Genomic DNA, 72,089 nt, shown 5'->3' with positions numbered 1-72,089 from the left:
AAAACTGCTTAAATCCTTTCTTGGGATGAAGTTGTCGTTAAACATGAACTAGACCAGCCTAGACTACTCACAGAAAACCCTAATAACTACAAACTGAACATTAGTTAGGAACAAGCAACCCAGTTGTGTAATGTCCTTATCTGAGTCACTGAGTGGCATTCACCCAGCCCCCAAAAAACTCAGACCCTTCCTCAGCTGGGCGCAGGGCAGAACTCATGGGGACAGCGATGTCAGAGACTGAGCAGGACTCCTGCTAGCAATAGGTAGAGCCTGCAGGAGACCTCGATTAACCACCCCGTGCCTGAGTCCACTCTCTTTTCTATTGACACAGTCAATGCAGACAGCCTTCCTTCTGGGAGCAGGGATATCAAAACTCTCACGTGTTGTCTTTGTAGTATTATATTGATCACGATTACCTGGTCATAAGGAGCAAAGGTAAGAGAATTTGGCTCTATGTAGAGATTCGTTAACAGTGGATGGATGCACCAGTGTCTCTCAACCACAGCACTGCTTATCTGTGGAACTAAAGGTGCTATCTCGAATACAACATTATGAAGGTTAGATGTCTCTAGGCATACTCCGCGTGACCTATGAACGATGGTACCTCCAACTACCCCTTACACCGCGCTCCAACTTCTTCTACTTACCAAGTCCTATTGGGTTTCTCCACCAAGTATCTCCAGAATCCCACCTATTCCCTTCTTTCCTTCCGTCGTTGTCCTTATCACTACTTGTCCAGATCATAGTTTCCTTATGATCAGACTTGTCCCTCTGTTCTAGCTACCTTCTCCCAGTACCTCCAACGCTAATCGTATCATTTCTCTGCGTAGAGACGCGGCGCCTGGGATCGACAATCCTTTGTCAGTGTCGATGTTGTTACTGATGCTGATGAGATGCTATAAGCCTCGCACTGTTGCAGGCCCTGGGGCTACAATATATATATATATATATATATATACACACACACACACACACACACACACACACACACACACACATATTAAATAAATAAATAAATAAATAAATAAATAAATAAATAAACAAATAAATAAAGCTGAACTCCTTCCCCCAAAACATCTCACCATACTTTGGAGAATAAAATCCAGCTCCAACTCCTGCCATCCATCCCAAATCACGTCACACTGCTGCCACTGTATCTCAATCCACACTCTTCAATATCTTCTTGCCTCTGTCGGTAACTCCTCTGCCTGGAAAGGTTCATTTTCCTCCTTGTTCTTCACCACCCGACTCATGTGTTACCTTGTGTTAAATCTCTCTCAGTTCCCTAAACAGAATTTGTTCTGTGTGTGTTCCCAGAGTGCTTTGCATTTCTCTTTGAATAGCACTGATCCCCCCTTAAATGTAGATATTTGCTTCAAGACCTTTCTCTTCCACTGGACTTCATCAGTTTCTCAAGTGCAAGAATCGTATTCTGTTCACATTTGCAATGCTCAAGGGTTAACAGAGTGCTGAAATACGTAGGGCACAAAAAAACGTGGTTTAAAAAATTAATTTGTTAATTAATGCATGAATGCAGACGAGGATTGCGAGTTGGATTGAAATTTGACCCAAAATAACCACAAGAGCATCTGTATTTCACTTAGTGTACTGGAAATGGAGGACGGACCGCCAGGGGAAACACCCAGAATGTTTGGCAGGTAAATGGGGGGATTCTTAGTCTTAGGAATGTAACAGTCATGTTTTTAAATGATTTGAGAGGAATCTATCCACCCCATAAATAAATTATTTCCTCAGAACTACTCAGGTCATATTTCTAATGCTTATCAACAAGATCATCTATTTCTGTCTCCTTATTCTCTTCATTGGCCTGGTGTAAATTTATTTTATTAGATGATTTCCTTCTATCTAATTAAAGGCACATTTCAGAGAGGTGGGATATGGTTCAACCTCTCCCGCGAGCATTCCCCGGCAACAAGAGCTCGGCCACCAGAGGCTGAGGGAAAGTCGATAACTGACAGTGAGGAAAGAATACGAGGCATTGATCATCTCCTCAGACATGGGAGTTGAGACAAAGCCGCAGAATTCAGCACCGCGTTAACTCTGCTGGTGCCAAAAGGGAGACATATTTTTGAATAGGTTCAGATGAGAAATGGAGGAGCGATTTTGAGGTTGTTCAGTCTCAACTCAGGGTTTCTTGGCAGTACTGACATTCTGGGCAAGAAAATCTTCTGTCGGGAGGGTGGGGGGCACCGTCCTGTGCACTGAAGGATGTTTAGCAGTGGTCAACCTTGGCCTCTACCCACCAGATGCCAGTGCCAACACTTAGTTGGGCAAGCCAAAAATGTCTCCAGACGTTGTGAAATGTCCCCCTCAGAGGCTAACCTGACCCCTGCTTGGGAACCACACCCAGATAAAAATGCCTCTTACTCCATTATAGAAAGCTACCTTTTCAAATGCATTACCAGTGACAAATATACAATGGCGTGAAAGTAATATTTAGGCAAATGAAGGGCCCCTGGGTGGCGTCCAACTCTTAATTTTGGCTCAGGTCATGATCTCACGATCAAGACTCATGTGGGGCTCTGTGCTGACAGCTCGGACTCTGCTTGGGATTCTCTCTCTCTCCCCCTCTCTCTCGCCTGCTCTCTCTCTCAAAATTAATAAATAAACATTTTTAGAAATGTATTTAGGCAAACGGTGTTGTTCATATTATTCCAAAGAGACCATCTCTAAACCCCCCTCAACGTGGAACAGTTAGGAACGTGGAACAGACTTTGGCATAGCCTCAGTTCAAGGTCTATTTTGCATGACAAGTGGAGGCAATTTGCCAGGCAGTGAGGCTTCTCCTTCCTCAATATTTCTGGAGGGCATGTTGCCGCTTGCTCTGCAGCCAAATCAGAAGCATTTCATAGGATGATTTCTGTTTTTAACAAAAAGCAAAATTCAAAGGAATGTTTATCCTGACAAAGCAGGCTGTAAAAATCCATGACGTTCAAATAAGAGAATTCGTCTACCACGTTCTCTCACCCTTCTCACCTGCGATCAATAAAACCAGGGCGGGGGGGGGGGAACAAATTAATGTTAATTCAATAGAAAAAGTATCTTTTTCTTATAAAACGATCATTTTATAACCACTCCAGGCCTTAATTTCCTCACCTCTAAAATCAAGTAACAAGACCAGTCTCACAACTGTAGGAAATTTGAGACATTATATAGGAAGGCAGTAGTTCATATGGTATGTATTAATTCCTTCACATACATTTTTTCACTCGGTTTCTCTAACATCATACGAGAACTGAGACCAGAATGTGTTTTCAGCTTCTGTTCCCTACTGAACAATTACAAGGGTAAAGAAAAAGTGAAAGAATTAGGACACAGATCACTCACTAATATAGGTAGGGTTATGTTTGTGCTTCAAGAAAATACAAAAGCTATGGAACAGTAGTTTCATAAGAAATAAACTTCTAATGCTAACTTCTTAAAATTTGGCAAACTGTTGCCAAAAAAATGTTGGCCGACCTTTTTCTTTTCTTTTTTTTTTGCCTGATACTTCACGCCCTAAAATTATCTCGTTTATAGGATGTGTGTTATTTTAAAGCATGGCAATTGTAAACATTCAAATCACCCATTCCCTTTTGCCAAATATTAACCCTTACTAAATGTATGAAAAATAAATCAAAACCAAATCTAGAAGAGCCAGCTCAATGCAGAGAGCACCAAATAAAAATAATCAGCTACGTAGCTCGTTTTTTCAGGCTCTATCAGGCACCAAATCGAGCCTTCTACATAGATCTTTTGCTGTCCTATAATATGTCATATTGTGACCGTCTCTCCCATGGCAATTTTTATTATTGCCATGTTATAAAAGAGCAAACTGAAGAACACGGTAAGTAATTTGCCTAAGCTCACTCCCCTTAGTGGAGCTGGGATAAGAATTCAGGCACTCGGACTCCAAAGCCTGTGTTCCTTCCCATCGGGAATTATGCCTCAGTTAATTAGACCAGTCCTATGAAAGCATCTGATCCCCTGAGGACCATGCTGATTTCTGTGCCTGACAGATTAGTCTCAGGCTGGTCCCAGGTAATAATAAATCATGAAACCTAACTTCTCCACCAATAAGCTGATCTTCCTCATGAACAAGTCACCAAGCAGAAAAAATCAACATGGAGTCCTCTTTCTAAAAGATTCTTCTCTATCAGAGATTCCTAAGTAAGTCTATCTCTTGCATACACTTTAAGAAGTCTGTGGACACTTGATTAACATATTCAGAATTACACATGCATCAGGGCTCAGACGTTTTGGCATCAAAAAATTTAAGAAGCATCGTTCTAAACCAAAAGAAGTACAGGGATCTGGAAGCCTATTAAGAAACTTTTAATTCCAGGATCCAATAGGTTCCCATTCTAAGATGGCTTACTATCTATACCCAGCCCCCAAAGCAGAAGCAATGATCAATAAGTATCAATACGCCAATGTTTCATATTCATGGATGGCCAAACCCAAGGACCACAAGGGCCTCAAATTTGGAGATTCAATCCAGGCTTTTCTCAAAGCCCCTACCAGACAACTAGCAGACACAAATGGGCACGAGAAATTCAAGCAGGAATTACGGTGGAGTTCTTTAACAGAAGGAACTGTGAAGTTCCTTCACAGCTTCTTATGGATGATTTTATGAAAGTAAATATTAGTAGTAAATTAACATTAATAATAATAGTAATATTCTTTATATCAGTAAATATGTTTTTGATATTTTATATAACCTATTCTAGTCTATAGAATATTCTCTATTCTATGTGATATATAATATTATGTATTGTATATTTTATATAATATAATATAATAATATAATATATGATACATTTATTAAATATAATTATATTATATTTAATGTATGTTAATAATATCCATTATTAATAATAATATATTATTATATTATTATATTATAATAATGTACATAATTAATAGTGTATTAGTATAATTAATATATCATATGAATAAGATATGATAAATATAATATATTGATATAATTAAATACTATATTAAATAAATAATATTAAATAATATATTAAATAAATAATATGTATTATTAAACCAATATTGTTATTATTATATGATATGATCATATACGATCTATTTTATGATATATATGTTATATATTATATGATATAATCAATATTATAAATAATACATCTATAGCCTTATGAATAATAAACATTACCATAAAGATACGTGAAGCATTATTGGACCAGAAAAGAGTGGAATGACTAATTCTTCATATCAAGGAAGCATGAAGAGTTACAGAAATGCAATGGCATTTGAGCCACATCTTGATGGATGGAGAGGAACTTGCCCTACATGTGCGTTCACAGCACGGTGATGTGTAGGGTGAGACACACAGTCCTATTCCTCGAAAGGAAATTAGGGAAAAGAGAGTCCAGAGACAGGGCTTGGTATGTAGCCTGAGTCAAAACTGCAGTGATCCAATTCAAATGTTTTTGGAAACACTCTACAGATACCAATGGAAGGCACCGGAGAGCATAACTGGAGGTGAGAGTGGGCCTGTGTTAGAACGAGCACTCTGGAGGCACAGGAGGGACTGAAAGCAGAGAAGACAGAAGAATTTGGGGCCAGAAAGACCACTTAGGAAGTCCTGTCACCATATGCTCGGAGAACGGTCAGCCTCGGGACACATCAGGTAAACAGTTGGGGGTGCCGAGAGTTGCGGGGGAAAGGGATCAGGGAGAAAAGGGGTACCCCAACCCCACAAGAGAAACTGGATACTAAGTGGCCAGTGAGACGTGCCAAGAACAGCTCCCTGAGGATACCTGGGCATACGTAAGTATACACGGGCTTTATGTATATCTTGTTTAAAATTGGGACACACCTCTATTAACTCCTGTAAAAGACTTTGATGTGACAGCATTGGAGTAGGGCTCTAATGCTCAGGAGGAAGTGTCCTTGCCCACTGGTGAGGACAGACGTCCATTTCTTGCACGGCTCCAACCCTAGGGATCTACGAAAAACAGCCCTTTTCATTTCTCTCACAGCGGCAAAAGGAATCACTCCTTTTTGTGACGTCAGCCCTACGAATCAATCCTACCGTGCATTAAGATAGATCTTGCTAGAACAAAATCAGCCTGCTGGTCTGTGTGGATCGAGCCCTGTGTGCCCCTGCCCCTCCGCCGGCCCCACCCCTCACCACACTGGGCTCGCATGAGGTCAGACTCCCCTTGGGGACAGCCACGACGCTCTTGAAATGTCAGAAGCAACATTGCCAGCCTCCGGCCCTCTGTCACGTTCTGTGCGATGAGTATTGATTTCAGACACTGTTTCAGAGCACAAGTGGAAACGTGTGCCTTTGCAGCTTGTCAGGCACTCCGCCCACCTTGCACAAAGGACCTTGCACTGGCAGCGGGGAGCTGGTGCCTTGGAAAGCAGAGCCAGGCCCTCTGAGGTTTGTTTTCTCACTCTCTGAGATTCGATCAATGACGCGGCCAGTCAACATTTTCATTATTTTAACCAGCATACATTGAGTGCTCAGACAGGGAAAAAGGAAGGTTGAAGGAAAGCAAAAGAGAAGGCCTCCAGGCATTGGTGTTGACAAGATTCAAGCAGAATAAAAATGTCAACATGCTCGATGCTTCTGTCTTTGGTCCTCTGGGGGTGGGCGGGATCTGTTATCCTTTTGAGGAAGTCTTGTGTTCACTCAGTAGACATTTGCGTTGGGGTGGGGAGAAGAAGACGAATAAGGAAGTCCTTGTCTCGCGGCAGCTGGGTGGCTCCGTCCGTTAAGCATCCGTCTCTTGATTTCAGCTCAGGTCATGATCTCACAGTCCGGGAGATCAGGTCCCGTGTGGTGCTCCGTGCTGCGCATGGAGCCTGCTTGGGATTCTCTCTCTCCCTCTCTCTCTGCCTCGTCCCTGCTTGCCCTCGCTCACTCTCTCAAAATAAATCAATAAACTTTTAAAAAAACGGGGGGTGGGGAGTCCTTGTCTCAAGGAATCTTACAATCGAGAAAGGAAAGTGGACTTGGGTGCAAATGCCCTGCAGAAGAAAATTAAAGTAGGTGAGGAAGGAGAAAGCAGGGAATGTGGTCTGAGCTGCACTGGTGCTGGGGGAAGAGTGATTTTCAGTCCAGTCCCAGATGGATTGTTAAAGAGAGAGAATATTAGGATCGGAGGAGAGACCTGTTCTGCAGTCCAGTCCGTGTGGAAATGCTAATGTCAACCGAAGGCTTGAATTTCATCTCATCACCAGATAGATCACATTGTCGAATAGTCCCTCCACATTTTAACTCTAAATGATACTTGAGCAGCTAGGTTAATCTCAGAGCTCCAGATTTCAGAACCCTAAGATCCAATTCTACAAACCATCTTCTCAACGAGACGGTGCAGGATGTGAGAATAAGGTCGCCTGTTAACAAGAAGGTGGGGCCTGAGCAGGGAAATTGTCTGATATTGAAAGTGACCTTGAGGTTTCTCTCTTCGACCTCGGAGAACCGCAGGAGAAACAAGCAAAATTAATGGTGGAAATAATGGAAGGTAGGTGTTTAAAATGTTCTACAGTGCTATCTATTTTTAATGATCTCGGATGCCAGAAACCCAAGGAAGGAAAGTCAGATTTAAAAATAACCAGCAAGCCTTTACTTGGTGCCATATTTCACAAAGTTTCTAAACTTCCCTGGATCACGTTTCACAATACCTTTAAGAATTAGTGTCTCCAATGTTTAGGGATTACACAGAGACAGGGAAAAGAAATGCATAGGAGAAGGTATTTAAAAAACAAGATGGCAAGGGGCGCCTGGGTGGCTCAGTCGGTTGAGCTATTGACTTCGGCCCAGGTCATGATCCCATGGTTGGTGGGTTTGAGCCCCGCATCGGGCTCTGTGCTAATGGCTCAGAGCCTGGAGCCTGCTTCAGATTCTGTGTCTCCCTCTCTCTCTGCCCTTCCCCAACTCGCGCTCTGTCTCTCTCTCTCAAAAATAAATAAACATTAAAAAAAAAATTTAACTAATTAAATAAATAAAAATTAAAAAGATGGCTAACCATAAGCAAATTGATTGACTGAAGCCAATGGTCAGCCTACACCCTAGCAGGAGAATCTCAGACCATTTGTTCACGTGTTGGTCTCCCTCAGTCATCAAAACCTTACTGGACCCCCAGTATCTGCCAGCACCTGAGCTGGGTTGCTGATATTCCAGGGGCTTGTGACTCCATAGATCACGCTAAGAACATCCATTGATCTAAAACCGTGGGTAAGCCCTTAGGTTTGGTCCAAGAGCAAGTCTATCGACAAGCAAAGAGCTACTTCCTTTTGCGTAGGGAATTCAACGCTGCACGCTTTCAGGATGGGCTGAATTCTGAGTGGATATGGAAACATCTGCTCTCTAGGGACACACCCAGCATCACTATCATGCCGTACTTAAGGTTCCTTTGTCATTCTTTGTCATTCCTATGCCTTTATTTGGCAGCTTTAGTTCAGTCCCTGCAGGATGCCAGCCACTGTGTTAGAGCCTCAGAGCATAAATCATGATGAAAACGGACACACGAGGCTTTGATAGAAGAGTCAGGAGGCCAGACAATACAACAAGTGTGGTGGCAGAGAAGCTCCATAACAGACACTCTACACCTGGCCTGGGAAAATGGGGTCTACACCCTAGAAATGAGTTGCCTCCTGCTATCACATCCGGCAAGCCCACTTATATGAGGTCCAAGCAAACCCAATCGCCAACCTTCCACGAAGCAGGTCTCATCACCCGGAGTTGCTATGCCTCTTGTAGATGCGCTTTTCCATCTGAATGCACATTGACAGCAAGGGATGTGAGCCTACGTGTGACAGAACTAATTCCAGAGTCACCGTTTTCTCTGTCAGTCTAGAGCCACCCTTGCATCTTGTTCGTAAAACTCTAATTGGAAAGGAAAACAAATGTGTTTCATTGAAAGGCTGTGACTGACTCCATCATTTCTGTCAGTAGACAGGAAACCTAAGTGCAACTTCTGTATATAATTACCCATCATGTCTTGAATACAAAATTACTGCTTTCTCGGGGCAGACACATTCCACATACAAATATTGCAATAACACAAAGGCATAATTGGACAATAGATTTCATAAATGAAACAGACGAGTCATGGGATTTTTCTGCTATTGTATTTTATGCCTTCCGATGATATACACACTCTAAACGTGTAATCGCCTCTAGAGTAGGATTTACAGATCGGATTTCTTTTCCTATGATCACAAACTCTCTCCTGCCTTCCCTGATTCCCCCTCAAGGCTCCTGAGGCACCTGGAGAAAACACCGGACTAGGAGTCAGGAAGAGTGGCTTCTTAGGCACTGTCACAAGCTACCTTTTGCGGGCAAAGTTATTTAATTCTGCTCAGCATTTTCCTCTCCACGTGAACAGTGGCACCTAGCCCACTGAACGCCCAACCTGCTGGGGAAAGGACTGGATTTAGAGGTAAGAGGTTAACGTTGGTGTTTGGTTTTGCTGCGGACCGGCATAGCCCTTTGGGTAAATCACATCACTTCCCTGAGACCCAGTTAATTCACCTGCAGAAGGGGAACAAATTCCACCTGCCTCATAAGTTTGTCCTACATAAAGAAAATCCAAAGTATTTTATAACGACAGCTCCTTCTGGTAGCGTAAGGTATTATTAATTAGGATCAAATAAGATCAGGAATAAGATCTTATAACTACAGTGCTCCAAAGAGCACACAGCATGTGTGACACTGAATTTCTTATGCAGCCAAACCTTGCTGTGCGCATTTTCCATAATCAACCTTGAAGTGCCAGGATGTGTTAGGACCACCTCCTTGTATCACCAGCGGGGAAAGACTGGAGGATCTTTCTAGGATCCTCCTAGGAAGATCAGATGACTCTAAGGCTCGGCAACTGAGGAGGGATGATGCTACCCCCGGACTGGGGAAGGAGGGATAGAAGAATGAGTAGCTCCCTTCTGCCCCCGGGAATTCTAAGGTTCAATGGCAAGGGGGGGTCCTCATGTAATCTTCCCCTCGCTCTGGTCAAGCCAGTTCGATGCTCAGGCCAAGACTTATTCAAGAAGAACCAGGTGAGGGGCGCCTGAGTGGTGGCTCAGTTGGTTAAGCAGCTGACTTCGGCTCAGGTCACGATCTCATGGTTCATGGGTTTGAACCCCGTGTTGGGCTCTGTGCTGACAGCTCAGAGCCTAGAGCCTGCTTTGGATTCTGTGTCTCCCTCTCTCTGCCCCTTCTCTACTCTCTCTCTCTCTTTCTCTCCCTCTCTCGCTCTCAAAAATAAATAAACATTAAAATTTTTTTTTTAAATAAAAGAACCAGGTGAAATCTTTTTAGGCTAATGACCCATGAGACTGAACTTGAAAGTGGCTTGTGTTGAAGTCTCTGCTTTGAAACCCCAATACATTCACTTCACTGCCTCCCTCAATCTGTCAGACATTCTAGAAGCACTCAGCCTTCTCCAAACTGACCCAAAGATCCACAGCACACTCGGCCAAAAAGAGAGAGAACATGCCGTCCACATATCCCCAAGTGTCCCCAGCATGTGGGACATCTTGACCAGGAGCGGTAGAAATAGCACAGGCACCTCCCAGCTTTGGCCTTGGTTTACAGCTCTGGGTGCTCAGGATCTAGGACGCCCGTGCCAAGCCAGAGCACGAGGACGTGGGCATGAATTGTGCAGCCTAAGTTCCCCAGGGTAACTTTGATAGTTCTGCTATAGTAGTTACTTTTTTAAAGGTCAAGATTTACATGTTTATTTTGACTGGTGTTTCTTGGCCTAATCCAGATGGGGGTTCAAAAAACAAAAAAGAGGAAGAAAAAGAAGAAGAAATTGACACAAATGGATGAAGGGTTTGCAAGTGAAATCGACAGCACATTTTAGGAAATCTCCCAGGAGAGCTTTGCTTTATTTCATTGAAAAGGTCAAGAAAGAGTGACATTTCTGCGCAGCTCAGGGTGCCCAGGGGGGCAAAAGGCAAGTCCCAGAGAAGAACATCTGGTTGGCGAATTCAAAGAACATAGCACCTGCCCACTCCTCCCGTGTTTACTCTGTGACTGGTTGTCCATTATCCACACAGAATAGGTTTCGGGGCTGGAAACAGTCTGTCCGAGCCAAGAAAGTCTGGAATGATAAGGCAGGCTGTTTAGTTTGGAATTCTCCCCATCCCAGCATGGGCGGGCCCTGCTGAGCCAACACAGCTTTGGAACATTTTTTTGTGCCTCGCGCCTCTTTGCTGAAACCCCAGCAAGTTTGGAGCTGGAGAGCAGAGGAGGGGCGTTGCGGGGAGCAGTGGCGAGAGCGTGGAGAACGACTGGGGCCTCAGGATGCGGTTAGGATATTATTTATTCCTCTGTGATGATTTTCTGGCGGGGCTTTTCATGTCTTAGCCTCTGGAAGGAGTTGCACGTATCAAAAACAACACCAAAACAAACCACTTTAACACCCACACTTACAGGAAACTTTACCCCAGGGGCCCAGAGTGCTTCTAAAGGAACAAGGAAGGCTGCCGTCCGCAGCCCTGTCCTTGGCAGCCACGGCTGACAGCCCCGAGCGTGATTTGTCCTATCCTTCTTTAAAGCAAGTTTGGTCTAGAAAGAAGCATCCCCTGCCCAGACCCCACTGGAAGCAGCCATTGGTGTCCGTGCGGCAGAGGTGAACCCCCTCACTGCCAGAGGACCCCAAAGCCAGCATCCTGACCTAGTCAGGATTTTGATTCAGATTATTTTGATTCAGATTATTTGATTCAGATTATTTTGATTCAGATCATTACTCTGAATCAAAACTGCAGCAGGAATCTTGGGGACCATTTGAAGCCTAGAATGAAGACGTGGGAAACACGTGAAAAAACAGCACAACTCCTCTATTTATTGGCGTCTCAGCTGAAGACCAGTCGGGACACTTCACACCTTGCATGCTTCTCATATGTTCTCCTGACAACGCTATTCTCCTTATTTCATCAGCTAGGGAAAGGATGCTTTGGGAGATTAGGCAATTCCCCCAAGGTCACGTTACTCAGCCAAATGGAAACACCTGGGGTTTCGATCCGGGGTTATCTGGATTTTTCTCACCACATCACGTGGCCTGCAAAAGGCTGCCATGCAGGGATATGTTCCTTTTGCCTCCAGATTTATTCCGAAAGACCCAGCGTGGGGCTGGGTTGCTTGCCTGTTTCTAACGGCAAAGCCTGGTCTCCGTTCTTTCCCTCAAACCTTCTCATCCCAATCTGAGAACAAGAAGAAGGTTCTAGAACGGGGGGGGGGGGGGGCGCTAGACTAAAAGAGTGAGGAGGGCTCTGTCCTCTCCCTCTCTGTGCTTCGGTTCTCAGCCCAGGCCTGTTTCACACAAGAACCGCAGTGCGTGATGTATGTTTGCCGGATTGTCTAAGGATGTTCAGTTTGACTCTAGAAAATAGGAGAAACAGACCAATGAGGACAGAGGAGATACAGTAGAGACACAAGGACCTGGGGAGACACACTAAACACAGAGGAAGTGAGTGGGGCATGCTGGTGCAAACTGGGGGTACGTGGGCAGGATGGAATACTTAACATGGCACTGAGTATATTTGAGGCACTCAAAATTCACCAGGCCTTAAATAGGCCGTTCATGGGGGCGCCTGGGTGGCTCAGTCAGTTAAGCAACTGACTTCAGCTCAGGTCATGATCTCACAGTTTGTGGGTTCTTGCCCCACGTTGGGCTCCACATTGGCAGTTCAGAGCCAGCTTGGGATTCTCTCTCCCTCTCTCTCTGCCTCTCTGCCTCTCTCTCTCTCTCTCTCTCTCTCTCTCTCTGTCTGTCTCTCTCTCAAAATAAACTTTAAAAAAATTTTTAAAGGCAAAAAAATATGTTGGTGGGTGTTGGGGTTTCGAGAGGAAGAGTGGAGAAGAGAGCCTGGAAGGGAATGGTCTGGAATGAGAGTGTTGGGGATACCTAAAAAGACAGGGAATTGGGGCGCCTGGGTGGCTTAGTCGGTTAAGCGGCCAACTTCGGCTCAGGTCATGATCTCGCCGTCTGTGAGTTCGAGCCCCGCGTCGGGCTCTGTGCTGACAGCTCAGAGCCTGGAGCCTGTTTCAGATTCTGTGTATCCCTCTCTCTGACCCTCCCCCGTTCATGCTCTGTCTCTCTCTGTCTCAAAAATAAATAAACGTTAAAAAAAATTTTTTTTAAAAAGACAGGGAAAAAATGATAATGCCAAGAAATGAACTCTTTGGGATAATGGGGCTTCGTCTGGGGTCATTATGTATGCATGTGGTACTGTGACTTCAAATAAGAAATATATATTTTGTCTTCATCCCTATTCTTAGCACAGAGCTCCTAAAACCCTCGAAATTTATGTTAACGAGGTGACTTTGGAAAGCTCCCTGATAACCTGAAGATGAGAGCTGGTTACCAGGGTAACCAACCATGTGATGAGAGGGTTGAAACTTTCAGCCCCACCCCCCCCCAACTTTGGCAGGTGGAGGGCTGGAGATTGGGTTCAATCACCAATGGCCAATGGTTTCATCAAGTGAGCTTTGCAAGGAAGCCATTGTAAAAAGCAAAAGGACAGGCTTCCAAGAACTTTCAGGCTGAGGAACGCCTGGAAGTCCTGGGAGAGTAGCATGCTCAGGAAAGCTCAGGAAGAACATGGAAGTTCCACACCCTTTCCCCATATCCTACCCTCTTCCATCTGGTTGTTCCTGAGTTATACCTTTTATAATAACCTGGTTATCTAGTAAGTAAGATGTTTCTCCGAGTTTTGTGAGCCTCTCTAGCAAATCGGTCAAACCCAAGAGGAGGGTTATGGGACGCTCCTATCTATAGCTGGTTGGTCAGAAACCCACGTGAAAACTTGAACTTGAGATTGGCATCTGAAGAGAGGGGATAGCCTTGTAGGGACTGAGCCCTTAACCTGTAGGATCTGATGCTATCTTCAGGTAGACTGTATCAGAGTCAAGTTGAATTGTAGGACATCCGGCTTGTGTCAGAGAATTGCTTAGTGGTATGGAAAACACACACACACACACACACACACACACACACATCACAATGCATCATCTCATTAAACTTTATCATCACAGATTCCATGAAGTATATGTAATTGTGTCCAAATGACAGGTAAGAACACTGAGGCCCAGAGAGCTAAAGACCTTTCCTTACCGTCCCATGGGGCCCTGAATCACAAAGGGTGCTGATGGGTGCGGAGGAAAATGGAAAAGCCTATCAGGCAGGGATGTAATGGATCTTCCATAAAACACCAAGTGTTTGCATTAATCTTCATTTGACCAAGACACAAAAATCAAAGATTTAATTAAAACTGAATGCAGTCGCTTGAAAAAGGTAACCCAAAGGTGAATGAAAACATAAAGGAGAGTCACAAATGAGAGGGCCCAAAAGGTACTTTGCAAAGTTTCTAAACTTGCGTCACCCTCCACCTCACTGCAATTATCCCTAAGATCTTGCCCCACAACTGCATGCAATTTGCACCCAGAAATTGCATCGCACTGGAGGAGTTTGGTTATGAACTCGCAACTGCTTATAGGAAGGGCGCTGGGGTGGGGTGGGGTGGGGAGGGCGGACGTGGAGAAGCGAGCTGGAAAAGAAAAGATAATTTAATCAGGCAAGGCTGAGCCCCTGAGGTGTGGTCTTTGAAGAAGATGCCAACCCAAAATGCTGCTGCCCTGGAACTGTGGCATCTGATTGAGGCAGCCGTCAAGTCATGTGCAAAATGGCCTCTTAATCGGGAGGGCATTTCCCTGCTTTCGTATCCAGTTCACGCATACTCCTTGAGCCAGATGAAGCGATCTGCGCCGAAGCTCCTTGTGTTAAGTTGTCAGTGAATGCGGTTAACATCCCATCTGCCACAACTATGGAGTTTCCAGAAACTGTGTAACTTAAAAAAATAATAATAAGGTCGGGTTTATGTTTGGCTGAGCCCTTTGCTCACTGTGTGGCCTTGGGCCAGTCAGGTGACCTGCTTGTGTCCTGATAAGTCAAACCAGCTGGGAAATTGAGTAAGAAACAGGGGCCTCGCTGGGAAACAGATGCTACAGCTGAGCTGAACATTTTTTTTTAGTAAATAAATTGGGGGCCAGCCCAAGCAGGGAGGAGGGAGTGGTGAGTTGTTTGAAATACTCAAGGGCAGCTCCGAGCTGAGAAATGGAGAGTAGTTATTAGAACCTCTTTCCAGCAAGGTTACCAGGGGTAGGTCTTGTTTAGCCGACATGGCGGCCCACTCTGGAGACAGAAAGCAGAACCTTCTGGCACCATTAGGGTCCCAAGATTCTCTGCAAACACTATTGGATCACAGGTGGCCTCCCCTTAGACAACTTAACCCTTGAAGTGAAGATCTCAGGGATCATATTTGTTAAAATTATCACCTCATTGAAGCTGTTCTGATGCCTCTTGAAATTGCAAGCCCTGGGATGCCTGGGTGGCTCAGTCAGTTAAGTGGGAGACTTCAGCTCAGGTCATGATCTCACGGTTTGTGGGTCTGAGCCGAACATCGGGCTCTGTGCTGACAGCTCGGAGCCTGGAGCCTGCTTCGGATTCTGTGTCTCCCTCGCTCTCTGTCCCTCCCCTGCTCGTGCTCGGTCTGTCTCTCTCTCTCAAAAATGAATAAACATGGGAAGAAAGAAAGAAGAAAGAAAGAAAGAAAGAAAGAAAGAAAGAAAGAAAGAAAGAAAGAAAGAAAGAGGGAGGAAGAAAGGAAGAAGGAAGGAAGGAAGGAAGGAAGGAAGGAAGGAAGGAAGGAAGGAAGGAAGGAAGGAAGGAATTGTAAGCCCCCTTCATCCTGGGACTTCCTTGCTACCTAGTCTAATGTGGATTACTTATGTTCCTGCATCACCCCAGTAGTATGTAAGCTCTTCCAGGGAAGCGACTTTAGTCCAATTCACTCACTGCTGTGTCCCCATCGCCAGGGACGATCCCTGTGACCAGTCTGTTTTCTGTGGGCTATGAAACCATAATATTGAGTGTCACAGTTAAGATACACAGGAAAGCCACTAGTATGCTTATTGAACCACTGGTCCGGTCTATCTGGAATTAAGTCGAGTGTGTCCTATCAGAGGTGGTCAAGGTGACAGGGCGAATGCTCCTGACATGACAATAAGAGACCTACCTGAGGTCACATTGCCCACACCTGAATCCATGAATCACTGGGACCTTTACGGCCTTGTTCCTACTCCCCTCCCCCCAGGCTCCCTGAGCTCCAATCTATCTCCAGCGTGCTATCAACAGGCTCTCCCTGAAACACGAACCTGACCCTGTGTTCCTCCCGTGTGGCTCATCAACTGTATGGTAAAGTTCCAGTCCACACAAGGCTCCTTCTGGTCTCTGCCCAGTCTGCCCTTCCTGCCCTCATTCCTGCCCCTACCTCGCTCGTCATATTCTCCCTACCGGCCACCCTGCCCCCACCCCTTCCACTTTGCAGGACATGCCATGTTCTCCAGGTCGTTAAGCATCTTTTTTTTCTGCTCTTCTATCCCCAGGCCCCATACAGGTGCCCCTGGCATCTTGGGAGCGGCTCTATGACACTGTACTGCATTGTCTTTTAGCCGCTTGGATTTTCTCTTCCCTGCTAAATGGTTAAGGTCCCGAACAGAGCACATGTACGGGCTCTCTGCAGTGATCAAATGACTGAAAGTTCAAGTCAGCCTCCTTCCTCAGGTTTAAGGGTTCTCTGGCTTCCTTCGCCTTTCTAGATCATTCTAAGATACCAAGTAGGTAGTGGAAAGCTGCGACAATACAGAAAGAAAAAGGAAAAAAAAGAGCTCTTTGGTTGGAGCGTCCATCAGGTGTGACAGTTCTGTTGTTCTCGAATTCCCAGGTAGAAAGTTCAGATCGGGGGTGTTAAAAGAGAAACTGAGACATATTGAAAATGTTTTCCGAAGAGTTTGGTTGAGCAAAAATCGATCGCAATCAGGCAGCACCGAACCAAAAGTGGTCAGGGAGCACTCCCCAGACAGGAGCTAGAGGAAAGATTTATAAAGTTCGGAAACAAAGAAAGGAAATTATTTGATTGGCTGTAGCTGAAAGCCTCGTTGGCTGTCGGGGATTGATCGTCATTAGGGTTTGGATTTCAGAACACTGGGGCATTTGCTGGCTTAGCTTGTGGTTGGCTTACATAGGCCACCGTGGCGTTCGAGTCACCTCGGTCTGTGAGCCACCTTGTTTAATTTAACAGGAGTCTTGAAGGGCTAAGTCAAACAGATGCTTACAACCAAGGTGCCTTGCTAGAAAGCACAAATGTGTGGGTAGCAGAGGAAGGGAAAAGGGAGAGGCAGGAAGGAGAGGACTCAGACCAGGTACCTAACAGCCCGGGGGAAATCAAGGCCTGTCTTGGGGTTGGGATTCAGCTCCTCCCAGCTTCATGCCTTCCAGAAGTTCCTGAGCACTGTTGGGCCTCCTGGTGGCCTCGGAAGATTTTCCCAACAACCCCCCAGCGGGGTAAAAGCTCCCTGTGACAGAGCCATAGGAATCTGAGAAATCTGAAACCATAGACATGCTTAGGCTGTACCTGCATTGTGCTCTGTGGGCTCTCCATTGAGACTTGGCCCCTTCTGGCTTTTGTAGAGTATGAGGTAATGCTGGGCCAGGGTTTCCTGAAGCTCACAAGTATCTACAAGATTCTTCAAGACTCCATTTTCATGCCTGAAAGTGTACATATTGCAACACCTGTTTAAAGGCTCGCCTTTGTTTCTAGATAAAAAACTGCTCGGCAGAAGGGGAAAAAAAAAAACACTTTCAGAAATGAATTTTCTTTAAGGTGGGAGGAAAGGATAATCTAGAAACAAATGGATAAATTTTACTTTTCAAATGAAATATATCAGAGAAAACTTGCTTCTCCCCCAGTCTCGGGGCTCACGCCTTTCCTTCTCACGCACAGGGAAGACAGCAATGGGGACACGGGCATTGCTATTCCAAGCCCATCCCTCTCTTCCAGAACTCACAATGCCCCTGAAGACGAGGCCAGTTTCCTACAGAGGGAAGCTAACCATGGAAGCACGTGGATGCGGAAGAGCCTGAGCTGACTCAAGGGCAGGGATTGAGGGCCCTTATCTGACCAGCCCTCCAAACATTCCCCGTGTCTTGCCCTCACCATTTTCTCCCCAGCCAGCCATCACTCAAAGTACTAAAACGTTGTCTTTTCTTGCCTCTTGAATCTGAACTCCCCCCACCTGTGCTGCTCAGGTCCAAGCTTGCTTCTGAAATAATAGATCTAAGTGCCATGTGAGCAGGGGGCTCTGCAGTTCTTAGCCACGCGTTGGCCCCCAGATCCAGCCGGCTCCTGCAACAGAACAGGCACGCTGGAAATGTCTGTTGAAGAATAAAAGCTAGGCTGTGTGGATTTTCTTTATGATTCCTGATCCCTTTGCTGCCTCTTTAGCCCATGAAAAGGTAGCCCTAGATATACCCTGATGGGCGTTCTTCAAAATGCCTTTGCAACTGCTGTTTCCCAAAGGACGGTGAAAAAAAAAATAAACTCCAGGAACCCGAAAGAAAGTAAGAGAGAACTTGCTTACATGGCCCCAGGCTCAGCCAACCCACTGGTGCAATTGGAGCAGCACCCAAAATGCCCGACCCAAGAGGAGGGGTTGCTCTCACCTTAGTCATTCTCTTTATACAAAGTGGTAGTTTGGCTTGGGCTGGTCTTGAGTCATGGATCTGCCCTACAGATCATATCTTGTATTTTAAAAACCATCTGTGTTTTCAAACTTCTTTATTCTACTCACCTCCTTCTTTTTTTCAAATTTCTTTTAATGCTTATTTATTTTTGAGAGACAGAGAGAGACAGAGCACGAGCAAGGGAGGGGCAGAGAGAGAGGGAGACACAGAAACAGAAGCGGGCTCCAGGCTCCGAGCTGTCAGCACAGAGCCCAACGCGGGGGCTCGGCATGGCGAGATCATGACCTGAGCAGAAGTCAGATGCTTAACTGACTGAGCCACCCAGGTGCCCCCACCTCCTTTTTAGAAACCTTAATTGGTTGGTACCAAAGTTTTCAATATTCACAAAACTCCTTTCAGTACTATAATCAAAATTCTTCATAGGTCTTCACATTAATTTTCTCTGGTTGCTGTGGCAAAATACCACAGGTTGAATGGCTTAAACAACAGACATTTATTTCCTCATAGTTCTGGAGGAACTATGAATTCAGACTAAGGAAGTCTGAATTCAAGGTGTCTTCAGGGTTGGTTCCTTCTGAGGCCTCTCCCCCTGACGTGCAGATAGATGGCCTCCTTCCCTTCTGAACATCATCTTCCTTCTATGCATCTCTGTGTCCACATTTCCCATTTACGTAAGGACACCAGTCATTGGCATTAGGACCTCCCCTAAAGACCTTATCTTAGTATGATTACCTGTATAAATACCTTATCTCCAAATAAGGTCACATTCAGAGATATTAAGGGTGAGGACTCCAACATATTTTGGGAGGATACGATTTAACTTATAACAGTCTTTCTGCACGATTTGAAGCACTTGATTGAGAATTAGACAACATAAAGTAGCTGTTTTTAAAAATCTCCACAATGCTGGAAATTAACTTATTGTACAGATCACCAATTCCTTCATCTCCAACCCCAAACTAAGAGAGAAAGAAAGAAACAAGAAAGAAAGAAAGAAAGAAAGAAAGAAAGAAAGAAAGAAAGAAAGAAAGAAAGAAAGAAATTGAAAAGAAGGAGGAAGGAAGGAAGGAAGGAAGGAAGGAAGGAAGGAAGGAAGGAAAAAAGAAAGGAAGGAAGGGGGAAAGGGGGAAAGGAAGAAAGAAAGACTACGTCCCCAGGTGCTTAACTGCCCTTTAAAGCAATCCAAGATTGCCTGCTCAACTTCTCCGTTCCCGATGGATCAATAACCCTTTCTCCTTGCTTCTACATTATTAGAACCCATTTCTCTACATCAGGCCTGTCAGCCTAAAGTAAACCAGTGGGCTTGACTATTATTAGGTAAATCCAACCAAAGAGGAGTGTTTCCCTGACCAAGGTCAGTAATTAGGCATGAATTGCTGAATGCAGCCCCATGAAGCCAGAAAGAAAAAAAGCAGGCCCACCCCCAAGAGTTCACACAGAGAGTAGCCAGCACAGCACATCTGGACTGAGAGGCAAGAGCCAAGCTGAGGGGGTGAGCTAAGTTCAGTGGTCATAGAAAGACAGTAACAATCGATATGCAGCATTCCCAAAGTCAGAGTCAAGTTCAACCTTTGCGTGGAGAGAGGTTTGAAGAGTTGCTATGGGGACCTCCAACTCCATCCTGCTAGATGGAGTTCTGCCGTTTGGGGCTATTTTTCTTTTCAATGTTTTATTTATTTTTGAGAGAGAGAGAGACTGTGGGGGGGGGTGGGGAGGGGCAGAGAGAGAGAGGTCAGAGGATCTGAAGCGGGCTCTGCGCTGACAGCAGTGAGCCTGATGTGGGGCTCCAACTCACAAACTGTGGGATGTGACCTGAGCAGAAGTAGGACGTTCAACAGACCGAGCCACCCAGGTGCCCCCATCTTGGGCTATTTGAAAAGGCCATTGGGATGTGCCAAATATTTCTCAGATGTCTTTCTGTTTCAGCGGTACTTGGCCATTTAGCCGCTGACCACAAGTAAATTACACACCTTTGCTAACATCACAGTCCCATGGAGGAATTGCCAGGGAAACAGTAACAATACTCCTGGATCTCTCTGGCAAACCTATTTTCCTGTCTATTACAATATCAAATAAAAGATAAAAAGCAAGACTGAACCTGCTGGTCTAAATATCTTTGCTGAGCCCTCAAAGATTGCTCGGAAGATACTTGAAGACATCACAAATGGCTATGCTTCCAAAATACTGAAGTTTCTTATAAAATTTTAGGACAGCAGGAGAACACATTTCACAGTGTGTTCCTTAACAGAATGAAGATTAATAACAGACAAAAGAAAACACTGACTATAGTCTAACACTTTTTAAATGTTACCCTTTGCTCTTCAAAATGGCATTTTGAATTGATCAGGGCTGGTATTATTATTATTATCAAACTGCATTCTCCAAAAGGGCTGTTTCCTGATCAAAATACATTCTATGATAGAAGATGCAGATTTTATATAATATTGAACTGTCTGCAAAAAAAAGGGGGGTGGTGCCTGGGTTTCGCAGTAGGTTAAGCACCAGCTTCAGCTCCAGTCATAAATTCAGGGTTTGTGAATTTGAGCCCCACATCAGAAACCCACTTTTGGATCTTCTGTTCCCCTCTCTCTGCCCCTACCCCACTCATTCACTCTCTCTCTCTCAAAAATGAATAAACACGTAATAAAATAAAATAAAATAAAATAAAATAAAATAAGATAAAATAGAAATGTCTCCATTATTAAGAAAAATTCTAGATGCTGATTTTTTTTAATTGATTTTTAAAATCTGAATAAAAGGGGCACCTGGGTGGCTTAGTCGGTTAAGTGCCCGACTTCGGCTCAGGTCATGATCTCACAGTTCATGAGTTCGAGTCCCGCATCGGGCCCTGTGCTGACAGCTCAGAGCCTGGAGCCTGCCACGAATTCTAGGTCTCCCTCTCTCCCTGCCTGTCCCCTGCTCATGCTCTGTCTCTCTCTGTCAAAAATAAGCACTAAAAAAAATTTTTAAATAAATAACATCTGAATGAGAGATTGACAAGGGAATGTGAGCACACAGGTTTTCTTGCAAAGGGGCAATAATAAGAATACTTTGAAATTTTACAAAGTCTTTCCAGAAATTCAAGATTTTGACCTTAGATTGATTGGGCCAATAACCAATGACCACAAGTCTAATCTCAAAGAGAGAGTCTTCTGACCTTTTAGAGAGGTGGAAAATTCTGCACTGTTTCTACATCCCTTGAACAGAGCCATTTTGCTTTGACAAGAGCTGTTTTTCCAGAAGAATTCATTTTAAAACACTGTCTGGCTTTCAAAATCTACATTTCTATTTTGAGACCAGGAAAGGTACCTTTATCAAAATTTTCAAGTGTTTCAATGTGGGTTCAAGTTCAGGTAAAGAATCAGTAAAAGGGACAGAACAGCCTCTGCTTTCTCTCCACTAGAAGGAATTACAGGCAGGCAATGTCTGAGTCTCCTGCAAGGTGTGTGTGGGTTTCCTTAGCTGGCAAAAAAGGGTCTCACTGTGTGGGTGTCCTCCACTGGCCTTAAAGGGTCTCTCCCGCTCGGCTTATTGGCTTACGTTGTGGAAATATCTATAGCTTTGGGCTCTATAGCAGTCTTCTCATTAGAATTATTTACTGCTGGGAAATCAGCACAGATTATGTCACCAGGACCCCAATTCAATCACTGAATACAAATAGGCAGGCATCTGCCCAAGGGCCGGAGCGGAAGCTCTCATCCCCATTGATAGACGTGCAGAGTCACAGACAGTCTGAAGTTTCCATGCTCGGCTTTGATTTATGTCTCGTGATTCAGGGAAATGGACTGACCTAAGAATCCTGGCCTCATTCAGTTGACCACCAATGCCAAATGGATTTGGAAGAAAGGGCGATCTATAATGACCACCCCCCCTGTATTAAAGAAAAAAAAAAGTTCATCTTTCTCTGCAGGGGTCAACTCAGGCCCATTCCACTGTTATTTCCTCATTATTGCCCTACATCTAACAGTAACCTTGTGGCTAAACAAAACCAGCAGGGCAATTACATTTCAAACTTCTCTCGGAATCTAGACTCCATGGTAACCCTACACCTCCTGCTACTGACCTCCTGGGGAGGAAATTGGCGTCCTCTGCTTTTGGAGGAAGTGAATTACACCCCCCTTCCCCCCTCAGAGGCCCCGGGTCACAAGCTGACATTCCATTCTGTTTGTGGGCAAAAGGGTTTCTTTTTTCATTATTTTGCTATTGACACCAGTAGGCAGTGATTTCGTTGACCTAAAAGTGAAATCACCAGAATTTAAGAGAAATCGACTGTTCGAGATACGTTTAAATTCTGGCCGGTAAAGAGATGCCAGGCATATTGCCGATTGCCTACAACTCCTTTTTTTCAGCATGTGGCCTAACTTTCTATTAAAAATTTCATCAAGACGTTTGCTAGAATATGCCCCATGTGTCTGAAACATACAACCTTTCAGAGGTTAAAAAAAAAAATCTTTAACTCCCCAGTACGAGCAAAATGGAAGTAAAGGGCTTTTCCTTTTAAACCAAGAACAATGGCATCAGATTCAGAGGGTTGACTTTTGTTCCCGTGTCGGACAACAGATTTTCTGGAATGTTCTGAGGTCACTCACACTCCATATTTGTAATCAGATCACAAAAAGACAGAAAAACTGTTTCAGGTACCCATAAAAAAAAAAGGTATTTGTTACAATATCTTTTTAAAATAAAGGAATTAAGTCACACTGCAGATGGGTACTGGGTTTCTTTTTAGGGTAATGAAAATGATCTGTTATTGTGTGTCTACAATTCTGTGAATGTGCTAAAAAAAATGAATTGTATGATATGTGAATTGCATCTCAATGAAGCTGTGACATTAACAGAAAGAACTAAGTTGCAATCATAGTTTCCTCATCAAACAATTATTTTTAAGAACTAAGCAAACAGCCCTTTTCATAACAACTAGAGTTTGGGAAGGAGATATTTAAAAACTATATTAGCAGCAGTTTGACTACCTCAGCAATACATTTTTTAAGATTTTCCACTGAAGGGATCCTGGCTGATTCAGTCTGTAGAGCATGCGACTCTTGATCCTGGGGTTGTAAGTTTTGAGCCCCCTGCAGGGTGTAGAGATTACTTAAAAATAAAATCTTTAAAAACGTAATAACGAAAATAAATAAATAAAATTTTCCAGTGAAATGAAGAATAAATTTTCTGTCTGTACACGGAGGTAACACTATATTGTTGCATTATTGTTACAATTTTATTTAGCCAAACCTATCTGCTTATTATAAATCTGAGTGTCAGTATCTGCCTATGTGATCCAGGATGTTAAAGGAGCAGTCAGGGCTCTTGGAGGGTAAAGGAGTCGTTGCGCGAAGTGGATACGTCACTGCAAGATTTACAACATGATTTTTAACTGCTACCGCAGATCTGTTACATGGCAGGTGGGAGGATAAACTGGCCCAAGCCCTTAAGAAAGGTAAATAGCAGGGCACCTGGGAAGCTCAGTCAGTTAAGCGTCGGACTTCGGCTCAGGTCACGATCTCATGGTTTGTGAGTTCGAGCCCTGCTTCGGGCTCTCGGCTATCCGCTCAGAGCCTGCTTCAGATCCTCTGCCCCCCTCTCTCTCTACCCCTCCCCCCTTACACACACACACTAACACACACACACTCTCTCTCTCTCTCTCTCTGTCTCAAAAATAAACATTTTTTTAAACAAAGAAGGGGAAATAGCAAGAAGTATAAAAAGGTTCCTAAAAGACAGCCATGCCTTTGACCCTGTTTTCACACCTGCAGAGATCTATCCCTGTGAAATAATACAAAGAACTAGGACCAAAAACGTGTATCCAACATCACTTCTGGTAATAGACTTTTGACCTACGACAAGAATGTATGTATGTACATATGTAGAGCTATGTATTGGGGGAAATTATGAAAATCCACTTTATGGTATAGTGTGCAGCTGTGGAACATTTTTTTTCATTATGTTAAAAGGGAAAAAAAGGGGGCACCTGGGTGACCCAGTTGGTTAAGCGTCGGACACGTGATTTGGGCTCAAGTCATGACCTCACGGTTTGTGGGTTGGAGCCCCGCGTCGGGTTCTGTGCTGACAGTGCGGAACCTGCTTGGGATTCTCTGTCTCCCTCTCTCTCTCTCTGCCCCTCCCTTGCTCTCTCTTTCTAAATAAATATTTAAAAAGATAAAAGGCAACTGTATATGTAGTACAATAGTACATATTTTAAAGATACGGCATGCTGGTTTCCAAGGGATGCCCACACCTTCTCTGCTACTCCTCACTTTTCAAGAATGGAACGTAATCCCCCCTTCCTGGAGCCCCAGTGGAACTCAGCGACTTGCTTCTCGTGGGCAGAACCCGGTAGAAGTAGAGGAATGTCGACTCTCACATGGACTGCCGTGTCCATGTGGGGGTTCAGTCTCTCCCCGCACTTCCTGCCTCTCCTCCACTCGCTCTGGAGACAACCCTCCCGAAAGGCCATCCTGCCTAATGGAGAGGCACCTGCCATGTGTGGACGCTGAGGCAGCCCGTGGAAAGCCGACTCGTGCTGAGAGACCGAGGCCCCCCGACAACCACGTGCGTGAGCTCAAAAACGGATCCTTCCCCAGTCGAGCCTTGAAGCAGCCCTGGCCGACAGCTTGGCTGTGGCATCATGAGAGAGGCCATCAAAGCCCCCCAGGTAAACCGCCCTGGGAGGCTCGACCGGCAGAAACTTTGAAATAACAGTGTTTTTAAGCCACTCGTTTTAGGACCATCTGTTACGCAGCCATAGACAACGAGCACATGTAACAGAGGGAAGAATTATGGGAACATATACCAAAATGCAAACGGGGGTATTTTAGTCAGATGACACGACATCTTCCCTCTTTTTGTCTCTCTTTTCAAAGACCCTATAACGGAAAGTATTCATTGCAGGTTGGTTGACAATTTTTCAGTCCCTTTATTATACAAACAGTAATTGAACTTTTTTTCCCAAGTCCTATGAATCTAAAGGATGTGAACTTCATTCCTGTTCAGAGATACACGTGGAGCGGGGAGGGGCATGACTGTCCCTTTCAGATGCAGCGGCTCACGACACAGACATTGACGCATTCGCTGCTGTATTCTGTCCCTTTCTTTTTTTTTTTTATTTTTTTAACTTTTTTTTTAATTTATTTTTGAGACAGAGAGAGACAGAGCATGAACGGGGGAGGGGCAGAGAGAGAGGGAGACACAGAATCGGAAGCAGGCTCCAGGCTCTGAGCCATCAGCCCAGAGCCCGACGCGGGGCTCGAACTCACGGACCGCGAGATCGTGACCTGAGCCGAAGTCGGACGCTCAACCGACTGCACCACCCAGGCGCCCCCTATTCTGTCCCTTTCTAAAGACGCGACGGATTCAGCCACGGTAAGGCAGTTAGTGAACCGTTTACCTGCTCCTGTTGGAGTTTATGCTGACGCAGCCACATTCCGTTATCCAGCACTTTTCGGACAAATGCTATGGACTCCTAAGCTGGCCATTTATTAGCTTTGTAATCTTGGGTACTTTAATCTCTCTGTGCCTCAGTTTCCCCATGTGTAAAATGATGATAGCCCTACCTTTCTCACAGAGGGGCCGTGTGAATTAAATGAAAATAAAACACCCCAAGCGTCTCCTACAGGGCCTGACGCAGAAGGGTTTGGCTGTGGCAGTTGTGAGCATTCAGAGCAACAGGGGACCGTGAATAACAGGTTATCCGAGAAGCCTGTCTGATGGCGGAGGCCGAGGGCTAAGAAATCCGCCGTGGCACGTGCTACTGAGCCAGGCTCACTGCGTTTGTGGATAACCCGGACCCTTATCCCCATGCCTTCTGGAGGAAAAATTATTCTGCTGACCTGTGCCTAGAGCTAATTGGTCTCTGCTGGGAAATGATTACATGAACTCAAAACCTGTGTCCCTTTACATCTGCCTCGATATGATTTTATTTTTTAAAACATCCTCAAATTATGGATGTTTATTTTGATCCTATCTAAAATCGGTCCCTCCCGTCAGGAGAATGTGATTCCAGCTCTTGCAAAGCCAAGAAGTCATTAGGTGAGGGTACCCGCTAGCTTACTAGCCACCTCGGCTAATTATTCTTAAGCACCAATGTGCATTTAATCACAGCGTGGAAATGTTTCACTCCAGAGGTGAGTGTGTTCATAAAAGGGCCCTTAGCCCAGTTTGTCCTTCAGGGCAAAGGACCTTTTCAGGGTTTAATCAAAGACATCGAGAAAAGGTGGAAGGGTGTGAACCTGGCTAAAACAGCGAGTATTTTCAAGGAATCCGAAAGTGCCACTTTCACTTAGGAAATCACATGTACATTTTGGTGACACGGAGTGGAAAAATCATCATCACCGTGGCGTCACCAGGGAGATGGGCAGCCATGTGCCCTAGGGCCCAACCAAGAAAGACAACCAAGGTACAAAGTAGGGACACCATCTCACCAGCTGCTTTTTTGGAGAACTGTGCCCCCTATCCCCCAGAAAAACTGATCATCTGAGCCCAGGGAGTGCTCAATTCTGGCCCTCCACAGTAAGGGAAAATGGAAATCAATCCAAACTTCCCAACAAAGTCAACATTAACTTTGGAATTAGAAGCAAATGAGCTGCTCATCAAGACGGACCATACTGCTGGCACCGGAGTTAATCAATTCAATTCACTGACTAGATAGACTTAGCGCTAAGCCAAACAGAAGACAAGAGAACAGACTGGAAAGAAAACCTGCTTCGAGATTCAGGTAACCCGGGTTCTAGTCCTGTTTCTAACATTTACTAACTGTACGACGTTAGTCGATTCTCTTACTTACCAACTCTGCTGGAAAATGGTCACGTGAGCCCAAACCTTATGACCATTACCATTTGCATCGATGGGATTTTATCATTTTAAAAATCCTCGGGGCGCCTGGGTGGCTCAGTCGGTTAAGCGTCTGACTTCGGCTCAAGTCACGATCTCATGGTTCTTGAGTTCAAGCCCCACGTCGAGCTCCGTGCAGACAGCTCAGAGCCTGGAGCCTGCTTCCGATTCTGTGTCTTCCTCTCTCTCTGTCCCTCCCCCTCTTGTGCTCTTTCTCTCTCTCAAAAATAAATAAACATTAAAAAAGCAATACTGGGGCGCCTGGGTGGCGCAGTCGGTTAAGCGTCCGACTTCAGCCAGGTCACGATCTCGCGGTCCGTGAGTTCGAGCCCCGCATCGGGCTCTGGGCTGACGGCTCAGAGCCTGGAGCCTGCTTCCGATTCTGTGTCTTCCTCTCTCTCTGCCCTTCCCCTGCTCTCACTCTGTCTCTCTCTCTATCTCAAAAATAAATAAACGTTAAAATTTTTTTTTTCAAAAATCCTCAAGCTGTCAATGTTATTTTTGTCCCTAACTGGAATCGACCTCTGAATTTGGAAGGGTATGATTCCAGCTCTTAGCTCCCTTCTGTCTGAAATGTAGGAGGTGCACTAGCCCAGCAGTGCTTAATTGAATCTCCTGAAAATACCAACTTCTCAAGCCAAATGTTATTCGGGACACCTTGAATCTGGCCCTTCTGGGGCTGGGGACTTGGCATGTGTTTCTTGAAAACTCTCCAAGTGGTTCTGATACGTGTTAAGAACCAAAAACAGGATGAACTCTGGAGGCCATCCAGTCCCATCATCCCGTGCGTCTATCCCTCCTTGCCCATAAAATTTCTCAACGGCTCACTTCGCTTCTTCCAAGAACATTGTGGGAGCCATTTCCTTTCATCCACAACACAACGCCCTGAGCGGTCCCTACTTATCATGCAAGGAAAGCGACAAAGAACGATTATGCCACTTAACCGAGGTAAAGGGCTCCTGCTCTGAAAACAAAGAACACAGACATGAAATGGTGAACCGCGGCTCTCCTTGGGAACACTGAAAGTGTGCATACAGAAAGAAGGGTGCAGCAGACAGAAGCCTGGGACTCTCACACCTTAGTTCTTCACACATCAATCTTACCTGTTCGCTTTTGAATGAATATTGGTCAAGCACCCATCCACGGCAAAGGGACCCACGCCTCCCCAGTAACCAAACTTGGACAGGCTCTTACATTTGAAAACAAAGAGACTCCCGGTGTTCGGGAACACAAGGAGGCACGTGACCTTGAAATGCTCTAGAGGGGTCACGACTGTAGCAAACTCCACGACTGAGTGACACGTTCAGTCACTCAGGGGCTGCACTCGAAGGCTCTGCGGTTGGCTTGAGGCTCCGCTATCGCTGTCTTGAAACCGTTAACCCTTTTTTAACATGGGGCCATATTTTCTTTTGCACTGGCCCCCACAAATTACATCGCTGGTCCCAGCCATGGCAGTTGTTCAGAGGAACAGAACACTAAGGATATTTTCCACGACATGAGTTCTCAGCTCTTAGAGCATATATAGCATCAGCTGGGTTGCCTGTGGAGAGGCCAATCTCATCATTAGCAGGTTGTAGGACGAAGATGTGGTCTCCAGGCTGGCCGCACCGAAAGCCTGCGACCCCGAGGCAGAGAGGTAACGTGACTTCCTGGGACACAGAAGGACAAGCCACCCAGACTTAAGGTCTTGAGCTCCAATCTGGTGCAAATGGGGTCTGTCACGGCAGCAAGCACAGGTCTTAGAAAATGACTCTGGCTGTCACACAGACAACAATCACTGTCTTCTTGGCCAGACTAACTCCAGTTCACGGCATTGGCCAGCCTGGCTCTCTCCCTAAAGCCCCACAGCCCTGGAGGGCTAACCGCAGGAACACCTGTGAGTGCCAAGGCGGTTTGCATGAGGGGGTAGAGAGCGGGACGAGAATGCAGAGGCCCAGGTTTGGAGCCGAGGCGGAGGGGACCAAGCCAGCGCTGATTCTGTCCCTCCTTCTCCCCTTAGGAAAGGTCTGAATATGAAACACAGACCTGGAGCCAAATCTGTGAGGTCGAGTCTGGGGAGAGGGGCAAGAAGAACGCCCGGTGAACGTGCGAACCAGGCTGCAAGAGGGAGACAGGCGGAAGGTGCAACCCAGCACACGAGAGCAGGAATGAGACGGTCACGTGCTCCGGGGGAAGGAGGGTTGACATAGCACCCTGATGGGGCGGTCTCAGAAGGAAAGCTGTGGGATACACAGCTCCTAGAAGGCGTCCCCCCGGCCCTCACAGTCAGCCACGTGGGAGGGCTCCCTCTCAGTCAGGGCCTGGCCCCGGAGCTGCCCGCCCAGAAGAAGCAAGACAGACTGCCCCAGCGAGAGAGGCTCATCAGTGCAAAGACACTGGGGCAAGAACAAGCTTAATATGTCCCAAGAAGAATGAAGACCAGACAGCGGGGGGAGGGAGAGAGGGGGGCATTGTGGATGCGGGCAGAGGCCAGATGAAACGGAGGCTTCGGTCCCCAGGACATCAGAAACACCTGTCCTCCTACATCTGAAAGACCCGCTCCCAGAGAACCCTTTACCTACCCCATTCACCGGACCACAGAAGCAACAACTGTAAGGGGGCTGTGCACGTTGCCTCGTGGGAGAGTCAAGGGCGAGGCCGCCTCAAGTCATCTGACTCACCCCGAGAAGCTGTGACCCCCCACACCAGAGCCTGCGTCCGCCAGGCCCTCGCCTCGTCGCCCAATTCCCTCAGCCGTCTAGAGATCGGTGCTGCGTTCCCATTCTGCAGATAAGAGCACTGAGCCTCGAAGAGGCCAAGCTCTAGAGCAAAGCCACCCTGTCTGCCAAGTAGCAGAGTCAAAGCTACAGTCCAAGCGAGTCTGCAGCTACCGAGCTTGCACTCTTGTCTGCCAGGCTACACCGTGACCTTTCCGGCCAGCCTCCGACTTCGAGCCCACACCCGACAGATCCCACTGTCCCCGTCCACTGCTACGGTCCACGCCACCTGGCCGTCGCTGCCCTTCCCCACCCCCGTGCCTTTTCAGACCCGAGAACCTTAAAGCAATGGAAGCGTTGTTGGAGTCAGAACAGTGGTTTTCAAGCAGTTTTGAAGCTTACTTTCCTTAGCCCTTTCGCTACCCAAGGTGGGGCGTTAACTCAATACCATTAATGGTGTGGTTTTAGCCTTTACCACCGACCACACGCACCGTTTATACATGAACCGATTTGCCTCGGTGAGGGATCTTATCGTTCTCACCAGTGAGGTCCCAACCCGACTATGCTTCCTGGAGGCTCATGGAAGAAACACTCCCGTCCTCCAGACAAGCTGCTGTCTGACCAGGTGCCAAGAATCTGGATTAAAGTAGGCACCCGGTGCTGATCCCCACATGTCACGGGTAGGGATGCAGAAACCCCATCCTAAGATCTAATTCCTTGTTCTCAGCACAATAGGCCAGTTTGCTTGGTGCTTTTGTGTCCAAAAGTTTGGCCACCACAGGCTGAGAGAAAGAGCATAGTTCTTTTTTTTTTTTTTATTTTTTAGAAAATTTTTTGGGTTTGTTTTTAATTTTTTTTAATGTCTATTTATTTTTGAGAGAGACAGAGACAGAATGCGAGTGGGTTAGGGGCAGAGAGAGAGGGAGACACAGAAGCCGAAGCAGGCTCCAGGCTCCGAAAGGTCAGCACAGAGCCCGAGGCGGGGGCTCGAACTCACGAGCTGTGAGATCATGACGGGAGCCGAAGTCGGACGCTCAACCGACCGAGCCACCCAGGCGTCCCTGGATTTGTTTTTAAATGCTTATTTTGGAGAGACAGCGAGAGAACACAAGCAGGGGACAGGCAGAGACAAAAGGGAACAGAGGATCCGAGGCAGGCTCCACACTTAGAGCAGAGAGCCCGACGCGGGGCTCGAACCCACAAACCGTGACATCACGACCTGAGCCAAAATCGGATGCTTAACCGACTGAGCCAGCCAGGCTCCCCAAGAGCATAGTTCTTGAGTCCCTGCTCTGCCACTCCCTGGCCAGGAGACAACACCCAAGTCTCTTCCAGGCACTGAACCTTACTTCTCACTGGCAAATAAGAATTCCAGCTTCCATCCCTGGACCAGTGGTCTGAGCGACATCGCGAGCTAGGCTCCGTATGCCTTGGGTCTGAAACTTCTAAAAACTCTCAAAGGTGTTAACGTTGTTTTGTCCCCATTTTAAAGATTAGGAAACTGAGTCTCCAAGAGATGATGTAGCTTGCCGAGGGTCACATAGGTAACAGGTAAGTGAGCCAAGTTCTGAGTCAGGGTCGGTTGGCCAACAAAGTCCGACCCCTTCTTAAACTCGTGACCTCCCTTACAGAGCCCCTGCAGATGCCTGTTCCTGGAGAAGCAGAAGCACACACAAGGAGGAGGGAGAAGAGTCACAGTAAAAGAGCCTGGGTCCGGACCCTGCTTATGTGCGGCCCACCTTCCACAGACGGGCCTGCGCTGGCAGTGCTCGTGCCACGAACACGCAGACGCCCAGGCCTTTAGGGGGCATGCGTCTGCGAGACAGGCCAACAGCCTTCCCCAAACGTGGTCAGGCTCACAGACGGTCCCAGGACTCCGTGCAAGCGAGACGGCAGTCGGAACTTCTGGAGTGCCTGCGTGTGCGGCAGGAGCCCTGCCCGACCAAGAAAACACTCTCCCTCCAGTTGCTCTTAATTTGGAATTCATTATGTCTCTCTTTCCGTGAAAGATAAACCAATAGCTGCCCTTGACAGCTGTTTTCTCCGGGGTCATTCCTTCTATCCGCCCAGCTACTCTTTCTTTGGGGATTTGAGCGATGTAATGTTAGGACTATCAATTTCATTCAGTCCCTCCAAGGTAGTCTACAGGGACTGGGGAGGCAGCCAGGCCGAATGCCCTTAACCATTTGTGCACTGCGCAAGCCAGAGAGGGAGGGAACGAAGGACATAGAGAGCAAGGTTCCAAGATAGAACACAAACAAACAGACAAACAAACTTCTAATCCTGAATGTGTGGAAAGTAGACAAGGAAGAATGGGGATTGGAGGCAAACGAACTCAGAGCAAACCCTGTCCGTTACGGGGGCCAGCGGCCAGCTCGCAGTGCCTGCCTCCAAAGAGACGCCGAGCCGTGGAAGCACACAGAGCAGGCACACCCAGCAAATTATCGAGGGAGCGCACTCCCTTGCCCTTCTTAGGTGGCTCACTTTGGCCATTTCATTGTAGAGACACCTCGGAGGAGATCCAGCCTGTGGATGCACGGTGGAAGGGGTTCCTACACCATGGGACGTTGGGTTGGAGGTGGGGAAGACAGACTCGGGTTTTCTGGGAATTGAGTGAAGGGGTCGGTCAGCATTCGACCAGCGTTAACTCGCGGTGACCGTGAAGGGCAGACGCGGTGATCGCCAGTGTCCAAGCGGGTAAACTGGGGCTCTTGGAGTTTGGGTAACTCGCCAAAGACCGTGCAACTGAGAAATAACATGGCGAAGCGTAGAATAAAGAGGAAACTAGTGGTTCTCACACGGGGGTGACTTTGTCCTCCGGGGAACTGCGGCAAAGTCTGGAGATGTTTTGGGTTGTCGCGGCAGGGTGCCGCTATTCGTGTCTGGCGTGTAGATGCCAGGGACGCAGCTGAACATCCTATAATCCACAAGACAGCCCCTGCAACAAAAATTTATCCAGCCCCACATGCCAATAGCGTCGTAGCTGAGAAACCTGGGTCAGCTGACTCGGAGTCCGTTGAGCCATGAGCATCGGGGAGACCCGCGAAGGACTGGCACAAATCATTCAAAGTAACTCAAAACTGCCCATGGCGTTTCATAATTTTCATTTTTAATCAGGGCCTTGGTGCCTCCCCAACTGAATGGGGCACATGGAGAAGGGACCTCCCCAGGCTCTACAGATGCTTTCCGTGCATGATTATGATGGCTTGTGTGGTAGAAACCATGCGGACAAATCCTCAGGCAAAGCCTTGACGTTTCCTCTCCAAGTTCTTCCCTTGCCTGAACTAAATTCCCTCAACATGTTGCATTTTTTTGGATGGTGGGGGAAAAAAAAAAAAAACCAACCACCAAACCCTTCCTGCATGGAAAATGAAACACGGGTCGGTGTGGCAAGGAGACCCCATGCAGAGCTCTTCGGAGGCATCTGTGTGCTTCAGCAGCCCCCGGGGCTGGAGTCAGCCTGACAGTGGCCCGGGCTCTTGTCCCCAGCAGAGCATGCGCCCCGACGCAGGCCTGGAACTCCCAGGGGATTTCCTTCCAGCCTGGGAGGAACACAGCCCATGTAGAGACCAGGGAGAAAAAAAACACCTGCAAACAGAGTAGGGGTGGAGGGAGGGCGCTCACACCAGGTCTGGAAATAGAAGGGCCCGTAGAGTGAGGTAAGCTGCAAACACTCGTTAAAGCCCAACCCCGCTCCCCCAGTCCCGAGGAGGGGGGGGCCCTTCCTGATTTGGCTCCGTGCAGCCCACCCCAGGTCCCCCCATAATGACCGCCCTCCAACCCCCTGCAGGGCCGCTGGCCATGCTGGGCCTCTCTGGAAGCTTCCTTGTAGCCACCCTGACTCATCGGCCTGGGCAGTCAGCCTTCTTTCATCCATGTTCCTACAGCACTGGGGTCCCCTTCGGTGGGAGCGCTGGGTTCAGCTCCCCACCAGAACCCCACATCCTCAGGCACAGAGCCTTCCTCTTGCACATCTCCGTCCCCAGCACTGGCAGATGGTGTAGCTACTTCAGTAAGATGAGCGGATGAAGAAAAGGTGGGGGGGGGGGGGGTTGTCGCAAGTCACAAGTGGCGACAGATACCAGATACTCACTCAGTGACACTTTGGGGTCAAAAGGCTTGGGAGTCAGAAAGCTTAGGTTATCTCGCACCTCAGCTATGTCACTACCTTGGGCATGTGACTTAACCTCTCTAGACCTCAGTTTCCTTATCTGCACAGTAGAGGATGAAAAGCTATGCCCATAGGGTAGGATTATTTCGAGGACCCATGAGATAATGCATGGGAAGCATTTAATTAGCGCTAGGCCTAGAGAAAACACTCCGTTCCAAAAAGAAAGAAAAGAAAGAAAAGAAAAGAAAAGAAAAGAAAAGAAAAGAAAAGAAAAGAAAAGAGAAAAGAAAGAAAAGAGAAAAGAAAGGAAAGAAAGAAAGAAAGAAAGAAAGAAAGAAAGAAAGAAAGAAAGAAGAAAGGAGAAAGAAGAAAAAGGAAGGAAGGAAGGAAGGAAGGAAGGAAGGAAGAAATGTCTCCTTTTGGGGGGAAACATGACACTGCACAGCAAGAGGCATCTGACTTTAGTTCCACATCAACGAACAAAGAATTAAATGGACTCATCCACAATCCCAGGGTCCCGATCTCCCTTGCCACCAGGCTGGAGAGGGGTTTGCAATAGGGTTTGGCCAGAACGTGGCTGTCACATGCCCTCAGTAACCAGTGGCTGATCGAAGGGAAGAGAAGGCCCCGCAACTGTCCAGCAAGGGCAGGGCCAAATGCAAGCCACAATTGGCATAGCTGAGAAAGGCTCCATGCCTTCTCTGTCCTGGAAGAAACAGAACATCGTGTCCTGAAAAGAAATGACCCTTTTCTCAGGCACTTCGAAGAGAAGGAAGCCATCTCCATCACTGGGGAAGGGAATGAGTTGAGGCAAAACTACAAAATGCTTTTTCTGGAATCCTACGCCCCCCTCCCTTCCTCCCCTGCCCTGTGTCCCAGCAACACCCCCCCCCCACCGCCGCCCGCTCGCGGGGACCACCTTCTCTGGTGTCCACTTCGGGCTTCTCATTAGCGCTCTGGGGAGGCAGGGAGGTGTAACTAGACCAGGGCGGGCGATGCTATCAGCTGCCCCCGGTGACGGGCACTTTGACTAAAAGCCTCCTCCCTCCTCCTGCAACTGTGATTGAGTTTCCCCCTCCTGGTCCCCACCCGCCCCTCTCCTTAGAGGCAGTGTCACTGACAAAGGGCCGGGAGCTCGCCACCCCCGCCCTCCCCCACCAGCCTCGCACCTGCGAACGGGAACCAGCCAACTCGTCTGAATTGGGAAATCTCTCCTGGTTGGGCAGGTGGCCCTGTTAGCCCTGGGCAGGCTTGGGAGCGGGACAGAGGGACCCTGGGTGCCTGGGATTCCGGGGTTCAAATGCCGGGAGGAGGGACAGGTGGTAACAGGGACCTCTCTGCTGCTGGATATCTGAAGGCAGTCCCGAGTGCTGGAATCGGACAGAAGCAGGAGGCCCAGCGGACACAGAGCCGTTTTCCTGCCCCAGCAAAATGGTGACGAGGGTGGGGACCCCAGTGCTATCAGAGGAATTGGGCCCCTGAGAGGCGTAGCCAAGAGCCCCCTACTGCTGATAATTGACAGGCAAAGCCACCCCCAGGGAGAGAGAGGGTTCCTCTGGGCAGAACCAAAACCTCTGCTTGCAACCTTCACACAAAACACGAATGACCCTGTGCCATCAGATGCAACGTTTCCTTCTTACCATTCCCCCCTCCACCCAGTCTCTTATGATAATCGACTTGTCAGTCCCCCATAAGGCCACTTAAAAAAAAAAAAAAAAGGCTTAGCAGAGCTAAATCTGCTGAGAACAACTTCAGCAAGAAAGGCCCAGCTTCATCAGCCAAAGGCAGTGCAGCAGTAATCCAACCAAAGTTCAGCTGCAAACTTAGCCATGCCGTAACCCCGATGTCTTCATTTAATTTCCCAATAATAAATTTAGAACTTACCCGTCCCAGGAGACAATGAGCTAACATTTATGGGGATCCTACTGTGTGTTGGCGGGGCTCAAACATCGCCTCATAGAATCCACACACTGCCTGGGGGGCTGGGGTGCGGCGGTGGGCGGGGGGGAGTAGTTTCTCTCTCCCCATTTACTCGAAATCTCATGAAAACCTGGGAACTGCCTAGCAGTCTCCCCTCTCTGCTGCTGTCAGCAGGCACCAAGCGCTATCAGTTTTCCGTCCCCAACAGTTTCTGATTGTGTTCCACCCGCCCATCGAACTTCTGCCAGGTCTCCAAACAACCGCGTAATTCCCACCTCCTCCAGGTGGCCCACAAAGAGCTGGATCCCCCTCTGTGCTCTCTGCCCCCAGCTTTTGATCGCATTTCCTTTTTATTCTTTCAGTCAGATCCTGTAGGGTTTTTTTAGTATCTGTCTTTCCCTAACAGGCCATCAGCAGCTTGCAGACGTCAGCCTTCGGCGTCCAGCACAGGTGGGATGAGGGAGGAAACCAGCATCCTCACCAGGGCTGACTGCTGCAGAGCCTCGGGTTAAATCTTATCCTGCAGGGGCGCCTGGGTGGGGCAGTCGGTTGGGCGTCCGACTTCAGCCAGGTCACCATCTCGCGGTCCGTGAGTTCGAGCCCCGCGTCAGGCTCTGGGCTGATGGCTCAGGGCCTGGAGCCTGTTTCCGATTCTGTGTCTCCCTCTCTCTCTGCCCCTCCCCCATTCATGCTGTGTCTCTCTCTGTCCCGAAAATAAATAAACGTTGAAAAAAAAAAATTAAAAAAAAAAAAATCTTATCCTGCAGCCAGCCCTGCAATTCAGCAGCCTTATGGGCTAGGAAAGCTTTCGTAGGCTATCCTACAAAGGTCATCAACCTTGTTTCTGAATTCCGAGTGATTAATTCATAGCATTTTAGATCCCAAAATGTGCTCAGTGCTGGAGAGACACTAGCTTCACTGATCTTCCTAAGGATCCTTTGAAGTGGTAAATATTATTTAATCACTCCTACTTCAGGGGGGAGGAAAGTGAAGCAAAGAGTAAGGGATTTGTCCAAACAATTTCGCTCCAAAGGTCCCTTAACCCCTATGCCGAACTTCACCTTACTTAGATGTCAATATACGTTATTCAGAAGAAGCCGAGAAAATATTATCTGGAAAAGATCCAAGAGAAAATCTAATATAATTGCCATTAAATTTGGTTAAGAAAAAGAATGCCTTCCTTCATAGCCTGTTTACTCTTAGTTTACACGTAATTCTAACAAGTTGCCTTGCTTCCTGATCAAAATACACAAAATGCAGCAAACTACAGAGGCAAGAAAGCTGTTATGTATTAGCTAACAGCCTAATCTATCAGGGAAAAAAGCACGTAACGGCAGGCTGAAATGCACAGCAACGGGGATATTTGTAAAAGGGCAAAAGCCTTACAATGACCGTGCTTCAGCACAAGACCCGACTCATGTCCATCATGATGACCTTACCTTAGCAAGAAAATGGTAAGTTATGTTACCATCTATTTAAGAAGGAAGGCGAGCACACAACACATTTAACAAAGATTTCCATCAACAAAGTTAAGACACTAAGGAATTTTTTATTGTAAGGGAGTGGATTGGTGGATTCTAATCCTATAATTGAATATATGCCCTATAGTAGATGTTGAATAGAATTAAATGAAAATAAAACTTACGTGAATGATCATTTTCTAGACAAAAGAAAATTATTTAGGGAAAATTGCCTAAAGTCCTCAACTGGCCCAACTCTTGATGAAGATTGGTAAGCCAAAAAGAAAGCTCTATTCCATAGAAATGATATACATGCTCAATGAATCTCTTAGTACCTATAAAAGTGAATAAGGAAGGGAAAAGAACAGTGTGATCAGGTAAGGGATTTCACAAAGCTTGTGAAGCGGAATGTCAGAGCGTGTACGCGGAGGGGATTCCCACCCCTTACTGGACGATTCTGGTCCTGGCGGTCAATGATATTTTAGTATGTTCATTTTTTTTTTAATTTTTTTTTCAATGTTTATTTATTTTTGGGACAGCGAGAGACAGAGCATGAACGGGGGAGGGGCAGAGAGAGAGGGAGACACAGAATCGGAAACAGGCTCCAGGCTCTGAGCCATCAGCCCAGAGCCCGACGCGGGGCTCGAACTCCCGGACCGCGAGATCGTGACCTGGCTGAAGTCGGACGCTTAACCGACTGCGCCACCCAGGCGCCCCAGTATGTTCCTTTTTATGTATTAAATTGTATTGAAATTTTTAAATAGAAATTATGCTAAAATACCTGGCAAACATGTGCAAGGGAAGCTATGGAAAAGGGGCGGGGGAGGGTGAACCAGAGGGAAAAGGTTAACAGCTAGAATCGCTTTCCCAGCTTTTGTGGGACAGTTTGATCCTTACCCGTGTTTTTGCAGTCTCACTCACCCTTGCAGACAGATGAGGGTTTTTCAGGACCGTGTACTCATTTCTGGTCCAAGAATGTTCTGAGCTCAGTGTTCTTGGCTTTCAGGATGGTCCATTGTATGACTTGTATTTTACTTTAGCTCCTTTCAAGGTTGGAAACTAGCCACCTATTCTTACAGGGGTTTTATGCCCAAATAGCATTTCATCTGAGAGGCGCCCCCCTACCAACTTCCCAGCATCCCTCTTTCCTTCCACCCCATCCTGGTGGCTTCTCCCGTACTGATGTGGCCTGTACTCACATGATCTTTGCATCAATCTTAAACCAAAGCACACCAATCTGGTAATTGGGGGTGTTGGAAACCACATGGAAGGGTCCAGATTCGCTGGTGCTTTTAACTTAGAAACTGATTGGCAAAACAGATAGATAGATAGAGATAGAGATAGAGATAGAGATAGAGATAGATAGAGATAGATAATACACATAAGATACAAAGAGTCCTAAACTAATGAGCACCCACGGACTCCCTTCCAGGTTAGGAAAATGAACAATAAAATGGTCTCTGAAATCCCTTTCAGTCCTTTTGAGATACCGTCCATTCATTCCGTCCTCACCAAATGTAGCCACTCTGCTGACTTTTGCCGTTCTGTCTAATCTTACCACATTGTTTGCATGCATGCACCCAGTTTCCTTCTGCATGTTTTAAAATTTTAATGATGTCAAAGACGCAGTATATATTCCTCTCTCGCTTGCTTTGATTTTTTTAACTCCATTTTATTTTCTTGGAGTTCAACCAGGTTGCTGCACAAAGCTATAATTCATGCTGTAAAATATGCCATTGTATGACTATACATACTTATCCGTCCTGTTATTGATGACGTTAGAGTTATTTTCAGCTGTTGTTATCATCCATAGTGCTGTCATGAACAGTCTTGTTTATTCCTCCTGGCTCACACATGCAAGAACTTCTCACAAAATGCCTCCTCTCCCGTGACTGTCTAGTGTTTTAGTTTGCTCCTTTTGGAGTCCCACAGAGTATTATTCTTTTCTTACATAGTCAAAGATTGCTTATGTTAAGCCACAGATTTTAATACCCTTAATTTGCTCCTATCTCTCAAATCTCCCATCTGGCATCGTCTTCTATCTGCTTGTGTGACGTTCTTGACACTTGACTAATTTAGGAAAAGCGTATTAGGGGGAAAAAAAAAGTTTGTGTTTATGTTTGGGTGACACGGCTTTCATTTGCCCCCATTTATAAAAGATATTTTTGCTGAGTATATAATTCTACTTTCTCAATTGCTTTCCCATAGCCCCCAAACTTACATATTTTATTGTTGCTATTCAGTAGTATTATATAGTTTGGCTGTCATTTAAGATATTCAGTACATTCTCACAGGCTTTTTTAAGATCCCCCTGTCTTGGGTAATATCCAGTTTTCCCGAGACGTTTCTAGATGTGGGTTCGTTTTCTTATGCTCAGAATGCATTTGGCTTCTCGTGTCTGTGCGTTGATGTCTTTCAAAGTTCTTGAAAATTGTTAACCATTTCCAATATTGCTGCTCTCCTGATTTGTTTTCCCTGTTCTCCTTCTGAAATACAAATGAAGGAGACATAGTGGAATATCTCAGTTCATCCTGTATGTGTATATGATTAACTGTATATGTGTATATACACATACATAGATGTATGTGCATATAACTGTATATGTATATGATAGCATTAGTGAGGCACAATTTACACACAAGATACACCAAGGGTAGGTGTGTATTTCAGTGAGCTTTGGAAAATGTACTCAGTTGTGTGACCACAATCGTGAGAATTGTAGAATACATCCATCACCACCAAGAAGTTCCATTGTGGCTCTTTCAGTGAATTCCCTGGCCCTTGAGGCTTAGAAATCACTGATCTGCTTTCCATCACTATCCTTCTTCCTTGGATAGAATTTCATTCACATACAGGGAAAATTTCAAATACAATACATATTCTTTTGCATCCGTATTCTTTTACTGATCATAATGCTTTTAAAATTCATCTTTGTCGCGTATCCGTGGTTCCTCCTTCCTTTTTATTCCCTTTTATTGCTATACTACAATATGTTTATCCGTTCACTTGTTGACGAAGATTTGGGGTGTTGGCAATTTTCAGCTATTGTGAACACAACTGCTCCAAACTTTCGAGTACAAATTTTTGCGTGAATACGTGCTTCCATTTCCAGTGAGGAAGTAAACTGTTTCTCCAACGTTTCTGTTCCATTTGATATTCCAGCCAGTCATATAGGAGAATCCCTGTTGCTACATGTGCTTACCAACACTTGCCATGGTCAGTCATTTTAATTGCAGCCATCTTAATGAATTTGTAGTGGTACCCATTTCATTATGGCTATTTTTCTAAGACTTTATTTTTAAGTAATCTCTACAGACAACACAGGGCTCGAACTTACAAACACGAGGTCCAGAATCGCATGCTCTACTGACTGAGCCAGCCAGGCCCCCCGTTTCATTATGGTTTGATTTTGCATTTCCCTAATGCTAATGATGTTCAGCATCTTTTCGGGTGGTTATTTGCCAATTACACATCTTGGTGAAGTGTGTATTTAAACTTCTGTCCATTTTTTACTTGGGTTGTTATTTCTTATTATTGAGTTGTAAATGTTCTTAATTTATTCTGGCTACAAGTACTTTATCAGGGTTCTGTTTTACATGTATTTTCCTTCATTTTATTGATTGCCTTTTCATTTTCTTAACAGTGTCTACTTAGGAACAGAGTTTTTACTTTTGATGAAGTGTGATTTATCATTGTTTTCTTTGATGGTTTTATGTCCAAACTATGAAATCTTTGACTACTCCAAACTCACAATAAAAAATCTTCTGCTATATTTTCTTCTAGACATTTTGTCACTTTACCTCTTAGATCTAGATTTGTTTTCCACTTTGAGTTAATTTAGTGCACGATGTGAGATAAGAGCCAGGGTTCACTTTTATAAATATGGATATCCGATGGTTCAAGTAAGAGTTGTTGAAAAATTGGTCCTTTCCTCATTAAATCACCTTGGCATCTTTGTAAAAAATTAATTAACCAAATGGATCTATTTCTAAGTTCTCTATTAGGTTTTATTGTTCTGTATCTTTATCCTTATGCCGATAGCACACCGTCCTGACTACTGTAAATTTATAGTCGGTCTTTAAATCAGATTGTGCAATTTTTCCCGATTTGTTCTTTCTCAACATTGTTTTTGTCTGTTCGAGGTACTTTGCATTTCCACGTAAATTTGAGAATTTGCTGCTGAACTTCTATTTTTAAAAAAGCTTGCAGGGACTTTGAGGTTCCAATGGACATAGAGATGGGTCAAATTTTGGAAAATCGATAGCCTGATAATAGTAAGTTTTTCAATCTATGATCATTGCTTTTATGTAGCTTTCCTTTCATTGCTCTTGGTAATATTTCATCATTTTTAATGCATAGGCATTGCGTATGTTTTTTAAGTGATCTCTCAATGCTTTAGGTATTGATAATATTTTTTTTATTTTTTTTTTCAACGTTTATTTATTTTTGGGACAGAGAGAGACAGAGCATGAACAGGGGAGGGGCAGAGAGAGAGGGAGACACAGAATCGGAAACAGGCTCCAGGCTCTGAGCCATCAGCCCAGAGCCTGACACGGGGCTCGAACTCACAGACTGCGAGATCGTGACCTGGCTGAAGTCAGATGCTTAACCGACTGCGCCACCCAGGCGCCCTGGTATTGATAATATTTTAAATGATATTTTTTTTAATGATATTTTTAAAATTTCCATTTCTGAGTGTCTTGCTAGTATGTAGAAGCACAACGGATTCTTTTGGTTCCGAGACCTTTTGCCAAATTCACCTATTAATGCTAGTCATAGCTCTGTAAGTTCCCTAGGATTTTCTACATAAACAGTTATGCTCTCTGTGAATAAAGACAGTCTTATTCCTTTATTTTCCATCCGTATACCTTTTATTTCCTTGCTTTGCCTGGACTGCACTGACTAGGACCTCCAGAATAATACTGAATACAAGGGACAATGGAAAAGAATAGCCTTACCTAGTTACCGGTCTTAGAAAAAGAAGCATTCACTCTTTCACCATTAAGTATGATGTGAGCTATAGGGATTTTATTATACACGTCCCTTATCATGTCGAGGAAGTTCTCTTCTATTCCTAGTTTCCTAAGAATTGTTATGATGAATATATATTAAACTGTATCAATTTTTTTCAGGATCTATCAAGATGATTTTTTTTTTTTTGCTCTGTTAATATGGTAAACTACAATGTTTTGTGAATGTTAAACCACTCATGTATTCTTGGCATGAACTCCACTTGGTAATGATCTCTCATTCTGTTTATATGTTGTTAAATTTGATTTGCTAAAATTTGTTAATTTGTTAATTAACTTTGCCTCCTTGTCTGCGAGGTGAATCAGTCTGTAGCTTGCTTTTCTTGAAATGGATTTGTGTTGTTTTGGTCTCAAGGTCAGGCTGAACTTATAAAGTGAGTGAGGGGATGTACCCTCCTCTTCTATTTGCTGGGAAGAGGTGGTGTAGAATTGTTTGCTAAAGTAAACTGAGAAGCCCCTCTCTGTAGGAAGGTTTTTCACCATAAATTAGAATCACTTAGTAGATAGAAAGCTCTTCGAGTTATTTATTTCTTCTTCAGTGAGCTCTGGTAGTCTGTCTTTCTAAGAATTTGTCCGTTTCATCTAACTTGTTGCAAATATCGGCATAATGTTGTTCACGGTATTCTTATCATCCTTGTACTCTTAGGATCCCTGTCAGTGCTTTATCAACCCAGACATTCACTCGAGTTTTTAATTTTGCCTCTTGATCACCCTGGCTCATGTCCTATCAGTTTTATTACTGCTTTCAGAGAACCAGCTTTTGGGTTAACTGACTTAGATTTATCAGTTTTATTTCCCTTTTCAAAGAACCAGATTTGGGGTTTATTGATTTTTCTCTCCTGTTTTTCTATTTTATAGATTCCTGCTTCCCTTTTATTCCATTTTCTTTGTTTTAATTGTTTTTAAATGTTTATTTATTTTTGAGAGAGAGCGAGAGAGAGAGAGAGAGAGAGAGAGAGAGAGAGAGAGAGATTGAGCACGGGTGAAAGAGGTACAGAGAGAGAGGGAGACAGAGTATCTGATGGGCTCTGCACTGACAACAAAACGTCTGATGTGGGGCTCGAACTCACGAACCTGAGATCATGACCTGAGCTGAAGTCGGAAGCTTGACCAACTGAGCCACCCCTCTATATAGGTCTATTTTCATAAGGTGGATCTGTAGATTTTTGACTTGGGAACTTAAATTCTTTTCTAATAAGTATATGAATTTGCAAGGGCCACCACAACAAGGCACCAGAGAGTAAGCAGCATAAGCAACTGAAATTTATTTTCTCACAATTCTGGAGGCTGGAAGATCAAGATCAAGGTATCAGCAGGGTCGGTTCCATCTGAGGCCTCTCTCCTTGGCTTGCAACTGGCCATCTTCTCCCCATGTGTCTTCCTTCTGTGTGTGTCTGTGTCCTATCGCCTCTTCTTATAGGGACGCCAATCCTATTGGGTTGGAGCCCACTCTAATGGCCTCATTTTAACTTACTTACCTCTTTAAAGACACTCTCCAACTTCAAATTCAGAGGTACAGGAGATTAGGATTTCAACATAGGAACGAGAGGGGGACGAGGGGAAGAGACACAGTTCAGTTCGTAACAGTAAATATGCAATGCCACATGTCTCTCTCTAACCATTGTTTCAGCTGCACACCCCAAATTTTGATATGGTATCTTTTTTTCTCTTCAGTCCCTTCAAAACGAGTTCAAATTTCCCTTGTGACTTTGTCCTTGACCCATGGTTTATTTAGAATGATTTTGTTTACTTTCCAAACATTGGGGAATTTTCTTCAGACCTGTCTCTGTTTCTTCTTTGTGGGTTCATGTTTTGTAGGCAGAAAACGCACTTCGTGCGACTTCGATACCTTACATTTATCGAGACGTGTTTTGTTCAGTGTTATGGTCCATGTTGGTGAATGTGCCTCGTACACTTGAAATGAATGTGTGTCTTTCCAGTTTGGGCGATTTGTAAATATCAGTTGGAGCACATTGGTTGTTGGGGTTGTTCAAGTCTTCCATACCCTTACTGATGTCCTGGCAACTTGTTCATTCAATTCCTGAAATATTAGTGCTGAAATCACCGACAGGAATCATGGATTTGTCTACTTCTCCTTTCAGTTCTAATAGTTTTTGGGTAGCATATTTTGAAGCTCTGTTCTCATGAGCATGCACGTTTGGGGCTGTTGTATCATCCTGATCAGTATGAAAATGGCCCTTTTTATCACTGGTGACATTCCTTGTTCTGAATTTTACTTTGGCTGATATTAACATGCCAATGGTAGTAGTTTGATTAGTGTTTGCACAGGATGTATGTTTTCATCCTTTTGCTTGTAAACTATCTGTATCATTATGTTAAGGTGTGTTTCTCACATGCGGCAGATAATCAAGCGTTCCTTTTGTTCATCCGTAACTATCTGTCTTTTGATTGCACTGTTTATATCATTTACAGCTCATGTAATTATTAATATAGCTGGGCTTAAATCTGTCATCTTGTCATTCGTTTTCTACTCATTCTGTCTTCTTTTTGTCTCTTTTTAAATTTTTTCCCTGCCTTCTTTTGCATTCTTTTTTTAACTGTTTATATATTTTCGAGAGGGGTGGGGGGACGGAGAGAGAGAAAGAGAGAGAGTATCTCAAGCAGGCTCTACACTGTCAGTGCAGAGCCCAACTGAGGACTCGAACTCACGAATCATGCATGAGATCATGACCCGAGCCAAAATCAAGAGTCGGACGCTCAACCGACTAAGCCACCCAGGAGCCCCTAGTGTGGTATTAATTTAGATCCGTTATTAAGGTGATACCCTTTTGAGGATTATTCTGACGTCTCATATGTTATGAGGGCTTTCCACTCTGCTTAATGGGAACCAAATTATTCTAATCCTTGTTGAGTGCTGAGAGGTCCTTGTCTGCCTGCTGCCCAATGTCTAAAAACTCGTGTTTCTTATGTTTGGCCTCCTTTTCTAGTTGTTTAAAGCAAAAGTATAAAAATCTGGTACCTGTCACTCAATTCTGACTGCACGCAAAAATATCTAACCCTTGAGTTTCAAATTTCAGTTATTTTTAATTTCTGGAATATCCGATTCTTTTACAAATCTCTTTGTCCTGTATTCAGTTTCAGGTTGTTCTTTTGCATTTTGAAACTTACTTAACAGATGTGTTTTTCTGCATCCGATAACTTCCATATCTGAAATCTTCAAGAATCCGATGTTTCTGTGTCTGCTGGCTTTCACTCAAGGTAGTTTGTTTCTGCGTGTGTCTTGTAATTTTTTTTTTATTGTGAGCTCCTGATTTTCTTCCAGAATTTAATTGAGAGGGAGGATAAATTCTTCCAGATGGAATCAGCGTTTGCTTCTGCCAGACATGTATGGAAATTTCCAGTCCAGAATCACTTAAGCTAACTTCTCAAACTGAGACTCTATAGACCTGTCAGGTGGCAGGCGTCGGGGGCAGCAAACAGGCAAACGGTGAAGTTTGTTACAATTTCTCAGGGAAAGTCCCAGCTCCTCAATTCGATTCCAAGTGTTATGTCCAACGTCCAATGGTTATTTTTGCAGTCCCTTGCAGATGTGGGAGGTGGGTTTTTCTGGTTTGCCCTTAAAAGGATAATTTCTTTAGAATCACAATTGCACGGAGGGCATCTCCTATTCAAACCTGCAACCTGCATAGATGTTGGGCATTGAGTCCTACCCATGACTTTGGAAACCATGCAAGTAATGGCCTAAGCCAACACCTGACTTAGGATCTTAACTCTTCAAAGACACTACATTCATTGTATTTTTGCCTTCATGTTCTTTATATTGTGTGTCATCATGGACGCATCTGGGGATTTTAAAAAATACATTTGCTCCAATATTTCTAGCTGTTTTCAGCGACGGAGCCGTTCCAAATGCCTCGTTCATCATCCTGGCAGGAACCCAAATATCACCAGATTCTTAATTTTGACTCTAGCGGGTTTGGCAAAGATATTTCTTTTTTTTTAAGTTTTTTATTTATTTATTTTGAGGGAGGGAGAGAGAGAGAGTGGGGGAAGGACAGAGATAGAGGGAGAGAGAGAATCCCAAGCAGCCTCTGCACTGTCAACGCTGAGCCTGACGCAGCGCTAGGTCTCACGAACCATGAGATCGGGACCTGAGCCGAAATCAAGAGTCAGAGGCTTAACCGACTGAGCCCCCCAGGCACCCTGACAAAGAGAATTCAATGAAGTGCATTTTAACATCCTTTTCCTTTGTATCTACTATATCATTGCTTCATATTAAGTGATCCAAAACAAAATAATAATTCTCCAGGGGTTTTTTTTGTCCCATATACTTTATAGCTTCATTATTTATATTTATCTATTTAATCTTTTGATTTTTCTGAAAGATCCAAATTTATGTTTTTCAAAATAGGCAACCATTTGTCTTGGCACTCAACGGTGAGCAATTTGTTTCCGGTTTGTGCCGTGATCTGTATATCCTTAACTGTCACATAGACGGTTATCTGTCCTGAACTATCCGTGTTGGTTCACCAGCCCATCCCTGGGTCTTTGCAGTAAGCCCGTGAGTTCCCGTAAATATTAGGATTTGATTCACCCTCTGGCAAGGTAAGCTGCGCCTGTTGTTATTCTGTCCTGCACTTTTTCTTTCTTCCTCGGTGAACTTTGCCACGGTCTTCCCAAGCTCACGGTGAGCCAGATTTGGACTTAGAATGTCATCAACGTGTGTAAGCTCATTTGGCAAGATCTGAAATTGGACTCAATTACAAATGAACTGTACTCAGTTCTCATACTAGTGCTGTCATCAAGGGTCCTTTTACACCGTTCCACCAAGAAAAGCCAGCCTTCCCATGACTTTTGTGGTCACTCTTAAGAAACACGGAGTCCTGTGGTCGCTTTGTCATAGAACCTTCTCAGTCCAGAAGTTAAAATGTCATGTCATAGCATACTTTACGGTTCAGTCTTCTTCCATATTGACCCCTGTCCCCCAGGACCCCCAGCCAGGGCCTGCAGGGAGGCAGAGACCCGTGGACAGGACAATGGTGTGAGCTCTGCTCCTCCCCTCTTCCCCGTTCACCTCTCCCTCTGCAAATACACGCAGTGCTGACCCCTCCAGGGTTGGCTGGATGAAACAGAGGGAGAAATAAGGAAAGTTCTTACTGCCCCCCGGCACTGTGGTGTTCTGAACGTGGCTGCTATTTCTACCTGATGGGACACTTTCACCATCCTTTAGAACCCACCTCCGGATCATCAGAAACCATCGCTTTCTTTTATGTGCTCAGAGGCTTGGCTTCTTCAGATGACCCCTTACTCCTGTGGTCCCCCGGAAGCCAGCACCCCCTTCAGCCTCTCCCCACGGAGTTCCAGTTGCCTTCACAGTGAGTCCTTCCAAACGGGTCCTTAGATAACCTCACATCTGGTTTCACACAGGGCCCACCACTGGTGCACAAAAACAACCTTCTTTGCCCCAACGCACTCTGGAAACGCTATGCAGGCAAAACAGCCACCTTCACCCACACCTGCCTGGTTCGTTTCCTGTCTTTTACTCAAAATAGGAGTCAGGCACCAGCCACTGTGGTTCTTACTGAAAGTGACATGTGTAACTTTTTTTACACGTTTTTGTTGACCTGAAGTGATCAACACCACACACACACACACACACACACACACACGCTTCTTGCTCTGTATGAGGAAGTAAAGTGTCCTCAGCAAAGCTCTTTTCAAGAAAAATTCTCAAAAAAATTGCCTTCAAAAGTCTTTTTTTTTTTTTTTTTTGGCTATTAGATACATTTACTGCTATGCTTGTCCACTTTTCCTTATTGATTTTGATGTGATGTGCTCCCCATTTGATATTGGGCTCTTGAAGTCTTCGAATATTAGCATGCAACAATTTCTCTTTCAATTCAATTGATATTTGCTCTTATATTTGGAGGACTTTTTTTTTTCCTAAAGTTTACTTGTTTGTTTTTAAGTAATCTCTCCACCCAACATGGAGCTCGATCTCACGAGCCTGAGATCAAGAGTCATAAATGCTCCTCTGACTTAGCCAACCAGGTGCCCACCCCCCATTTGGGGGGTAACTTTCATGCATGTTTTCAAATGTTTTACATACGTGTATGTATTTTTGGTAATTTACCCTTACCAATACCTTATATCCTTCTTTGTCTATTGTAAGAGTTTTTGACTTCCAGTCAAATTTTTTCAATTATTATAGACCTCACATCTCTCTTCTATTTCACTCCTTACCTAGAACATCTTTTCTCATACTTTCATTTTCACCTTTTCTCAACGTTACATCTAAAGCAAATTATATGTAGACAAGATAAAGTTGGATCTTGGTGTTTCCCTTCCATTCTGTCACTCACTGAATTTTGGAAAGTTTAACACATTGCCTGTAATTACTAAAGAGGACTTCTGCCATTTTTCTCTTTGATTTTTTTTTTAATGTTTAGTTATTTTTGAGAGAGAGAATGAGCAAGCCAGCGGGGGAGGGGCAGAGAGAGGGGGACAGAAGATCCAAAGCAGGCTCCATGCTGACAGCACAGAGCCCAGTGCCGGACTCAAACTCGCAAACCGTGAGATCATGACCTGACCTAAAGTCAGACCGCTTAACCGACAGGCACCCCTCTCTTTGATTTCTGTATGCCTTATATTTGTCTACTCCAATACTATGTTCTTTTGAGTTTCATTGATTTTGTTCTTGTGAGCTGTTTTCTCTTTATTTCCTATACGTTTTTGAATACGTACCTGTATGTTTTAGATATTTAGTTTTTTCTTAAATATTGCACAGATCACAATTGATCTCCTAAATTTATAGCAGTCAGTTTGAATTGATATTTCAGCTTCAACACACACACACACACGCACACACACAGCCTATTGTCTTCATGCCTCAACCAGAAATAGAAAGGGTCCCTGTGAAAGTTGTGCCAGGAAGTGAGGTGAAGGGAGGACGTGTCATATCGTTGCTTTGAGAATGATGTGTTTGATGCTCAGACGGAGGGCTCAGATCACTTTACATTGTAACTGTCCCCCCTCCAAGAAGCCCTAGGCCCTTAATGGTCCCCAGCATCCCCCCCAGATGCTTCTTGACCACAGAGCCTTCTGAGCTTCTATGTTCCCCGAGTTATGTCCTTCCTATGCCCCCCACCACCTCTAGCTCCCACATTCACACACTGTTTCCCCCTTACCCTCATATTTATAAGACTGTCAGGTAACCTCGCCTCTGGAATTGCCACATGCCTCATGAAAGAGGTACAGAAGCATCTTATAAGCCGTTACTGACTGGAAGTGGATGCCCAGCTTCCTCACCACATGAGCTTTTCAGCGGCACTCTGCTCCCACATCGCCAGGTAAGCACCTTCTTCCACAGAGAACACTCATGACCGCATCCCATCAAATGTCAAGGTTGTCTGAATGGCTGCCTGGGTTCCTAGGGACCTCGCCCGTCACAGAACACAGTTCCACGGACCCCGGGAGGAGCAGAAATGTGGCCACGGCACAGACTCTGCCTCCAGGCCCAGGTAGGAGAATTCACCACAGAGAAAATAAGAACTCTGGTTTATTTATAACTTTTATCCAGTTTATATGTTTAAAAAAAATAGGATAGTTTTTAAAGACCCAGAGTTCTGATCCTAGCCCCACATATCCCTGGCCATCGAGGAAGGAAACTATTGTCCTTTACAATAATTTCTGACACTTTATCGGCAGGCCAGTGTTGATCACACACAAGCGTGTCATGGGGGTAAATAGACTTTAGATCAGTCTATGAAAAATAGGATATTGGGTGGAATGTCTTCTCTGGTCCCTCCCCAATCTAAAGACCCAACATTCTGATCACAAGTAGCTTAATTTTCCTTTTGTCTCTTCAGTTGGGCCATGAATGAGCATTGGCATGGAGTTGAAAGGGAAAGACAGGTGGGCCTTTAAAGGCAGTGAGTTCTAGACTCTCCAGAATCTTCTGGGGTCTCCAGTTCCATACCATGTCATGCATCTATCTCCACTCAAATCCGGGGACTTGATGAAATTCTGAACAGATATCTGGTCTTCGGGTTTCCTTCCACTGAGGGGCCTCTGTGCTGGGAGCAAGTGAGCAAAATCACGGGACAGCAGCCCTGGGAAATCTTCTCCCCAGCTGTGCTTATCAGAGGCCTCTTCCCTTCCATAAACAGCACCAGATGGAGTTTAATTAGGATCTTAGAAAGTAAATAACGCAAAACCCAAGTTGGTGTTTTTCCTGTCACCCAATGGACAAGAGGCTGTGAGAGAAAAATACAGGACATTAAACAAGATTACTTCCCCGGAGACTGAGAGACAAGCTGAAAGTGTCCTGGCTGGGCAGAAGTGAAGCTCTTCAGTTAAGGCTTACTTCACGCTGAAGGCCATCTGAGGTCCTGGAACACAGTGGCCTCCACGGGCTACCAAAGTCTCCTTTCTTCAGAGCTCACATTTGTAAACATATTTTTTTCTAGAGAAAAAAAAAAAAAATGAATAGCCTGAGTTTCTTTCATACCCTGTGGGCAGAGACCCAAGGCAGCTGGGGTCATTTTCCCAGTGTGCTCATACCCAGTGTAACTCAAGCATCCACCTAAAGGTAGAGGTAAGTTCTGTCAGCCCAGTTGGCTTATCCCAAATCATGCAACCTCCAGCTTCTAAGCAAATAGACCCCTGTATGTAAAACCTTCACCTTAAAGCCAACAACAACGGGACATTATAGACATAGAAACAGCATCCCTGAAGGGTACCGATGTCAGCCATGTTCCAGGGAAAGGCCCTCCGTTAAAGGCATTGACTCACTGGACTGGGGTTGTACCACCCTCTGTGAGCACACTGAGGGGTAATGTTCTCAGGTGCCATCTTATTTGTTGCCTGCAGAGCCGTGACGAGACATAAAGTCCCTCTTAGCCTTACCCCTTCCAGCTTCTCCCCAGCAGAGGCACTAACGTAAATTACGGTTCAAGAAAATGATTTGACCAGGCACCCAGAACTTCCGTTCCCCTGTTGTCCTCAAACAGGTAAAGCTGAACATGGAGACATATATGCACTATGACTGAGAGGCAATCTTTAGGTAAACGGAGCGGCATTTAGAAACTTCTGCCAACTTAGGTTGGTTTCAATGAAAACAACCAAAGCCGCTGTATTTTCCAACCATATGAAATAATGCTGCTTTATTGTCTTAAAAAAAAAAAAAAAGGAAAACATTTAGCCCACCCCCTGCAAGTCTACCCATTCAGAGAGTTGGGATCCATCCAAACAAAACGGTAGGCGGCTGTCTCTCTTCTGCACAATGGATGCCCTTGAGGCAGGCATCACCATACTCTCACTCACAACCTCTGTTCATCTGGTTGCTCCAGTATGGCACTGAAACTCCCAGGAAACAGGAGCCCGGGGAAGCCAGCAAAGACAGGACAGGGTAAGCAGCTGTGAGATGTGACATAGAAATAAGATCCCTCAAGGGGCGTCTGGGTGGCTCAGTTGGCTGAGCATCCAACTTCGGCTCAGGTCATGAGCTCACGGTTTGTGGGTTCGAGCCCCACGTCGGGTTCTGTGCTGACAGCTCAGAACCTGGAGTCTGTCTCAGATTCTGTGTCTCCTTCTCTCTCTGCCCCTCCCCCGCTTCCCCACTTGTGCTCTGTCTCTCTCTCTCTCGAAAATAAACAAAGAAAAAAATAATAAAATTTAAAAAAAAAGAAAATAAAGAAGAAGAAGAAGAAAAGAAAAGGGAAGGGAAGGGAAGGGAAGGGAAGGGAAGGGAAGGAAAGGAAAGGAAAAGAAAAGAAGGAAAGAGGCTCCCTCACAGTAAATTCTGTGGGAGAGTCCGAAACACAAACCTCAGGGAGCTAAGCTTGATGAACATAAATTTTTCATTCTTCCCATCAGCACCGTAGAAATACAGGTCCAAAGAACCTTCCACAAGCTAGGAAGTGCCCTGGGAGCTACTGGACTTAACCTAACCTCAGCCACAGACGTGATTAAGGAAAATCTGCACACTGTAGATTGGCAAATGCTGGGACTAGGCGCATACTGGGGAGTTGGGGAGCAGGCAGGAGGTCACACACGCTCACAGACTCACACATGCACACACACACACGTACACACAAAGACAAATAAATATTAGGTCTACATAACCATGGATTCATCGACAGCATTTCGCAGTCTCGTTGATAATGATTCAGAATCATTGGAGCTTGCTTTGGGCACAGTTGGGCTCTCCAGTCCCCTGCCCTACGTTTCTCTGAGTTTGAGCTTTAAACAATAGACCCAAAAGACACAACCATAGCACAATGATTACAGTCAAAGGATCAGAATCGGACTTCCTTCATTCTGTCATTCCATCTGACCCCTTGGAGTTCTTTGTGTTAGTTTCAGAGGTGAACATGGCGTGATTCTTTAAGATGTAGAGGTTGTTTTTCTTGGGGGGGGTTGGGGGGTGAAGGGCAAATATACATAATTATGGTCATTATGCAATATTTTTCTGAAATTGAATATTATCTTGAAAATGAAATGTAACCTCTTCAAACTGTTTTAAAACCAAAGAGGGCATCAAGACGACAATTTCTAGTTATTGCACGTTTACTGACGCTAATTACTGGACAGAGGAAGAGGTATAAAAACTGACCCACTTCGGGCAGCCAATTCACCTGTTGTTCCTTTTCATTTGCGACACCCACTTCCCGGAATGTTGTCGCCCAGATAGCAACATGGCATGCACCTGCACGTCCTCCGGCGTACACTTACTCGCTGACTTGGAATGCCACGTTCATTCAGTGAAATCACCGACTCAATATACTGAAGGATACGGGCCTTCGTTTATAATCTACAGGGTGGCCAGGCTGGTGGGGGGCGGGGGTAGAGAGAGCGCAGATGAATTTCAGAAAACAGGAAAACCATTTTCAGAAGCTGCGAGTGAATGTGGAGACACGGCATTCGCTTGCCCCGGCTCTGCGGGATGTTCGAGGCCTCACGCTGCCCTCCTTCGCCTTTGTCTTCACACCTTTAAAGAAAACCAAGAACACCGAGTCGGCAAACACAGAACTCACAGGTCTCAGGCTTCCAGCTATAAAAAGTAGTAAAGACCCAAAAGGAAGATCGCTAAGCCGCTGAACACAACATGACATGATGTGAAACGATGGCGCTCTTGGCTGGTGGTGCCCTCACCCTGGTCTTTGTGTCACAATGGCAATGAATGGGGGGCACTTACCTTGCTTTGCCCCAAACAGCGACGCATCTATTGTACTCACAGTCCTAAATGGAAATGACAGATAAGGCAAAAATAAACCCACATCTGGGCTTTGTATTCTTTACCGTTGGCCTCTTTGGCCACTAGCTTCTTACCGTTCAAAAGATTTCAAATTTAAAGTGCGTTTCAGAATCTAACGACGCAAGCTTTTACTTGCTAATCTTAGAGTGTGTGTGCGCGCACGCACACGGGAGTTTTTGTTTCTCCAAAATGAAGTCTTCCAAGTACGTATTAGAAATACCATTCCAAGTGCACAAAGCTCTCACTGCGATTTTCATCGGAATTGGGTCAAAGGCAGAGATCCATTCGGGGAGGACTGACAACCTGGCAATGTGAGGTCTTCCTTCCATGAGACGCCTTGAGTTCCTTCCATTCTTGTGGAGTCGGGAGTCTGCCCACGCACTGCTGACAGGTGGCTGTTAGTGCAGAAAGAGACAAGTGAAAGACAGGAAATGGTTAGACCCTTCATGTCCGGCCCCCTGTCCCTGCACAATGCTCCCCTACAAGCCCAAGCAACTCTGAACTGGCCTCCCAGTTTCTCCTCCTGATTTCTTTTGCCATTCTGTCGTTTCCACTAATACTGAATAAGTTTGGTTTCCTTCCCTTGACCCAGCTCCCCTTCTTGTTCAGAGCCCTTAGTTTCTTTTGGCCCCTTCTATACTTTTCTCTTCCAAATGCCTTCCTTAGTCCCTCCTCTTTACCTACACAAGGCCATTCATAAAAGTTAACATTTTCAGTTCCAAAAGTCAAAGTCGCTTTTAGCTTGAGGGGTTTTCCATGGACCTTTGTGGAAGTGCCCTTGAACATGGGGCCCAGACTCTGCAAGGAATAGCCACAAACAGAACCCTATGGTGTCACAAACGTCAGTCCCTTCTCCTTCTGACCTTCCCTTCCTGGAAGAAAAAGACCCTCTCCCCACCCCCCCCCCACCATTTCCTTCCCTTCCAGAGGGTTCCCCTCTCAACTGAAGGGCATCTGAGAGCCCCTCCACTAGAATGTTTGTTTTGGCGCTTTTGTCTTTTGAAAGAGTAGCTGAGAAAATGTCTTTATCGGGACATGATCCTGCCAAGTCCTATTTAGGCAACATCTTCAACCGGTTGATGTTTATTTCCCCTTAAATTTTCTCAAGATCACCAATACAATAACAATCAGAAAACTCCACCTGGAAACTGTAGACACAGGCTGGGTGGTCGCCAATGCCCAGCAGTGACACTATGATATAATGAGCAGCACAGCATCTTCCATGGGTTTCATATTAAAAGAGGAACCATGGCAATGTCTGATGCCCCACCGTCCAGCCCAGGGGTATACCTCCTCCCCAGAGTACGGAAGTTCCTGGATTCACTCATCTGTAGCACTTGTCCTGCTTCACTGTGAGTGTGGAATAAGATGGTTTTTTGCTAACCCACAGATAGTTTTCATCCCCATCTCCCAGACTCCTTTATAGCCCAGAAATTGCAGGGTAACCTGGCAGTGCTCTCCCTGGATGCCTCCCATCTTGGAGTGTCCTTCAATGCATCCAACATTTGATCATTAACTACTGGATGGAAGTCACAGCTCTGAGTACCCCGGGAAAAGCATGTCTGCCTATTTCCAGAACTTCATGGCGAAGCTTGGCAAAGATTAAATAACGTTGACTATGCCCTTCCCCGAGGATGGGTCCCAGAAGGGTTTGTGTCTACTGAACACTGAAATATGTACCAACTACCCCACACTAAAATTTCTCCAGCTTTTAAGCTTTACAAAAAACTGGAGTCTCCCCCACTCGTCTCCTACAGCTCAGCTCAGCCATCTTCTCTCCAGAGAATCACCTTTGTGTCCCTTCCACACCCCTCTCGCCTTGCACTGCTCTTCATGACGCCGAGGTCACGTATTCTCAACATAGTCTTTAGCCACTGCCCCTCCCGGACAGACCTCGTATACTACAGTCGTGTTAGACACAGAAACCAAATTGAATGGATAGAAAAAGTGAAAGGAAATTATCAGTGAGTTCTTCCCTCCTAGATTCTTTGTGCATCTGTCTGTGCTTAACAAAATTCTTTCACATCATTTCATTGTATCCTCACCTCAGCTCTGTTGTGGTCGGTTGGATAGGTAGGCTTATCTTCATTTTACAAATGTAGAAATTGGTGCTCACAGGATTGCCTAAGATTGGGAAAGGAAATCATTTTCTAACCCAGAATACCCCCCCCCCCAACTCCCAGATACCTCCATAACCACTTTTGAGTGGCCAAAAGTTGGCTTCATGTCAACTTCTCAGAGAAGATCTTCATGACCTAAAGTTAGATGCCTTCTCTGTTATTCTTCCCCTTGGGGATTTTCCCCTTGGTGGCACTAATCCTAATTTGTAACTTTTTTAAAACTTTTGTCTCCCCAACTGAGTCATCAGCTCTGTTAATGCAAGTACCATTTCTATCACAGTGGCCGTTGAAGTCTAGCATATGGAAGATGCTAGAACAAATATCTGTGGTCTTCTGACACCTGACTCTGTATTCTTTCCACTCTAATAAGCATTCGTGGAAAATTTCTTCAAAATGATCCCAATATTTAATTCTGGAATTGAGTCTCCTCATTACTATTAAATCATTAAACTGGAATGCCTACTTTTCGAGCAGTGTAGAGTCACATCGGTAGGAAATGTGGTATGTGCCCACAAAGTCCAAGAATTTCATGTAAATGGACAATGTCTCATGAAATCGTGATAGTATTTACTATCATTTGTGATGTGTCTGGCTGTTCTAAGTATTCTATATAAAAATTAACTCGTAAAATCCTCAACATTTCTCTCAGGTAGACTCCTCCATTACCCTCCATTCTACAAGTGGGGAAATTGAGGGCTGGAAGTGCAAGCATTGCCTGCCCCCTGCCCCCCATCCTTGGGAGAACAACTCCAAAATTTTCCCTTCAGGGTCATGGTGGCCATCTCTGGTACCCACACTGAGTCTCCTGTTTCCCCCTGAAAACATATTTCTTTGTCCCAATGTATGTCTTGCCTTGGAAGTCATGAGGAAGCCACACTCCAAAGGGGGTCTGAAAGTACTCTTTCTTCCCTGTCCATGGACTTAAGCCTGCACTTTGGCAGGACTGCTCTTTCTGTGGTAAGGCTTTACTGTCAGGGACTCCATTTGGGGGCTGTCTGAAATAGCCAGACACAAGATGGCAGCCAGACCCAGTGCTTTGGTGAGGAGTGAAGGAGCCTGTCCGTGCTAGCTGTGGTATGCTGGCCCAGAGAGTGGTGGAGAGGATCTGATGGTTGCCTCTATCTGCTGAAGTCGTCTTAACCTGTGGCCCACGCTGACCCTCCCTGCTTCTTTCAGGCTGCCTCTCCATTGCCCCTTTTCTCTGGGCGCTAGGCATGCCCCATATGCTTTGAGCAGCTCTAACAAAGGCTAGAGGGGCTTTAGAAATGTTCCCGGTGCCTGAATAAATTTGGAACAACAGTCCTGGAGTACTGGCCTGTTCCCTTTCAGATCCTCACTGGTTTCCCTTATGTGATCTTCTTCTCCCCTCTGATTGTTCTCTTACCTTGACAAACTCTTACTCCTTGCTTCTCCAAGAAACATGCCCATATGGCAAGGGGCGGGAAATAGCTTCTATCTCAAGACCCAACAGGCCATGGAAGCTGGCCTTCTTGGAAGCCAGTGGTCAGAACTGGCCTTGCTCTTCCCTCTCACTACCTCTCCCAAATCGAGCTTGTTAGTCCCCACAACCTCCAAAGAGACCCCGCATCTCCTGTCCCTTGGTCTCCTTGTTCTCTTTCTTTATAATGTCCCTGAACTCACAGTCCATGGACCTGTAGACAGAGAAAATTCTCCCACCCAGCCTTGAACTGCCACAAGCTTCTCCATGCCTGTCCCCAACTCTCTGATGTGCCTGCCGTTGCCACCTAATCTCATGGAGTTTTCCAGAATCCTCCTTGGCCCTCCTGCCCAGGCTGAGGGCCCACATGCCCTTTCCAGAGGGCATTAGCACCAGACTAGTTTGCCCCCTGCTCCCTACATCTAACATGCGGGATGAAGGAGATGCGTTTGTGATTAAGGCAAACGGTCGTGGAGAAACACAGAGACACTCCTTCAAGGCTATTGTGACCCTACCACTCCCTGGCATCCCTCCTACTTCTCTGGCCATTCTCCCTCAACCTCCTTGGACAGATGCACCTCCCTGACCCCAAGGCACCCTCGCTTTTCTAGTCCGTCTCCCTGGCAAGTTCCACCATTCCTATGGAGTAACTACCTATGGCAAATAATTCACCAATGGCTATCTATAGGCCACACCTCTCCCATGAGCTCTTGACCTGAATATCGCCTCCTTTCAAAGGCACCTCAACTCAATACGCTCCGCGCCTGGCAGCTGTGTCCCTGCTCCAGTGTCTGCCTTCAGTGTTGGTCAACTGCCTCTGCAATCTACACCCGCGGTCTGCCATCCTCCTCCACGTGGGTTACGTCCTCAACCCCTTCTCCCCAAGCCCCTCCAATCCTAGACACTGGCATTGCCTGATGGGTTCCCTGACCGATCCCCACTCCCCTCCCCCTTCTAACTGGTGTTAGAAGCTGGGGTCTTTTCCCAAAAACCACACAGCAGCTAGGGTCTTTTTTCAAAAACCCAAATGTGACCATTTCTCTCCGCTGCTTAAAATCTTTCCATGGTTCCCTGAGGCTTCTAGGACAAAACACGAAAATTTCAAACCCGATCTACAAGTTCTCACAGCCTCTTGACTTTTATCCCCAGCTTGCATGGCTCACTCACATACCTCCCCACATCCAAGAGCCCCCTTCGTTAGACAAGGTGTCCTCTAACGATCAGCACCCGTTTCTATTTGCCTGACACTTTTGGTATCCCCAGGACCTAGCCAGTGCCTGGCACACAGGAGTTCAACAGATATCAAATGAACGAATGGATGAATGAATGCATGAATGAGAGAGGAGCACACTATGCCCTGTCCCAGGAGCACCAAGAGTGGCCAGACTAAGACCCAGGGCCCAAAGCCAACTCAGATCAGATGGGCCTTCAGCCCAGGGTTTTATTAAAGACACAATCAAATAAGAGAGGAAGCCCCAACTTGCACAGCTGAGATAGAACCTCAGAAGAAAGACGGCCAAGCCTGAAGGATTTAAGGGGTAGGGAAGACAAGCTCATATTTCTTAAAGATAAACACGTTTGTGACCAAGGGGAAGCCACTCTAAATGACACCTTTGCACTGTCTCTTTGAGCCATGAACATGGCCTTCCCTCCTCCTCAAGGTGTGGCCCCAGCCCTGGGATAGAGAGGCCGATGTGGTTCCAGTCTTAGGAGTAGACGCTGCTTTGGGACAGTTGCAACCAAGGGCTGCTGCAGCCTGGGGTCAGAGTTGCCTTGCAGGGGCTGGACCATGTGAGGCGACGGGAAGTGCTTTGGCCCCCAATTTCCCTCAGCTGGGTCTGCCAAAGTTCCCACGAGAGGGTTCTTTTCAGCTAAGGCAGGGAGAGTCCAGTGAGGTTGTGAAACCACGCCAGAGGGCTCAGGCAGGCAGCCATGACTGCCTTGAAAAAGTTGAGTAAGAATTTGGTTAGAAAATCGAATCGCCATGCATGGCTGTGTGGTTACTGAAGGCTGAGCCAACCGTCAAGGTGAAAGCCTGGACTTTGGGCTCAAAGCCTTGGAGTCCACCTAGCTGCAGAGGGCAGGCACCAACCCCTGAGAATTTTAAGGATAGAACATTCTGACGGCAGTTGAAGGCAACCGTTGGAGCCAAGACCCAGAGCAGGGCAGAATTCACAGTCCAGGGAAGGATACAGACACCTTAAAGAGGAGCTCAGAGAGCATAAGGTCCCCTGAGGCCCCACAGCCAGGGATGGAAAAGGTTTCTGGAGACAGAACAGAACAGAAATGCAGGCATAGGAGGCTGCCAAGATATGGAAGAAGATCTGAGGGTCCGGGGCACATTGTAGGGGTGGGAACCCAAAGACACTAATGGGCCAGAAGGCAAACTGGCCACTCCGTATGGCTCTGCTGGGGGCCTGTCCTGGAAAAGACAAGGCTCAGAGTCTTTTCTGCAGCCAATGGCTAACAGACTCTTTGCTCCACAAGCAGGGACCATGGCTGCTTCCGACTCTAGAGCTTTCCAAAGCATGTTCATTCGGAATCGGGATAACCTCAGGTCCAGAGGCATCCTCTCTAGAGGCACAAACACAAGTTCCAAATACTAAACCCACTCATTCATTCATTCATTCATTCACTCATTCGGTCATTCAACAAATACTTATTGGGTGCCTATCGTGTGCTGGACTTGAGGAGTATAATAGTGAACAGAAGGACAGCCCCTGCCTCATGGAGATTACAAGCAACTCTATAATACCTCTCTGTGTTACGTATCTTAAAGGCACAGTTCATGGCACTTGGAGAGCTTTAAGCCCCAATGTAATGTAGGTATAGGGCTTCTCTAAGAACAATGAAGGTGGAACCTGAAAGATGAGTAGGAATTACCTAGTTGAAAAGGGTGTGAGGAGAGGGAGGGCAATGGTGCTCTAGGCAGAAGGAACTTCAGGAGAAATGTCTAAGTGCAGAGAAGAAACGTGGCAGATCTAAAATGCCCACAGTGGGGCAGGGGGCAGGAGCTCAGAGAGGCCTGGGAGAAATGAGGCTGGAGAGGCAGGCATGGGCCAAACCACGAACGCTCATAAAGGGCAGGTAGAATTTTTATGTTGGGAGTTCATGTTGAATGGTTCTGGTCTTGATGCCGAAGGCAAAAACACAGGCAGCCATTGGCAAGACCTTTGCAGGAGGCAAATACACAAGGTCCAATAATGCACATCCTAGGAAAAGATGAGTGTATGTATATTCATAAGCAAGGGGGTCGGGCTCCATAATCCATCAGTAGTAGGGAATCCCTATGCTTGTTCCCTAGGCATCAATTATGGAAGAGAAAACACACACACACACACACCAGGCATCTCAGGCACAGAAACTTTGTTGTGGACGTGGGTCTATGTGCATAATTCTCCAACCCAAGTCTATGTATCCAGGTAAAGGACACGGATTGCCATCCTCGGATTGCCATCCAATTTGCAAATAAGGAACTAAGTCTTACAGTCGTTAAGTGGCTTGCCAAAAGTCATAAAGGGACAGAATGAAGACTAGAAACTACCTTCTAGCCCATGTCACAACATGCTTGCTCTAAATACGTCGGCCCCAGAAGAGAGTAAACTAAGATTTATTTCCGCAAAAATAATTGCATTCCTATATGCTTAATGAAACAGTTGGATAATATAGTGGCTGAGTTCCACCCCTACGTTTGTAACGAAAGATAATAAACAGTGGATGATTTACCCATCCTCAAAGTGATTCGCTTAAAGCAAAAAAGGCCTCAAAATTATCAAAGGGAAAAAAGAGAAGCAGGAAAAATTGGAGAGCTATTGCAGTCACTTGTAATGAGGTAAAGGCGTCCAAATATCACGCGGGTCGGCGATACTAAATACTCAGCGGCGTCCATTGTAAGACTTGAAAACTTCATGCCGAAATTCATCTGGAAGATAAAGTTGTCACATCTATCAGAGAACGAATGCCTTGGCCACTCCACATTGACTGTAGGCAACATGAACATTACAACCACCATCCCGGCCCTTCTCAAATGGGCTGATGAGGGAGGGAGAGTGGATTAGCAGTGGTTTGAAAAAGAGAATCTGACAAATACAGGCGTGATAGCCTGTGGAGGAAAAACACAGGTGCTAGACACAGCCTTCTGGAAACTCCCGGCCCTGGGCCCTCCTACTCGCTGCTACTTACCAGTCAGCTCTGACATCCCCAAAACTATGCACCACGACCCCCTACCCCCCCCCCCGTCACCTGCCAGAGCTTCTTAGGACAAGCTCTCCGGTGGCTCTCTGGTCCCCAGTCCCACGCAGCCCAGGCCCATACACATCACTCTGAGATTCTGTCCATCGGGACAGAATTTGGGAGTCCCCCAAATCCAACAAGTCCTCAGCTCACTTCCTCCAGCTGACACATACCAGCAGCTTCACAGAAGCTCCATGGATGGTGTGTCCATTAGCAGCGAAGTCCTAAGGTCCCCTAAAGCAACCAGGGCCCTTTCCAAACCAGGCGTCCTGCCTGGTTCCTGGCTGGCCTTTGGTCCCCAAAAGTGTGAGAACAAGAGAACCTTCAGAACCGAAATGGTTTAGCTGTTCCAGAAGGAGACACAGAGGCGCTCTGTTCCTTGGTCCTGACCCTTCCCACATGGGCACTGGCCCCACTCTGTGTTAACTCCAGAATGAACTGGACGCAGTTGTGAGGCTCAAGGAAATGCAGCACGGCCCCCAGCCTTCATTGAAGGAATATAGAATTGATCCGAAGGGTCCTCCTCCCCCTTCCCTGTCCCCCAGGGGAGGCTGCAAGGTGGCTGCTGCTGTGCCCAGCAAAGTCAGGGAGGCCAGGCCGGGCGTGGGAGGACCCGGCCTGCATCCCTCTCCATGGCTGTCTTCCCTGAACCCCTGCACCCGCCTCTCTCCATGACGTTTGAGTTGTTGAGGTGAATGGCCGCTGAGCCCCAAGGGGAGGGGAAGGGGCAGGGAGAGGTGGGCACGAGGCAGAGAAAGAGAAGGCTCCACCCTATCGCCGGGATGACGCCGATCGGCACCACACCCTGGGCACGGGCCTTTGCCCCCCTGCCTTCCTCCCGCCGGGCAGAGGACCCCCATCTTTCAGATCCCAACCCCTTTTCTCCACCCAGAAAACTCCTTCCAAGTCACAGGCCTTCCCTGACCCTGAGAATCCAGAGAAGGGCGGGTTGTCACCCCCACCCCGCGATGGCTGGGGTTTTGTCTCTCCCTGCATCTGTTGGATGAGTCCCTTCCCCTTCCTTCTCCTCCCCTCCCTTTTCCTCTGCTTTCATGAGATGCTGTGAACCAAAAAAGAATGATAGTGATGCCTGTTCATCACTCTCATTTTCCTTGGCGTACATCCACACCCCACCCAGGCCTCCCTGCCCCAAGAAATATTCAGCCTTGGGCATCATGACGTTTCGTGCCAGGGCAGAGCCGGGCCCAACCGCTTCTTCTAGAAGGCTCTGGGTCCTTGCTTTTGACATTCCTTCCTTCTCAATCTTCTTTCAAAACCCATTTATGTGTTGGCCGCCCAGGGCACAACGAGAATTTCAGCAACCCGATGGAGGCTGTCATATAATTTCTGTTATTATATCTAAATGTTGCATGCTTCTCTCTGTCAAGTTGAAATAAATCTCCCCAGAGACTCCAGAAAAAATCTTCAGTGCCTCGCACCACCCTCCACAAACGTTGACGAAGCACCACGCCTTGTGAGAATTCACGGAGGGGCCTCTGGGGAGACTCAAACGTGCTCCCCACAGCTGTAGACAAACTGGCTTATTTTAAGGAGCGAGGCCGGGGCCGGATTCACATTTTAAGTCTACCCGCTGCAGCTAAAAACCTGAGTGGGGCTTAGTTTAGCAAATCAAACACTTGCTTTCTGAGCACGTGCCATGGACTAAGTACCATTTTTTATTTTGAAAAGTGTGCGGCCAGGGCGCCTGGGTGGCACAGTCGGTTAAGCGTCCGACTTCAGCCAGGTCACGATGTCGCGGTCCGTGAGTTCGAGCCCTGCGTCAGGCTCTGGGCTGATGGCTCAGAGCCTGGAGCCTGTTTCTGATTCTGTGTCTCCCTCTCTCTCTGCCCCTCCCCCGTTCATGCTCTGTCTCTCTCTGTCCCAAAAATAAATAAAAACGTTGAAAAAAAAATTAAAAAAAAAAAGTGTGTGGCCTTTAACATGGGAATACGCATGCACGTGGACAGAGTCAGAATTGTAAACTCACGTAAATATTTTCACCTCCTGAGCAGAAATACCCCGGCAGGGGTGGGGGGGGGGGGGCAGAGGGGGGTAGAGTGGGCGCTCCTCTCAATCTGTTGGAGTGTTTTTATCCCATGGATTGGTAGTGCTCCCCTTTGCCTGAAACGGGATGGGAAGGAAGAGAAAGGACACAATCCTGAAGTGTTTGAAGCCCGTGAACAAAGGCTCAGCCACCTCTCCCGGAGCCGACAGGGGAAGGTAGAGGTAGAATGAAGTGACCTGGAAGGAGGTGCTCCTGGATGAGTCCCAACTCTGCAGGGACGCACGCCGGCCCCACCTCCTCTGTTCATGAGCTGCTCTTTCCAAGGCAAAATATCTTGGGGGTGGGTTCTTTTGTGTCTTTTCCGATAAACTTGACTTTGATTGTGCGTTGGTCCTCTTATCAAGCCCGGGCTTCAGTGGGCCAATGCTGGATATATCACCTCCAGCATCTCGTCATAAAACACTCAATAGCTAGAGCCTTCCTCCTGCCCCCTTGGAGGGAGGGTTCTCTAGAAGTATGTCCAAGCACATGAAGAGGAAGCCCCAGAGCAAGTAGCAGAAGCCGCTACTGGCTGTGAGCAGACAATCCGAGCTCAGCTCGAGGTGTCCCTGCTGAGCCCTGGGGGAGGAGGTCTAGCCTTCGGAGTCTTGCTCCCCCAGAGTCAGGCACCTGCGGAGGCCTTTCCAGAAGAGAACCCAGGCTGCTTTCCTCCAAGCACTCCACATACACGTCTCTCAGGATTGTTTTTCTCTCCTGATGGGCTGGACACCACACTGTGTCTCTTATCACCCTCTGAATGAAGGAAGGGTGCCGGCAGCCGAGCCACCCAGCCTGAGTGGCAGGGCCCGGGCTGTGGACGGATTGGTGACCGCAGGGCGGCCCGCCGACAGCGAAGCTTCTTGTCATCCCGTTTTTAGGCAATTTGGCCTTAAAAGTACCTGGGGTATCGTCTGTTGCGGAATTGCACTCGGCAGGCCCCCTGGGAAAAGAACCATTAGAGAAAAAAATAAGGCTCCGCAAGAAATTGTGCGGCCTTACGTTTAGCCCTCGCCATCCCCTATGGAGACTCCTCTACTTACAGGAAGGAGGGCCTCATACATTTGCCAGCAAAGAGGGCCCGTAAAGGAGAGACCATGGGGCGCCTGGGTGGCGCAGTCGGTTAGGCGTCCGACTTCAGCCAGGTCACGATCTCGCGGTCCGTGAGTTCGAGCCCCGCGTCGGGCTCTGGGCTGATGGCTCAGAGCCTGGAGCCTGTTTCCATTCTGTGTCTCCCTCTCTCTCTGCCCCTCGCCCGTTCATGCTCTGTCTCTCTCTGTCCCAAAAATAAATAAACGTTGAAAAAAAAAAATTAAAAAAAAAAAAAAAAAGTACCTGGGGTATCGTCTGTTGCGGAATTGCACTCGGCAGGCCCCCTGGGAAAAGAACCATTAGAGAAAAAAATAAGGCTCCGCAAGAAATTGTGCGGCCTTACGTTTAGCCCTCGCCATCCCCTATGGAGACTCCTCTACTTACAGGAAGGAGGGCCTCATACATTTGCCAGCAAAGAGGGCCCGTAAAGGAGAGACCTATGGATTTGAAAGCCCCACTCCGGCAACTAAGGAGTGTATCTCTGGGCACAGGTGACTTCAACCCCTAGGCCCACCTGTCCCCCGCAGAGGCATTCCAGATGATGACTGAACCTAGTCGGTTAAGCTACAGAATGGTTCATTGGTTCCTAGGTGCGTGGTCTGTCTCAGAACGTATGAGGCATGGGTTTCTAAGGCTTTTTCAGCCCCTTTCGGGCACCTCGGGCCGAGGCAAACACATTGTTCTTCTGGCCTCATGTGGTTAGGAGGTCATGTCCCTGTAACTGTTCCACTTGAGGTGTTGAGAAATGGAGGGCCTTTCACAAGAACAGCAAAGCAAATGCTTTGTAGATTATAGATAAACGCAGACGCATAATGGAATAATGCAAGAAATTAATCTATAATCAAAGGGTACGCGGGAAAGTTAGGGGGAAATCACCATGTTATTTCTTAAAGGTCGCTCATACATAGGAACATTTTCAAAATTAGGTAATGTTAGGAAAACATCGTTGACGGATGCTACAAGGAAATCACTAGCATATATAATGCCATGTTCACTGCGATAAATCGGCCAGTTCAACACACTGCTGTTGTCTGTGTCCATTTTTATTGTAGTTTTAGTTTTTTATTTTCCAGTTTTTTATTCTAGTTTTATTTTATTTTCACCGACACCGTTCTTCCTTTGGGAGCCCTTGGACCTGCTGGAGCTGGAGTCCAGCAGAAGGAGATGAGACCAAGGGTGTCCGTGGAGAGTTTGGGAAGGAAGGAGCTCACCAGACTGGCTCTTCCTTTGCACCGTACGTAGACGGGTGCAAATACTCCAGGGTATATTGGAAGTGGCATTCTTGTCTGAGTCTCTGAGAAAAACAAACAAACAAACAAACAAACATGAAAATCCTAGAAACTGTAGGTCCCTTGTCCTGTAATGGAAGTTAGAGACTTTGGCATCTTGATGGTCTCCAGGCTCCTCTTGCACCTAATGCTCAGACTGAGAAGGCTTCCCTGTGGGGACTCAGCGGGCCCCCCTTCCTCCACGCGGGGATTCTCGGAGACACCTCTGGGGGGCAGAACACGTCAACACTGTATGTCAAGGTCTGGGTCTAGTGCTGCCCTTCATAATCACACTTTATGGTTAAAAATGCGCGTGCTCTGAGGCAAAAAGCCAGAGCTTCAAAGCCAACACTTGTGGAATTTTGCGAAGCATTTTCCTCCCACCAACATCTACCGCGTACTCATTATGGGCCATGTGCAAGGACGGGTAGTGGGTTAAAAAGCAGTCCCTGCCCCTGAAGGGTCCACAGTCTAATTGTGAGGAAGAGGGAGTGGGGTGGGGGGTCGGTCTATAGAAAATGGGTGCCCCTGGAGGGACTGACCCAAGCCAGGGAGCAATGCCCCACCTTCAAATTAGCAGGTGACAGAGAGAAGGTGCCAGGCTGGAGGAGGTTTTAGGAATGACCACTCCCTTCATAAGTGTCTCTGCGACATTTGCTGTGAGCTACGTAAGGGTGTATCCTCAACTCCATTCTCTTTTGCTCTTCCTAGAGTACAAAACACTGTCCAATCAGCAATTGTCCTTGTGCACCAAAGATTGGACAAGATGAAGCTTGGGTGGCATGGGTTTTATTGGAACCAGCTCACTGTAGCCCTGTTACTACCCAACGTTACTGGAACAGAGACAGGGCTGTTATCTGGAAACTTATAAGGAATTTATCCCCGGCTCTGAAAACAGGGTTTAGGAAGTAAAATCATATGAAGGGCAAGACTGGTGTCCTGAGAAGGCGAAGACTTTCATTGCTTTATTCAGATTGAAAGCTAAGGGGGCCAGCCACACGCGATTCCAAGAGTAGTGATCGTTTCTTCCCCACATTCAAGAATGCCTATCAGAGCAGGAATCACGGGCCTGTAGAGTTATAAATGTTTTTGCTGGGTTTTATTATTATTACTATTGTCGTTCAGATCCATCCAATGAAGGCGTTAAGTCGGACTTGGGTGTATTTCAGAATCCTGAAAATAGAACTACAAAGGTCACGGACCTGTCCCCGCCCCCCACACCGCACACACTCTCTCTCGTGGTCTCCAGCTTTCCACTTCTGCCTGAGGGTTTGCCTCTCATGTGCCCCATCAGAGCCTCCAAGAAGCTTTAGGGTTCTGCCCTCCTCAATGGGGCAGTGATACTGGTTTTGAATCCTTCCCGGGGATGTCTTCCACTCAGAACTTCTTCCCGATTCACTGCCCTCGGGGCCTTGATCATCTTTCCCGGGGTTGTCCCCCTGCGCTCCTCCTCCTTGGTCTGATTTCCGGATGCCCAGGGACCTCGTGTGTCCCCAGGACCAGTTTGGTTTCTCATGTCTGCCCTTCGCCCAGCCTGGGTTCCAAGGGCCTTTCCCCATACACCCTCCTCCACACAAGAGTCCATCATCCCGTAGCGTGGGGCAGCCCCTCAAGACCAGGTCTTACAAACAATGTAAAGCACTTGCTTCTGGAAGCTGACTCCCTACCCATCTCCATTGCCAAACGACCTAAACAGGTCCCTCTTCGCCCAGCCTCCTGGCTCTGCAGCGAGGCTCTGTTCTGACTGCCCGCTCTGCTTGGCCAAGCCCCCAAGCCGGGCCTCAGTGACACAAACTTTGGCAAAGCCTCTGTCCAGCCATCCAGATGGAAGTCCTTCTGATGGCCCCCGTGACAGGAGTCTCGCACGTGTGCCTCATCTTTCTAGATGAAGGGGAAGAAGAAGGGGAAGGAGATGGTCTGAGACACCATCACCCGCTCTTGGCAACAAGTAGTGGTCGGGCCAAGCGACTGTTGGCTGGCGATGCTTCCCTGATGAAACCGGGTCTCCGGAGGCAGAGAAGCTCTCTCACAAGGAGGCCCCAGCAGCCACCAGTCAAAAGCCCCACTGAGGACCCGCAAATCCCTTAGGACCGTGAATGGGCAAAAACTCCAGGGGCACCAGGCCAGCTCAGCCGGTTGAGCGTCTGACTTTGTCTCAGGTCACGATCTCGAGGTCCTTGGGTTCGAGCCCCGCGTCGGGCGCTGTGCTGACCGCTTGGAGCCTGGAGCCTGCTTCGGATTCTGTCTCTCTCTCTCTCTCTCTCTCTCTGCCCCTCCCCCGCTCATGCCCTGTGTCTGTCACAAAAAAAAAAAAAAAAAAATAGCCCACATGGAGCCTGAGGAAGGACTTTAGTGCAATGATAGAACAGGAAAACAGAAAGCCAGCCAGACGGGCACTTGCAAAAGAGGGATCCCAGTTGAGCAGAAAGGAGACTTATCACAGAACAGAGAACAGAAACCGGAAGAGCTGTCTCAGCGTCTCCACCTCTGTCTCGCGCGATGCTTGTAGGTCTTCCCAGGGTCCCTGGGGCCAGAGGAGCCTGCCTGTTTCCACACGGGCCGCCCTGGGGAGGTCCACAGGCCGCCGCACACAGCCCTGCCCCAGGACAGTCTCTGTTTCTCAAATTCTCCAGTGGGAGGCCCTGAGAACCAGCAGTCACCAACAGAATCATTAGCCAACCCCCCCCCCCACCCCCAGGGACTGTCCCAGTCAATCCCTTGGGGACAGGCCCAGCAGGAATGTGGCAGCAAGGGAGGTGGGGGACAGGAGCTCACCTCCGTATGGGGAGGTGAAAGTAACGTGAGAAAAGGGGTGGAGAGGCAGGAGAAATCGCCGCCAGGAAACTGGGGAGCCTGATCCCCCAGAAAAGGCGTCAGGGACTCGGCCCAAAGAAAGTTTCACTGGTGTTTGGCTGTCCCAGGCAGCGATAGCAGAAGGAAGGAGAAACAAGTTGACCAGCCGCCCGGGCAGAAACCACGCGAAGACAGGAAGGAAGGGCTGAACTGAGGGGCTGAGTTGAGAACTTTCTGGAGAAAGAGAGGATTGAAAGGAAGAGCGGAGGTGCAGGAGGCCGGGCCTTCGGTGGCCCCTCTGTCCCAGAGGGCAAAGCGTCCACCAGAGGAGGGACGCACTTTAGGCTTGAACCTCAGTTCTGGAACTAATTCTAGAGCTCTGCTCTGTGCCTCAGTTTCCTCTTCTGTAAAGCAAAAATGGTCCATATTGCACAAGGATGGTATGTGAGGTCATTTACAACCCTTGCTTGGCCCACCCTGGGTTCATGGGAAGGGTTCCATAAATGGAGCCTATTAATAGTCCAGAAGCTTCCCCCATGCGAGGAGAAACGATGCCCTCCTCTGGGTGCACATCAGCCGCGCTGATTTTCTCTCAGACCTTAGCATACGCCACCCCGGGCTCTCCCAGCTCCCTATCTAGCTGGACTGGGCAGGAGGGCCCCATCCTGCCTGCCAGGCCGGCCTACCCTCAGCCAGTGCTATAGGGCCTGGTGCCCAGCAGACGCATAGGGCCCTCTGTAACCTGCCCGTCCCTAAAAAGTAATGTAGATGGAGAACTGAGGGGGACTCCTTCTGAGCCCCAGCTTTGTCCAGTCACTGGCCACATGCAAACAAAGGATGATGTCAGTGGGCCTCAGTGTCCTTGTCTATAAAACGGGAGGCTCGGCCTTTGAGTCCTCTGGAGGCCTCTCTTTAGGAAGCTGATTTTATTTTTTAAAGGAGACAGATTTATCTTCTGGAGTTAATACACCGAGAAACATAGGAAAGTTACACTCACAGAAATGTCCTGTTTCAAAGATGTCCTTAGATTTCAGGAAGTGGTAAAGTTGACCCCAAACAGCACCCTCAGGGTTCAGAGTAGCGTTAGAGTTTAAAACAAAACAAAACAAAACAAAACAAAACAAAACACACAAAAAACAAAACAAACCAACAAACAAAAACGACTGTAAAAAAGATGTATGTCAAGAAGGAAAAAATTCGGAAGTGAAGCTGCATTTCCTTAGTGAGCCGAATCACAATGTCCTGCTGTCCCCTGTCACAGAAACCTCTGCATGAGAGGGTGTCCTTCCAACCTCACGGAGCCTAGGCCAATGCTGCGGATGCGGGCTTTACAGACTTCCAACCGGGCCTTATACCTGCTAGGAGTCTCCCGGCCCACGTGCAGCACAGCCGGACAGAACAAATGTTTGCCCTCCTCGCCTCCCCTCCCCCAGCCGGGCTCGGATCCACCGCACATGTCCTGCTGCTGTGCCCCCACGGGCTGGCATGTCTGCTTCCCCCGCTAGACTGTGAGCTCCTTGAGGGCAGGGACACCGTCTTCCTCTCCCTCCCCAACGAGCACTCACATTTTCAGACAGCTGACCTCTGTAGATGACTGACAAATATTTGAGACGTGTTTTCATTAGATAACCGGCTTTGAGAAATAGAAACGGAACTCCAACATAGACAGAAGAGACAGTGTTGAGTGGGGGGCAGAGCAGGAGTCGATTTAGGGGCACTGAGATCGGTGTGTCAACCAAAAAGTTCCAGCAAAGTGAAAGCATCTGCACGTACAAGACTAGTACTCCGGGGAGCAGCCGGGAATATGGGGGAACTGATGTGTGGGCTAAATGCCATGGGCACGTATAAGATAAGCCTGGGAGAGAAGGGTGGCCCGGGCACTGAGGCCATGATTCTGGAGAATTCCCGTCTCTTAAAGGACAGGGAGGTTGGCTTCAAAGAGCAGAGAAGCAGAAAGATCATGGAAGAAAAGAGAGGAGGGAGTTTCAAGAAGAAAAGGCTGAAAATTGAGTCAGAGAGACATGTCTCAGTCAAGGGCAGAACCAAGGCCAAGGAAGGGGCAGCACCAGTGGTAAAATTCTACCCACCAACTCAAGAGTGAGAGGATAAATTGAGGCATGGCAATAATACCATGAGGAAAAGGGGATGTACCAAAGATTTCTTATAAACAACAACAAAAAAAGGCAACCACAGGAGCCTTAGCAAGCCCTCTGTTTTACTTTTCTTTTTACAGCAAAAATAAGATTTTCTGCACTCTAATAACCAAGTTTTAACCGGGAGGCAAGGAGTCGAAGTTTCCCAAGACTTCTTCAAACTCCTCGTTGGTCAGCCCCCATCTCACGGGAGAATGTCAAGAGTGAGAAACCCCATTATGGAAAGTCTCCCCAAAAGGACAAATCAGAACCCCAATACCCCCTTGGGCTCCATGTCTGACTGCCCAGGGAGGGCACGGGAAGCGTGAGATCCTCCAGAAGCTGAAATAGAAAACTTGCCTTCCCCACATCACAGGCATAAACTACACGTACAGACCCAAAGGTAGCCTCCTACCTCCTACTCTCTCCAGGCAACTCTCGGAGGAGAGCAAGGAGTGATGGAGGAAATAGTGACAGCCTCAAATAGCTGCCCTCCAAAACGTGGCCCTCGGGTGGTCTCTGTAATTCCATGCAAAAGTGCCAAGGTTCTCTTAAGTTTGGACATCCCCCACACCTGAGTTTGGGGACACTGGTCCCACCAAACTGGTAGCTTGAGTCAGAAACATTAACTCCTTGGGCCTGCGTCTTTGCCCATGAAGCAAGAGGAATTTCTCACTGTTGTGTGTGTGAGTGCTGGAGTCATGTGTTCAGAGCGCTTGGGACGGCGGCTGGCACACACACTCAACAATTGCTTATCACTATGATGTCACGCGGGGATGGAGGGCAAGGTGGGCGGGAAAAATGGAAGGGGCTTCTGGGAGGAAGTGGCAATTAAAATTAGCCTTTGAAAATAAAAAAGAGGGGCGCCTGGGTGGCTCAGTCTGTTGAGCGACCGACTTCGGCTCAGGTCATGATCTCCCGGTTTGTGAGTTCGAGCCCCGCGTCGGGCTCCGTACTAACAGCTAAGAGCCAGGAGCCTGCTTCAGATTCTGTGTCTCCCTCTCTCTGCCCCTCCCCCACTCCCGCTCTGTCTCTCTCTGTCTCTCTCTCTCAAAAATAAACAAACATTAAAAAAATAAAAAAAAATAAAAATAGCCTTTAAAGATACACAGGGCTTTATAACGTAAACAAAGTGCTGCTTGTCA

General features: G+C 46.6%; 1 long non-coding RNA gene across 12 annotated transcripts; it reads right to left on the bottom strand.

Moving 5' to 3' along the window:
* Positions 1-50,112: 50,112 nt before the first annotated feature.
* Positions 50,113-61,567, bottom strand: LOC102902533. Of its 12 annotated transcripts, XR_006598890.1 has the most exons (5): positions 55,873-60,742; positions 54,131-54,222; positions 53,768-53,811; positions 53,208-53,560; positions 50,113-51,034 (listed from the first exon to the last, which is right to left on the bottom strand). It is a non-coding gene; the product is annotated as an uncharacterized LOC102902533 (long non-coding RNA). The 12 variants fall into 12 exon arrangements; XR_006598891.1 differs by having other exon boundaries at positions 50,113-50,825; positions 50,936-51,034; positions 53,208-54,222; positions 55,873-61,567; XR_006598895.1 differs by having other exon boundaries at positions 50,113-50,825; positions 50,936-51,034; positions 53,279-54,222; positions 55,873-61,566.
* Between the last annotated feature and the right edge of the window lie 10,522 nt (positions 61,568-72,089).

The sequence above is a fragment of the Felis catus genome, chromosome B3, assembly GCF_018350175.1.
Source record: "Felis catus isolate Fca126 chromosome B3, F.catus_Fca126_mat1.0, whole genome shotgun sequence".
In the NCBI taxonomy this organism is placed as follows: domain Eukaryota; kingdom Metazoa; phylum Chordata; class Mammalia; order Carnivora; family Felidae; genus Felis; species Felis catus.
Note: the sequence above shows the minus strand (reverse complement) of the source record. Positions and strands in the feature narration are given on the sequence as shown.